The sequence below is a fragment of the Sorex fumeus genome, unplaced genomic scaffold, assembly GCF_029834395.1.
Source record: "Sorex fumeus unplaced genomic scaffold, SorFum_2.1 ptg000028l, whole genome shotgun sequence".
NCBI classification, from domain to species: domain Eukaryota; kingdom Metazoa; phylum Chordata; class Mammalia; order Eulipotyphla; family Soricidae; genus Sorex; species Sorex fumeus.
The window spans coordinates 12,331,344-12,403,432 of NW_026606085.1; positions in this window are offsets into that span (position 1 = coordinate 12,331,344).

Here is a 72,089-nt window from a genome sequence, read left to right on the forward strand (position 1 = left end):
CCCAAGGATCACGCCCAGAAGACCCACCCTGCTGGAGAAAGATAAATACCTAATCGGCTCCACTACCTCCACTACCCAGCTACTGCCATGCTCCAGGCTGTTTTCCGGACCGACACAGCATAAGACACTTAATACCCATTTTTCACTATTACCACACCATATTTGATGGGGCTCAAATATGGTTTGAACCATGGAAACACCTGCAAGGGCAATTAGAGGCCACCCTAAAAGCCTCTGTTGCTCTCAAAGAGCCCGGCAAGCTACTGAGAGTATCCCGCCTGCACGGCAGAGTCTGGCAAGCTATCCTTGGCATATTCGATATGTCAAAAACAGTAAATGCAATGGGTCTCATTCCCCTGACCCTGAAAGAGCCCCAATTTTAACATAAAATATACAAATATACATGACTTAGTGATAGACTGAACCAAATCTCTTCCCTGACTCTTCTTTTAAATATGATTAAAAAAAACTGCATACCTGTCACCAAAGTTCATAGAGAACTAAAAATGTTTGTTTAGAAAGGTGTTTAGAAAAAGAAAATTGTGGAAAATGAGGCTCTGGACCCCTAAGCTGGCTTGAGAAAGAAGCGCTTTCTAACTCTCATTTGATTCTTAGTACTGCATTTAGGAAACAAATGAGAATTTGGAATTGGTTTGGAAGCTGAGAGAGGAGAAAAAAGGTCAGGGAGGTGAGAAAATGGGTTAACCAACGTTGGCTATTATTTAGAAATATTTATCATAAAATTTGTCTAAGATGTATATGTTTGCCTTCCTATGAGATGAAACTCCCAAATTTGTCATATTTTCAATAGGAGTTTCCATCCTACTCCCAAGTCTGTGGAAAAGAAGGGATTTTCACAGGATTTGCAATCTACTGGTGGTGCAAATACTGTTGAAATAAGTCCTTGAGACCAACATAACCCGGAGAACTTAAATCTCACAGATGTGCTCAGAGATATGAGGGAGGCAGGCTCAACTTTGCTGTCCTTTATCCTCCACAGAAACCAGTGAGCTGTTTGAACATCAGAAAAACTTGCTAATGTTTGCTGAATAAATCAATGGATTAAAGACAATGATCTCTCTATGGCTGGAAGCATTAAGACAAAAAAATCACTTTACAACTGCCTAAAGTATTAATATTAATTCTCCATTGATTGCCCTTTATCCGATATTTGTTGAGTTATTAATTTAAATGGCCTGTGTGACATATTTCTTTTCTCACCATATAGAGTTTGATTTGTTTGAAGAATTCCTTCCCTCATCATCAAGTGTAGAATAGATTTTGTGAAAAATTGATTATCTCTACCTTTGGGGAAGTGGCAGCTTTATATCATGCACTAAGAAGATACAAAGTCATAGTTTTTTCTCTATAAAATGTTCGAGGAGATGTCATGCTAACATCATTACATTGTGTAAGGAGTTAGGGATCAAAGTTAAGTTGGGGTCTTTAAGAGATCACAACTTTGAGATTAATTGACATCTTATAGCTAGTCTTCACTATCACTATCCTCCCATTGTTCATTGATTTGCTCGAGCGGGCCCAGTAACATCGTGAGACTTGTTACTGTGTTTGGCATATCGAATGCGTCATGGGTAGCTTGCCAGGGTTTGCCATGGGGGTGGGGGGAGATACTCTCGGTAGCTTGCCAGGCTCTCCAAGAGGGGCATAGGAATCAAACTTGGGTTGGCCATGTTGGCTGTGTGCAAGGCAAACACCCTACACTTTGTACTATCGCTCCAGCCCATAGCTAATCTTATGCAAGTTTATTCATATATAACTCCAGTGTTGGGGAGATGCAGATAATTTCTTTTCTTTCAAAACTAAAAGCTGGAGAGATAATTGAGTGGAGAAAGCACTTGCCTTGCATACAGTTGACCATGGTTCAATCCCTGTCATCACAAGTGTCCCTGAGCCCTCTAGGAATGATCCCTGGTTGGGTCAGGTGTAAGCCTGAGCACAGCTGGGTGTGGTTCCCAAACCAAAAAATTCTTAGAATTCTAGCTTAGGTAACATGGTTATCCTAGTGCTGAAGATTTTAGGATTGATGAACAAAGTCACCTGTTACCACTGTCATCTATCATGACTCTTCATCCTGCCCTGTTATCACCCCCGGGATGTTCTCTCATCCCACTTTTTATTAAGTTTTGTGGTCCGAGGCCAAGGATTCATTGTGTTTTTCATGTTCCCTTATAATATCTTATTCTCATATAGGGTTAGAGCTCCAATATTGAATATTTTTTTTTTAAATCTCTAATGTTTCCTTGTCTGTTGGCTGTAAACACCACATCACTACTCTTGTCTATGAGCAGGATTATTTAAAGTTCCACTTTGCGTCATTTCTTCCACACTGAAATAATTCATGATAAAACTGGATCTATCAGACTCTATCAGAGGCAATGAGCATTTCCCCTGCAGCCTTGGAGCCTCTCATGTGCCCTCTGGTTGGCCCTGGTGAGCTCTGGCAGAGCTGCATGCTCAGGCCGGACCACTGCACTGGTCGTCTGGTGGCCAGTAGCTTTGGGAGTGGACACTGGGTCCCTCACCAGTGCTTGGGAAGCAGCCCCCCCAAAAAAGTGGGGGGATAAACAGGATCATCTTGAGAACCTCAGTATCCTGAGAAGGAATTGTGGTTTAATATTTGGTCTGTATTGGCATCAAAAAGGAATAAAATAAAAGGCACGTGTTAAGCAGATATCTTGGTAGATGGTAGAAATCCTTGGCCAAAGATTAGTCAGGACACTTGCAGACAGTTTTCTTCTTATCCAAATTAAAGGAAGAGCTTGGAAGTCAAATGCTTTTTAAAATTCAGACAGGTGTTAGGGAATGGCTGATATTGGGAATATGTCTCCTTCGGTTGAATAAGTTACACTACAAAAAAAATGTTAATTACTTATACATAAAGAGTAAGTCTTACTCACTTAGTTGCCAATCTGAACAGAACAGAGTGAAAAATCCTACTGGGAAATTGATGCTAGCCAATATTCATTTGTCCCTATTAATGAGAGCAGATTGGTCCATACACATGCCCAGGTTTGCTTTTCTGCATTGCTTAAAGTAACTGAAATGGAATAATTGAAATGTATCCTTAGGTAGTCTTGGAATAAATTGACCCAACAAAGACGCTTTTGCTTTTGTGTTTTCTTAACATTTTCTGTAATTGGCACGTTTATAATAATAAACAATAGTATCCCACCATCCCCCAAGATACCAGAATATGAGAATTGAATCGTTTCTTGGGCTTTTGGAATTACTTTGTTTAAAGAAAATTGAATTTAAATAGCTAAAACTTTGTCTCAATAGGAGTGCATATGATTTCATCAGAGTTTTAAGTGGTGAGATAATAAAAAATTATTTGCTTTGATCTTCGGAACACTGACATAATGCGGTTGAATTCAGGCTGCACATATGCTAGCTAAGGATATTAATTACTTGTTTTGTGTCTAGGGATCAGTTTATTACTGTTGTAAAACACTGGAGGATGTTTGATAATGTGTGTTTTGGATGGAGGAAAAGATGATATGGTGTTTGAATAAGAAAATAAATGAAATTCAGTGAAGCTTCTAGAAGAAAGTAAAAGCAATAAGCCAAATAAATGGGCCAAAATATATGATGTTGTAATATAGGTTTACAGATAAAAAGTTCTCTTTCATTCAGGAACCCTTGCAAATGATCATCCAAATTTTAAACTTTGTCATATTGATAGAATGAAATACAGATTATTCTTGGACGAAAAGAGGTTTGGTAGGGTGATACCATTTCACTGAGACTCTTCAGTGCCACCCTCAAGAATGTCATGCGACAACTGGAATGGGAAGGAATGGGAGTGAAGATAGACGGTCGGCAAGTATATCATGTATGCTTCACTGATGACATCGTTCTAATAACACCAAACATTAGCCAAGCAGCAGGAATGCTGGCTGACTTCGACCCTGATTGTGGAAATGTCAGACTGCCCCTGAATCTCACCAAGACAATGTTCATGAGAAACGGACTCGTTCCTGACATTCCATTCGCTCTCAATGGAATGAACATCTCCAAATGCAGCAGTTATGTGTCCCTAGGTCGAGAATTCAACGTGACGAACGACCTGGCGCCTGAACTGTGCAGGAGGAAGAGAGCAGCTTGGAATGCCTTCAAGAGCATCAAAGAAATAGCTAAGAGGACAAAGAACCCCCAAACATCTCTTCGACTCCACTATTCTTCCTGCATTAACATATGCCTCAGAGACCTGGGTCCTACGAAAGCAGGATGAGAATGCTATTGGGATCTCCCAAAGAGGAATCAAAAGAGCTATGCTTGGAATATCACACTTCACTCAAGTTGAGAGAAGGAATCCGGAGTTCCAACCTCCGTCGATGATCAAGAATCAGGGACACTGTCTCATTTACCAAGGTGTCGAAAATCAGATGGGCTGGACATGTAATTCGAGTTGAAGATGGCTGCTGAACTAGAGACCTTACAGACTGGATTCCATGGGACATCAAAAGATCCAGTGGTCTCCCACCTACAAGATGGTCAGACTTCTTCTTCAAGACCCTGAACAAACAGTTTGAGGCTCCTCATGTTCCTGGAACGAGCAGACACCATTGGGCTACACTAGTACATGACAGGGACGAATGCAGATGTCACTGGCACCTGCTCAAGCAAATCGATGAGTAATGGGATGTCTAGTGATCAAGTGATCAAATGATATGCAGTGATAGGTGTTAAAATTGTTTCAGTAATTGAATGATTTGCCTCACTCTTTAAACATTTTATTCAATTATAATTGGCATATGATAAACATATTTAGAGTGCAGTATGACAACTGTTGATGAATGTACAGATTCATGCCTCCAGCACCATAATCTATGGAAGGCTCCCTGAGCCTTTGGCTACTTAGCCCTGTGACCTGTCCCTAGACAGCAGACCCCGGAGGGGCAGTGTCAGCTAAGATCTTCCTTTTTGTTTAGACAATGTTTCATATATTCCTCCATTCTGTTCTACCAATGAAGCAAAGCATCTGCTTTGCTGATGACATTGTTTTAATAACACCAAACATCAGCCAAGCGGCACAAATGCTGGCCGACTTTGACCGTGAGTGTGGAAAGGTAGGACTACAGCTGAATGTTACGAAGACAATGTTTATGAGAAACAGCCTCGTTCCTGATGCCCCATTTGCTCTCAACGAAACGACCATCTCCGAATGCAACAGCTATGTGTACCTAGGTCGAGAAGTCAACATGACAAATGACCTGGCCCCCGAGCTGCGCAGGAGGAAGAGAGTGGCTTGGAACACCTTCAAGAACGTCTAAGAAATAGCTAAGAGGATGAAGAACCTCCGGCTCTGGGCACATCCCTTTGATTCCACTGTTCTTCCTGCATTAATATATGCTTCAGAGACCTGGGCCCTACGCAAACAAGATGAGAACGCTATTCAGGTCTCCCAAAGAAGAATAGAAAGAGCTATACTTGGAATATCACGTTTCACTCAAATGAGAGAAAGAATCCGGAGTTCCGACATCCGTCGACGATCAAGAATCAGGGACAGTGTCTCATTTGCCAAGGTGTCAAAAATCAGATGGGCTGGTCACATAATGAGTTTTAAAGACGACCGCTGGACTAGAGCTGCTACCTACTGGATTCCACAGGATGTCAAAAGACCGCGTGGCCGCCCACCTACCAGAAGGTCAGACTTCTTCGTCAAGATCACAAACGATCGGTTTGAGGCTCTTCATGTTCCCAGAGCGAACAGATGCCATTGGGCTACACTAGCACGTGACAGGGACAAATGGAGATGTTACTGGTGCCTGCTCGAGCAAATCGACGACTAACGGGAAGTTAAGTGATTAAGTGATAAACAAAATAGAAAGATATGACTAACCAGGTACAGAAAGATATGACTAACCAGGTAATATACACAGTTCATGAGAAATTCATGCTTCCAATTAAATTGTGATGGAAATAAACTAATTTGCCTGGGGGAGAAACAGGTTTTTTAATAATATACAAAGGGGTAGTAAAAAGATCACTCTACTGCTCAGTCAGTATCTAGAGAAGAGACAGGAAACATAAACCATCCAAGGTGTGGGAACACTGAAGAGGTATGAAATTGTACCCCCCAAGAGGTATATAATCATCTTATCTCAATCAAAAGAAAATTCTACAAAGAAACAAGTTGAGACTTTGTGAGCTTCAGTAGTAATGTGGGCTCCCAATACAGAAGGAAGAAAAAATACTGGTGACGCTTATATTCATTCTGAAAACAGAAAAGAAAGTGATAGACAGTCTGCCCTGAATTTCATAGTAAAAACAATCTCTGCTTTGGTACTCCATATTTTAATAAAGCAAAGCAAATTTTCAGGAGAATCTCTGCTGCACCCCTTTTGTGCCAGAAGTGGATCTTCACCTTTGGGGTGAGCCCACCCCACCAAGAGGTCTCATCTCAGACTGATTCTTCACTGGAGACATTGTCTGTGGAGACTCTGGGATCCAGCTTATTTCTTTAAATCAACTTTATTCAATGTGCAGTGTCCTTTTTCTATATTTTTACAACTTGTCATGTTCTTCATTTAAAAAATGAGAGTGCTTAAGAGGTTGGTATTCTGTTAGTCCAAGTGCCAGCATGGCCATATCCTTTGACCAGCAGAGAGAGTGGCTGACCCAGCAGCTCAAGCTCCCTGCACAAAACTCTCACACCAGGACATGTAATAATGTATGCAACAGTTCTTACATAATTTGATACTGAGGACATTATTGCATGTTTCCAGCTATGGTATTCACTTTTTCAAAGGCTTTCTCAAGTATGAAAGTTGCATTTAGAAAACAATGTTTGGGGTGTCTTTCATCTTTTAGCTAGTCATAAGATCGATATCATATGTGACTATCATATACTTACTATATCAATTTGTACTTACACATATGAAATAATTATTCACTGCACTGTTAAATTTAGTTTCAGTTTTAGAGAATCTGATCAGTTATTTATAGGTGCAATGATGAAAAATGTATCAAATGTGAACAGATACCTGTTTTCATTCTGATTTCAATATTTTGTTGGGATCCCACAAGATAGTATGTAGCTGGACTAAACAATTTCTCCCAAGATCATTTTATGAGTGCCCACATTTTATGGGAAGTTAGAAAATTATTCCTTTGAGATGGAACCCAGAAACAGAGAATGGGGACAGGGAGTGTATGAGAGATACTAACTGGGTTAAAAACAGAATTTGGAAAATGAAAATTACATTTAGAGAGTAATCTTAAGAACTTAACCCATTTCTAGGGCTTTTAGAGAAGTATCAGAAAGAGGGGTGAGGAGGGCTGGAGATCATAGGATGGTTTTGGCATAGGTTTATAAAAAGTTGAAAGCACAAAGTTGCTGGAATATTTCATGATCTGGAGTTAGTATTGGATCAGATTTTTAGATGTCAGATAATATGGGTTTGATTTAACTGGTATTAACGAAGTTTGTACTTACCTTGTAGTATCCATCACAATGTGGTCCAGTATATTTTAAACATTTTTCAGGCCACTGTACACTCTGGAAGTTCTATTTCCCTTATTTACATTCCACCCACATGCAGGTTTACCAACATTATTTTAGGTATTACATCAGGAAATTTAATTCCAAAGCTTAGAAATAAATTAAGTCTAACCAAATTCAGAATCTTAAGAAAATACCTTTATGATTATTAATATTAATTTTCTGAAAGCAATTCAGATTTATATCCCCAGTACCAGACGTTTATTGAATGGATGAATGAGTGCAATTTTAAAAAGGTTATGAGACAAGAGACAGGAATTGGTAATATGTATAATCCTTTACACTTATAGACATAATTAAATGAAACATATTATAGACACCTGACATCTACAATGTTAGAAGCTATATGAAATTAAGATACTTTAGATAGCTCCTCATGTAAGATAGATGAATCATTGAAAATGATTTACTTCTTGATTATAGATATGATTGGAATTGAAGAGAGAACAGGAAATCAGGAAGTATATAGACACTGGTCATTAACTGAGTAGTTCTCTTATTATGAGACTTTTGGGAGGTAATGGTTTTCCTAGTCTCAGCTTTTTTTCATCAAAAAATGGAGAAAATATTAATGTAAGAGAATTGTCACTGTCACTGTCACTGTCCTGCCATTGTTCATCAATTTACTCAAGAGGGCCCAGTAATGTCACCATTGTGAGACTTGTTGATACTATGTTTGCCATATTGAATACATCACGGGTAGCTTGCCAGGCTTTGCTGTGCGGGTGAGATATTCTCAGTAGTTTGCCAGGCTCTCCGAGAGGGGTGGAGGAATTGAACCCGAGTCGGCTGGGTCAGCCACATGCAAGGCAAACGCCCTATATGCTAAGTATATTTTAGCTGTGTATAAAATATGACTCAGCTTCCCTTTCCTTTTTAATCATTACTGCCCATATGTATATATTCAGGTATAATTGTGCTTGTTAATCATATTGTAATATTGTGTGTCACCACTTAACTGCCTATTCCCATACAAAAAGCTGGACTTTTAATGAAAAAAAAAAATATATATAAAAAGCACAGAGGTAGGGCATTTGCCTTGCACGCAGACAACATGGCCGAAAAGCTGGTGGGAAAAAAATAAACTGCCATATTGGCCCAAATTTTGACCACACCCATATGTCAAAACTTGAGCTAGGAGGGAATAATATGTACTGGCTAGATAATGTGGGTTAGATAGCTTTTGCTTATGTATCCATGTCTGTGAGATTTTGTTTATTGAACTATCCGTGGCCAGTAGTCTACCATGTACAAAGCACTGTGCGAAGTGTCCTTGATGCAGAGCAGCCTTGTGTTTGCAGAGTGTTCGCAGAGATGCATGTGGCATGGGATCTCCATTAGGAAGGAGAGGATCTGGGCTGTGTGGATAGATGACAGGGGGTTCTGACCTCATCTGGGTGTGCAGGGTGTGGAGAATCTCAATGAAAGGAGGGCTGGAACCTTTGCATTCAAAGAGTTTCTGGGTCACAGAGTAGGCTGAATAGCAGAATGGAAATGACATTCCAGGAAAGTCAGTCAGCTCTGCAAGACCCTGGGAGGGAAAAAAAACCCGGAATGAAGAGAGAGGAGACAGAGTGGGATGGATAAAGCACATAGTGTCATAGATGAAGGGGTGGCCAGGATACCCCAGGCAAGACCCCTAGAGAAACCCAGGATTAAAGAACATTAGCGTCTTATCTGCCATGTTGATTAGTTTAGATTTCAAAGGCGATATAAAGTCAAGAAAATCTTGAATCAAGGCTTAGGCGACTGATTTTTGCTTCAGGGCAGTCTTTTTCCTAGCAGTTGGTTGACTTTCAATGTGAAGAAGAAAGAGGGTTTATGGCAAAAAAAAAAAAATCTGGGAAGCTGGTGGCATGCGAGTGGGAGTGACTGGCTCTGGTTTCCATGAGGGTGGTGTTTGGGTGCTGATTGCATCTGGTTACCTTGGCGAGGTAGTTAAAAATTGGCATCTATGGGATTCTGTCCAGAGAGTTAATTCTGCCTCAAATGCCCTGCCAAAATCTTGTATCACCCTCCTTACCTGGGGACGTTCTTTAAGCTCAAAATAAATTAAACTTCCAGGGCTGTCTGAATTTTAATGACATACCTACCACGGAAGGTGGCTTACCCTCACAATATCTTGCAAATGTGTCCTTGAAGGCAGGGGATTGATATTAACCTCATCTAGTAAACCAATACTTTTCAGAATAGGCCCCAAACCCAGACTAGCTCTTTAGAAGCTGGGATTATCTCAGAATAATGTTTCCCGAAGTTTCCCAAGGTGTTTCCAGCATGTTCAGAGATGGAAACTAAGTATTTAAAAGGTAACTATCACTGTCACTATCCTCCTGTTGTTCATCAATTTGCTCCATCGGCCCAGTAACGTCTCCATTGTGAGACTTGTTACTGTGTTTGGCGTATCAAATACCTCACAGGTAGCTTGCCAGGCTTTACCATGCGGGTGAGATACTCTCGGTAGCTTGCAGGGCTCTCTCTGAGAGGGGCGGAAGAGTTGAACCAGGGTCTGTCCGGTTGGCAGCGTGCAAGGCAAACGCCCTCTGGCTGTGCTACTGCTCCAGCCCTAAAAGGTAACAGTATAGACCAACATTTTTAGTTGTTCTTCTGTTAGGCTGTACACTCCTCTGTACAACAAAGGGATTAGCACAGCTATAAAACATCTCAGTTGACTGCTGTGCATTTTTTTTCCCTCCCGTTGATCGTCAATTTGCTCGAGCGGGCCCAGTAACGTCTCCATTGGAGACTTTGTTGTTACTGTGTTTGGCATATCGAATACTCTCGGTAGCTTGCCGGGCACTCCGGGAGGGGCGGAGGAATCGAAATCGAACTCGGGTCGGCCATGTTGGCCGCTTGTAAGGCGAACGCCCTACCCCGCTGTGCTAAAAGCAGGCAAAAGGAAGAGCTTTCAACCAGTGTGAGCACCTTTGTTTAGGAAGACAGCGGGTGACAATTCAGAGACTCTTGAGGAATTTGCGTAGTAATGCCCAACTGAGCTAGAGGAAGACTTCCTTTCTGGGGAGTGGGGAACGGTGTATAAATTTCATTTCATTTCGTTTCATTTTTTTTGGTTTACAATACCATTAATAATGGCTTCTCATGGAGCATAGTTCTAGCACCATAGGTTCAAATTCCAGGAAATATTTTTAAAAAATTAATGCGTTTTTCTGTAAATGCATTCTACACTAAGGAACCTGAACTTATAGGCAACTTCGACTGTGAGGTCCAATCTGTTCCCATGCATGAAGGTGCTTTCCACTCTTAGAGGGAAAAGGAAAGCCATAGGGAAATTTCTCTTACTGTCATTTCATCTAGGTTTGGGGACAAACCCAGCCTGATTTTTCTTTTCACCTTATTGTATTACAGGTTTTGGAATGACGTTGCAACTTGTCTAGTAGCATAGTTTACAGGAGTGGATTTCACTGGCTTATCATAAGCACCTATTCAGAAATCTTTAAGAAAATCACTGGATCCCTTCTTAAAGTGACTGCCCAATTTAGTGGTAATTGAAAATCTTACCGGAAGGCCAGAAAACAGGCAGAGGCCCTTTCTGGCTAGCTAAGAGACTCTGGCCCCTTTGGGAAGGGTCCAGTGCCCTCCCTGCCAGAGGCCATGACTGTTCTTTCTTTTTTTCCAGTTCCCACAGCTGGTGCATTTAAAACAGTTTTTCTCTATGACATGCTAGAAGGACCAAGTCAGAAGCCTTAGCTGTGATGTCCTCTGGGCCTGGGAGGGCAGAGCTATGCAGTGAAGTCTATGTCAGCGCTGGGTGTCCATGAAAACAGAGGGAAACTGTACCCAGTGGGAAATGGAGCAACTGGCCCTGCACCAGGAGGAACTGGGGGCAGAGAGAGGCAGGTAGAGTGTGATCACTGAGGGCCATCCCAGAGCAGAGAGTCATGGACAGCCTGGAGGATGAGAGTGATGCCCAGGGCCAGACCTCAAAGGGCTGCTGGGGTGGACACTTGGTCAGGAGGGGGTCTCCAACAAACACTTGGCCAGGACCTGCACCAGCAGGGGATTTGCCACCTCTTGGCTGTCTTTTGTGCCTGTTGTGTTCTACCTGGGTTCCTCTCTGCCCACTTGAAGTCCAGGTCCTAGATCCCTAGTTCATCTCAGCATCACTTGGTGTGCTCCAGTCTCCTTCTTGGTTCCCATGTTGTTTCTTATCGCCAGGTGACAAGTGAGCACAGAAGGGTGACTCAGTGGTACACGTTTGTTGTTGCAGTTTCTCTTTGTCAGAAGCCTGGGTCAGCTGAGCCACTGCATCCTACCACTGGTTGAGCTGCTCACTGGGCAGTGTTTTCATCTGGCTGCGCTGTTTAGTAGGGGCTTCCAAGCCCATTCGGGCTAATGGCTTGTCTGCTTCCTGGGTAGTGGGCCAACTTGCCTGGACTTTGCCAGGTTCCTGCAATACCTTGGCCTCACGCCCTTTGCTCCCGAGCTGCTCACAGCATGCTTACTTGGTATTTCAGGCCAGTAGGAAACTCTCTGCTGTTTCCAGCCTTTTTTTTTTTTGGTCTCCTTCAAGCGCCCCTGATTAGATTGCCCAGGAGATTCTCTCCAGCTAAGCTCAAATAGCTCCAAACCTCGTTTATACCCAAAAAGTCCCTTTTCCGATTTCACTTTTTCTCTCCCACACACAAAACAAGAGGGAGAATCTTGAGAACATCTTCAGATTCTTATCACAGATCAATGGATAGAATGCTATGTTCATATCCTTAAGTAAATGTTGACTGAAAGTTTTACCTAAATACATTATTTATGGACCAGGAAGCTAGTTCAGGGGTGAGAAAGGGATGGATGCCTGCTTGCACAAGGGCACCCATTCAATCTTCAACCTCACATTCTCCCTTCACCTCCAGGTATGGCCCCGAGCTTTGTTGCATTGCTCTGCCCAACACCGAACCTTTGGTCAAGTTGACTGAGTATTCCCAGCAGTGCCCCTGGGTCCCTGGAGCACAGCTTTAGAGGTTCCCCCCACTCCCATCCTCATTGCCCCATCACCACTAAATATATTTACCTTGCTCAATTGTCTACATCTTCCTTAACTTTCAGAAATGTCAAAAGGAAAATTGTCCAAACATTGATGTCAAGGAGGCTAACATTTATTTGAAGGAAAATAAATTTATGCACCATTATATGGGCACATAGTAGAGTAAAACTGGAGTTGTGTGGGAAGTTTTGGAGAAATTCCTTTTTACTGAAAGAATTGAGAAAGGCTTCATGGAAGAGGGGATATTTCAGTGGACCCTAGAATATTCAGTAATGGTTTGGAATATTCAGCTGAAACAATCTAGAAGGAAGGTTTTCAAAAAACAAAAGAATTTATGTTTCAGAAGAGATATCAGGCTTAGTGATCCTGTTTTTAGAAGCATTTACAGGATGACATTGAGGGGTCAGAGAGATAGTACAGCAGGCAGGCACTTGCCTTACAAGCAGTTGTCCTGGATTCAATTACCAGTTCCATGTATGGTCCCTCGAGTACTGTCAGTAGTGGACCCTGAGTACAGAGCCAGTACTAAACCTTGAGCACCACATTGTTTATCCTCAAAACAAAAACTAACAAAAACAGGGTGTCATTGAAAAGGCAGGAGAATGCTGATTCTCTGGATTTTCATTTATATTTTTGCATCAGGTTCTCTGCCGGAAAGCGACAAAATTTGAGGTCACTTTGGTCTGTTCTGAGGATGCTGTCTGATGGATCCATTGAGATCCCTTTTCTCTTTCTACCTTTTCCATTATAATTCTACAAAGACTATATTGGTATCTAGGGAGAGGCTGACCCTGGCCCTCCTTAAAACTCCTCTCCCGAGTCATCCAGCCTTGGAGGTTAGGGAGGGGACCACTCCATGGTCGCTGCTACAGAGACACTTTTGGGCCAAGAGTAAGCTTTCCTGAGTCTTGCTTACAGCAGATACTTGCTCTGTGACCTTGGTCTGGTTAGCCCATCTTTATGAATCTGTGTTCTCATCTGTAAAATTGGGGAAATGGTACATGGCAGAAATTGCTTGAAATTATGAATAGTAAATGTAGGACTTTACTTGTGGCACTGAGGTTAATCAATAAATAAAACTTCAATTTTCTGCCTAGGCTGTCTGTTAAAATGACTTGAGAAAAAGAATGGAATGAATGCAGGCTCTTAAGTATTTGAGCCATTTGTCAAACCAGTATCTGGTCAAATGTGAGTTTTAATTCATGAGTTGTCAGTCTTGAGATACCAATACAAAGAAATGTACCAGATTTTACATTGAAGTATTAACTTTCATGCTGATGGGTAACTATCACCGAAGTGAAATTTTGAGTGATCTTTTAAAAAAAATAGGTGATGATTTTACTTCACCAGAGTTATAAGCTAATAAGACCAAGTAAAAGTGCCAAGTTTAGGACTGGAGTGATAGTACAGCAGGTAGGGCGTTTGCCTTGCACACGGCCGACCCAGGTTCAATCCCCAGCATCCCATATGGTCCCCCAAGCACTGCCAGGTGTAATTCCTGAGTGAATGAGCCAGGAGTAACTCCTGAGCATTGCTGGGCGTGACCCAAAAAAGCAAAAAAAAAAAAAAGTGCCAAGTTTAGTCTCTTGTTACATAACTTTTTAAAAAAAAATTTTTTGGGTCACACTTGGCAATGCACAGGGGTTACTCCTGGCTCTGCACTCAGGAATTACGCCTGGTGGTGCTCAGGGGACCATATGGGCTGCTGGGAATCGAACCAGGGTCAACCGCGTGCAAGGCAAACGCCCTACCCGCTGTGCTATCATTCCAGCCCCAACTATTTTAAGTTCTAAATTAATATTAAGTGGTTTCTTAGTTTTAGTTCATCTGTTCTTCAGCTCTCTGATTTCAGATGCTCTGTGATTCATAAACATTACAAGGGAGTTCATTCACTGATATAAATGGGTTCTGACAATGTTTTCATGAAATTCTAGTTTTTGAGGGGGATGTGAAGGAGATGAAGGTAATACCTAGTGTTGCTTAGGGGTCATTCCTAGCTCTGTGCTCACGAGTGACCCTTACTGGTGATTTGGGAACCAGACATGAGGCCAAGATTTGAACCAGGGTTAGCCAAATGCAGGGTGGTTATCAGTTTTTAGAAGGTTCACATGTTCACAGAAAAGGAGTCTGTTCTACTACTAAGAAATTTCATAATAAGATTTTGGGCACCTTAAGGCCTCAATTAGACTCTGTCTTAAATATATTAGAGAATATGATCTTAAAAAGTTATACTTTTTGTTGTTTTCTAAAACCCCACTTGCCCGCTCAGGCGTATTCGATATGCCAAACTCAGTAACAACAAAATCTCCAAAGGAGACATTACTGGGCCCGCTCGAGCAAATCGATAAACAACGGGAGGGCCTTTACTTTTACTTAGTTTACCAGAAAAATATGTTTAATTTTAAAATATCAAAACTGATAGTGAATTGAAAAGACTGAATTTTGGAGGTACTAAAATAATAAATAATATAAAGTTACTATTGAGTATTATAAAATTGAGTATCTCACTTGTCACATTAATCCAGAATTATAATAAAGATTCTATTGACCCATTGTATAGAGATTGATCTCACCTTTACACCATTTTCTCCTGTTTTATATCACCTTCTCCTCCCACTCTTGGCTTCTGTGGAAGAATATCTCAATTGCATTAGAATGGATAGATAGTTAATAGACATGTTCCTTTCAATAAGCAAGATTGACTTAAAAGATTCAAAGACTGATTTGTTTAAATCAACAAGATTGACTGTAAATATACAAGACTGAAGATGTTTTATTTTTTGACCTACGATATGCTCAAATCAATTTAATAAAAAACCACTTTACAGTGGGGGAAAAGAAAGACTCCTAATTTATGCCTTACAGAAACAGAACTCCTTGTGTAAGGAGAGTCTCCCAGACATGTGGTAAACTCTCATTTGTGGGTTATGATCTCGTTCATCAGGAACATGGGATTACCCTTTGGGTGACCTGAATGATAGAAGCTGGATATGGCTTTAGAAAGATCTGAGTGTTTCCTAATGTCATCTGTGTCTGCAAGGACACTCTGATAGTTCCTACTCAGGCCATCTTAGGGTGGGGAAAATACACTGTGATAGTATCTCCCAGCAGTGCCCAGGGAGCCAGCCATGTGGGGGATTAAACTCAAGACCCCATACAGCACAGGCAGGAGTTATAGTGCTACTGTCCTAACCCATAGTAAACATTTTAGTTTTCACAATTTACAGGTGACTTAATTTTGTGTAGATGTACCATAGTTTCTTTTCTTTCTTTCTTTCTTTATGTTTTTGCTTTTTGGGTCACACCCGGTGATGCACAGGGGTTACTCATGGCTCTGCACTCAGGAGTCACTCCTGGCAGTGCTCAGGGGACCCCATGGGATGCTCAGAGTCGAACGCAGCTCAGCCGCGTGCAAGACAAATGCCCTACCCTCTGCTCTATCTCTCCAGCCCCCCGTACCATAATTTCTTTATCCAGTCATCTGTTCTTGGGAATTCAGGTTGTTTCCAGATTCTGGCTATTGTGAACAGTGATGCAATGAGCATACAAGTGCAGATGTTATTTCTGCTCAGTATTTTTGCAGCCCAGGGGTTTATTCCCAGAAGTGGTATTGCTGGGAATACCACTTTCTAGAAGCTCAATCTCAATTTTTTTGAGAAATGCCCATGTTGTTTTCCAAAAGGGCTGAACTAGTCAGCATTACTACCAGTTGTTTAGACTTTTTCTCCTTCAAAAAGTTCGGAGTGTCTTGGAAAAATTCTTGGTCTTTGCTCAAGACAAGGTTCTAAAGAGCAATAACAAAACCCCCAAACATGTTCCTCACTTCCTCAGAGTCTCTACTCATTGTGAGAAATAAATAATGGCGACTTTATAATATCTGATCCAATTTAATCTTAATTTCAGAAACTGGCATCACAACTTCTTAATTATAGTCATTGAAAAAAATATGTGGTTGCTGATCAGACCCTGTTTGGATGAAAGGAAGCCAGTTTCACTCTTAATAAGTGTTTTGAAAATGCCTATCTAAATGGGAAATCTTCTGTACATTATACAAATAAATCAGAGAAAATAATTGAGAGAAAACCCAAAAGTGAAACTTTTTTTTTTTCAGTGTCAGTGGCTAATGTCTGATGAATTAGCAGAAAATAGAAATTGCATTAGAAACATGAAAACCTATTTGTCCAAATGGATTCTGTTTACCACCCAACATTATTAAATAGGAATGCCTGCTGAGAAATAGTATTATTTTTTAGCCTCTGTTCATATTTATAAAGATAATGAAGCTGTGGCAAATATTTATATAAACCCATTAGAGAACTTATTTTTGAAATATTGCGTAAATAATCATTGAACAGTATTTGGAGGAATTTTCATTCCAATCGAAACCAGAGTGCCTTTAAGTATTAAATAGGTGTTCAGTATCTAGTTAAGCTAAATTAAAAATCCATTTCAGATAGAAACCTAGAGGTTCTACAACTGTTACAAAAACAGAACTACTGTTGTAAAAATAGGGTTGACCTGCTTTCCAGGACACCCTCTTCGGCATGGCAGATGCAGTTCCTGGCAGTTTTGTTTACTTATTTCTATCTGATGACCACATTTGACTTTTACGGGAGCCTCTGCCATGTTAGAATTAATGTTCACATCTTCAAGTAGTCTGTTTCCTCCCCCAATCTTCCTGTACTCCATCCTGCTCAGCACAGTGTGTGACTCTGGTGGTCCTGAGGTCGGTCCCTTGATTCCTCCTGGAGGCTGGAGGGAAGCTGTGTCACTTGTATTTAATTCTGCTAAAGCATGCATTTTGCCATTTTGCTTCTGAACTTTCCTTTACTAGATTTGAAGCAGAACTTAAAAAAAAGACATGTTAATTTTTTTTAATTATTGTGTTTTCTGCTTCTGGAATAGTGTTGTGCACATGGTCTTTCCCGTATTCATGCTTAAAGGCAACAAATTCTGAATCATGACAAATCCATGCAGAGGCTGAGTGGAGGGGGTGGAATAAAGGCAGAAATTCCTCCATTCCCCAAGATTCCAGCCCGTGTTTACTGGAGCATCTCATGGTGACACCGTCTCCCACTGGCCATGAGGTCTAATTAGATTCCCAGAGCACCTCATCAGTGTTTATAGAGGTTACTCCTGATTTCTCAGAAGTTACATGCTATAAAAAGTTGTTCTTAGTCACACAAATGTTTTCTTTCACACTTTGTGGTTTGCCACTGAGGATTCTAGGCTGTTACATGGATTCTTCACTATTGACCCTGCCCCCTCCACCCTCCGGCTTAGAGGGTCATAAGAACACCTATTTGTTGGGAAACATGAAATCTAGTCGAGCATAATTGCTTTCACATTCTGCCAGATTCTCTCTATGACCTTAAAAATCTATCATCTTAACCTGAGGTAGAAAAGGAAAGCAGTTATTCTAGTTATTCTGATAGCCCAGACTTAAGACAAGGTAGCAAAACCAAAGCCAGCTTTGAGTTAATTCACATTCCAATGAATTTGGATTAACTCACATACCTTTAAAGACCTTAAAATAGGCAATGAGAAACAAAGGTTTCATCAGTGCATTTATGTAAGTAGCTTCTATTCTAATTAAGAAAGTATAGTCCTGTGATGACCTACAAGGTCAGTTGTATTTGGAATGTCAACCTCTTTCCCTTCATAAACTTTTCTCTAATTAATGTTTCTCCCTTCCCATTCTTCTCTTCTCTTTGCATCACTTCATTTCGCTTCAGTTCTCTTCCACACCTGACAGTGCTCAGAGAGTTCTTCTCACACTGTGCTCAGAAGTCACTCCTGGTGATCCTTGTGGGGCCACATGTGGTACCTAGGATTAAACCTGGGTCAGTCACGTGAAAGACAAGCAGGAAACCTGCTATTCCCGCCCCTTTCTTAATTTTTTTCTATTTTCTGATGTCATGAATTGTTAGGTACCCCAAAGTCAGACCTAGAGCCAGATTGCAGCCATGACAGGCTACAGCTAATGTTAAGTTTTGACTAGGCCTAAGGTTCTGTTTCCCAGAAACTGAACCTTCAATTTCTGGTAAGGAACTGCTAGATCATCTGACTGGTCATGATGGGTTACTATGTCCATTTTTTTTGGAACAACCACAAACTGACTGTCACTATATCCATTTTTGGGGAACAACCAGAAGCTGACTAACTGTTAAAAAATGTTGACTAATCACTGACAACTGTTGCTTGGTCACTATTATCATAGCACTTTCTCAACCTTGGAACCTATATAAACTGCTTGCACTTGGAGGTCGGGTTCACTATCAAGAGACCACTTTGTGGGTGAGATAGTTGACCTCAGTTAACTGCAATAAAACTCCTTTGCACTTGCATTACTGTTTTTCTGACTGTGTTGTTCATGCCGTGACCCAAAAACCCAGGTACAACAGAAAAAACCTTAGAGAAGACTCATCGTGTGAATAAAATGTGAAAGTTGAATATCAGAAACGGTTTCTAATGATTACACCGTCACCCATACTTGTGACAAGATTCCACCTGTGTACTTTGTTCAGAGAGATTCTGTGATGTCTAGGAAATTCTGGCTTGGATCGACATTACTGGAAGTTAAATTTTTTTCCATTGAAAAATAACAGATAAAAATGGTGGTCATGTTTGGGCATTCTATTTGGGTCTTCATATGAGCTAGAGAAGTACAGGGAGAACTGGAGTAAGAGCACAGTGCATTGAGTGTACACCTTGCACACAGGAGAACAAATCCAGTTCCAGTGCTGAGAGGTCACCTGGCATTACTAAGAGTGATGTTCAAGCCAAAGTCAGAAAGAGCCCCTGAGGACAACTGGATGTGGTCCCCAAAAAAGGTAGAAAGAAATTCAGGGGACACAAGGCTGCAGTAAGTGAGGGTCTCTACAGAGAAAGGAATAGAAGTGTTTCTTACAACTTGGAGCAGATGGCAGCTAAGCACAGGTGACTCTGGGTGTTGACTTGCTGAAGAATGAGCTCATCCTCCTTACTTTCTGGTCATCTCAGCCCCTTTCAGAATTTGCCTGCCATCTTCTTACTTGTCCTAGATTCCCTTTGTATTCTATTCATAGGCAAATTCCTCAAACAAGGGAGAAAAAGAAATTTTAGTTAAGAGAAATGTTTGACCTTACATCAACTAGTGATAGTACTCAGAAAGGTGTCATTTTTTTATGAGTTCGTTTTAATCCCACTCTTGATAGGAAAATATTTCTAGTTAAGAGCAGAGATAATCTGAGTGCAAACAGACTGAATTTATACAACAATTTTAAATAAATGGATATAATTTTGATCTGGTGTATTTTGTTGCTGCAATGTCAAATTGGTTTTCAATATAGACACTAAAAACATTTTGTGTAGATTAGTTTTTTAATTTGAAAGAGCTAAAGAGTTGTGATTTATTATTAGAAAAATAAGAAGTATGGCATGTTAGAATGGCATCAAATTGCATGTAAACAACTAGGTTTTAGTCAATTTCTATCATGTGATCAGTTTTCCCTGAACCTCATTTTTCTTAATGAAAAATGGAAATAGTATTTGTCAGCCTCAGCTGTGTCACTGCTGTGGCAGAACCCAGATGCAGTTGTGTGTGATAATAGCAGGTGTGCACAGGGGTGCTATTATTATTTCAAATAATACAGATAATATGTGGGGTACATTTGTTATGTTAGAGGAATTGCAGGAATATTTTCAGGCACCAAATTTTATGCTGAACAGTTATTATAGTGCACTTGCCCAGTTCAATACTTGACACCACATATGATTCCTCAGCCCTCCATCTCCCACCCCACCCCAGGAGTAAGCCCTTCTGGGAAGGAGGAAGGAAGGAAGGAAGGAAGGAAGGAAGGAAGGAAGGAAGGAAGGAAGAAGGAAGGAAGGAAGGAAGGAAGAAGGAAGGAAGGAAGGAAGGAAGGAAGAAGGGAGGGAGGGAGGAAGGAAGGAAAGAAGAAGGGAGGAAGGGAGGGAGGAATGTAGAAAGGGAGGGAGGAAGAAAAGGAAGGGATAGAAGGAAGGAAGAAGGGACGGAGGGAGAGAGAGGAGAAAGGAGCTTTTACTGCATCTGCAATAAGGTCAGATGCCAAAATGCATTGCAGCTGTGAACCAACATCTGGATGAGATCATTCTACAAATAATTTTTGTTGTTGACACCTGACTCTGAGGAGATTGCAGTCTCTTTTCTCAAGAAATGTTTTTACGTAGCTATTTCTAAGGTTTGACGTATGTCCATTTAACAATTAAGAAAATAAAATAAATAGTATAGCAGGTAGGGCATTTGCATTGCACAAGGCCTACCTGGGTTCCATCACTGGCATCCCATATGGTCCCGTGAGAACTGCCAGGAATAATTCCTGAGTGCAGAATCAGAAGTTAACTCTGAGGATCATTGGAGTGACCCGCAAAGCTATATAATGATGACTCTGCACTAACTGAAAACCAAAACTCTGTCATTGTCTTCCATGAACTAGAACTTGCTCAGTTTACCCCTCTTCTAATCTTCTTCCTCATTCACAAGTCCGTGATCTTTGTCCCAGACATAAAGCCAAAGAAATCTTTTCTGAATTTTTATTTCCAACACTTTTTTTTGGTTTCTTTATTGTTTTTGGTTTTTGGGTCATACTCATCAGTGCTTAGGACTTATTCCTGGCTCTGCAGTCAGGGATCACTCCCATCAGGGCTTGGGGGACCATATGGGGTGCCAGGGATAGAACCTGGGTTGACCGCATGCAAGACAAGTGCCTTACCTTCTGTATTATCACTACAGCCCCTGCCTCCAACTCTTATATTTTGTTATGAACATACACTTAGCTTTTGTAGTCTCTTTGTTCACATTCTACTTTTTCATCTCTGACTCTTTCTTGTACGCTGTTTCTTGATGAAACAAATTGATAGTGAACACACAAGGGCTCTCTTAGTGTCCTCTTACAGATTCTTGAAGCATTATGCTTCTTTAATGATGGGATTAATTTATAGAATACATCTCAGCCAGAGTTATATGATGTTCCCCTTCATGCCCCAAATTTCCATGAGTCACTGTGATTAACCTGGCTGATAAATTTGGAATAACCTTAGAACAAATATGAGGATGAGGATGAGGACGCAATCAAATTTAATCAACCTATACCTTCTTCCTGAATGTTTTTTTCATGTGACTGGTGATAAATCACCCTGAAAAATGAAGATGAAGCTTAGTATCTGAAGACATATTTATGACCTAATGGAGATATCCTTTTCTAGTTGAGTATGGAGAACTAAAAGAAAAGTGACATAGGTTTTAATTTCCCTTGGGTGTTAGTTTCTAAACTTGCTTCATGAACACATAAACATTTTGTTGCAATAAAAGCATTCTATATGTGCACCATAAAACCAAGCAAATAATTTGGTTTAATTTATAAATATTATAATACAGTAAAAATATTTTTATTCTCTACTTATTTGCATGATCTAGATTTCAATTATTATAACTACCAAAGTACTTCAATGTTTTGAATAGCTTCTACTTTTACCTTTTAAGAAAAATTTCTCTTTACTTCTAAGTAAAAACTCGTCAATAATAGAGAGACACAAAAATATATGTTTGTTTCATACACATATATTTGTCAAAAATATTTTGGTGAACATATATTTCGGTATATGCTTGACTGGTCTATATATAGAAGCACACATATCTTTATTGTGAGTAAATTTATTTACACACAAATTTCATGGTAGTGTTCTGACGGCTGATGTCACCAACTCCTGTATTGCTGTCGGTACAGCCAGCAATGCAGGTTGGAAAGTAATTGGACCTGCCCCTATTGGTTGGATTTTCAGAGGAATGTAGAGACCAGAAATCATCCCAACTGGGATCATACTGACTTGTTTCAAAACCAACTCATTACTGATGCCAAGTAAAGGCAATATTTCCCCCATTAAACTATTGGATGTTTGAAGAAATATAGTACACTTGAAGCCTTCAAAACTAAGTACCTGTTTTTAAGATTTACTATAAAGCTTATGATCAACTAATATAATATTGATGAATAGATAGCTATTTATAGCAGTAGAACAGGGTATAGAGTCTAGAAATGAGTCAACACAAATGTATTCAAATTATCGTTAATAAAATTATCTATTAAATAGATAAGGGATTGTTTTTATATAACAGTGGGACAATTGGCTACAAAAACCGTGAACTTGACCTATTCCTACGTTTCAGCTACATATAAAAGTAATAAATCACAGGACTAAACCACAATACTAATAGAATATATAAAATAGAATAATATAAATTGTGCATGTCTTGAATTACAGAGATTTTCTATTATATTTGAAAAGCGTGGTCCAAGAAGAAAATAATTGATGAATTGGAGTTTATAGAATTTGCATTGTACAAGTATCATTTAAACTTTTGCATTGTACAAGTAACTTAAATAAAAAGACATGCATTTAAAGCATTTTCATTGTGCAAGGAAATTTTAAAAGAAAAAGACATGTCACAGATACTTAAAATCATATTTTCATCAAATAATTTTATCTATCCTATGTAAAGTTATTCTTCATAATAGGACAAACCAATTTAAAATTGGACAGAAGTATCATATTAAAGATGACAAGTCATAATATGAAATGTTTTTCTCCACCATCACCATTAGGTAAATGAAACAAAAATTTAAAACTTGTTTAAAATTTTAAATAAACAAAAAAATTTTAAAAATAGAGACTGTACCTCAAGCCTTTTATTATGACTAATTTTTTAACAAAGCAAAGAGAATCCTAACAATTCCACATGTTAACAAATATGTGAGCTACTTAATACTTAATTTTACTTAATGTAAAATAGATTGAAATGACCAGAGGCCTTTGTTAGAGAGAGAAGTCGAGGTGATGGCCTTGGAACAGATTGATAAAGGTTAGAACACAGATGGAGTGAAAACTTGAAAAGTTTTCATTTTGAGGAAGGGAGGAAGATATGTGGCAACCAGGCCTTGAGGATGAAGGAGAATGAGTAAACATGATGAAGTTTTTTAAATTGGTGTTTGGGGCATACCCAAAGTGTTCTGTGCCCGTTGCGGCTTCTGGGAGTGCTCTGGGGACCATGTGATGCTGGAAATAGGACCTGGGTCTCCTCCTGCATGCTTGAGTCTTTTGAACTATATTTCTGTTTCTGACACAATTCACTACTTTACAGAGATACTATTGAGTGGGCTGGAGCGATAGCACAGCCGATAGGTCATTTGCTTTGCATGCGGCCGACCTGGCTGATCCAAGTTCAATTCCTCGGCCCCTCTCAGAGAGCCTGGCAAGCTACTGAGAGTATCTCACCTGCACGACAAAGCCTGGCAAGCTACCCGTGATGTATTCGATATGCCAAACACAGTAACATGTGTCACAATGGAGATGTTACTGGGCCCGCTCGAGCAAATTGATGAATAACAGGAGGACAGTGACTTATCATCAGTAATTTTTCATACTTTACTGATAGAAATGCAAAATGCTATAACCACATTGGAAATTATGCCCTCAAACAGGAATATGAGCTATTTCTTACAAAGTTCAGCATGCATTTACTATATAACACAAAATGTCATTCATATCTATTAAAAATATTTCCCAAAACCCATATAGTAGTTTAATTCATTGCACTGTAGCACTGTCCTCCTGTTGTTCATAGATTTGCTCTAGCAGGCATCTGTAACATCTCCATTGTGATACTTGTTTTTGTTTTTGGCATATCAAATACACCATGGGGAGCTTTCCAGGCTCTGCTGTAGCGGACAGGATACTCTTGGTAGCTTGTCAGGCTCTCTGAGAGGGATGGAGGATTCGGACCCGGGTCAGCCCCATGTAAGGCAAATGCCCTACCCACTGTGCTATTGCTCCATCCTGTTTAATTCATTACCCTGAATAAATTGGAACAACCTTGGTGGCATTCAGTTTTCTAGTAGACACATTGTGGTATGTCCACAAGCAACTCATCAATTTAAAAATATTTTGGAGAACCTTGTGTCAGAAGGTGAGGAAATACTTGATTGATAAAAATATGTAGCTGCACTGAAAATGACACCCAAAAATGGTTATACAATTTATGCACAGATGTCAACAGTATTATGAATTTTAGTCCAAAGAATAACATAAATATCTTCCTATATTATTGTGACAGAGAGGGGATTAAAGAAAAAATTAGTGGTGGAATGTTATGGGCATTATGATGATGGTAAAGTAACTGTAGGTAGCACTGTAGCACTGTCCTCCCATTGTTCATTGATTTGCTCGAGCAGGCACCAGTAACGTCTCCATTGTGAGACTTCTTGTTACTGTTTTTGGCATATCCAATATGCCATGGGGATCTTGCCAGGCTCTACCATGTGGGCGGATTACTCTTGGTAGCTTGCCACTCTCTCTGAGAGGGACGAAGGAATCAAACCAGGATCAGCCATGTGCAATGCAAGTGCCCTACCCGCTGTGCTATTGCTTTGGCTAAGATCAAGTGTTTAACTGTAGGTAAGAACCCAAAACACAGGGCTGGAGCTATAACACAGCGGGTAAGGCATTTTTCTTGTACAAGGCTGATCCAGGTTTGATTCCCAACATACCATATGGTTGCCCGAGGACTGCCAGGAGTAATTCCTGAGTGCAGAGCCAGGAGTAACACTTGTGCATAGCAGGTATGACCCAAAAAGAAAAAAACACCAAAACAGTAATACTTCTCTAACAGCAGTATTGATTTAAAAATTTTTAATTGAACTAAAAATTTAAAATTAATATAATTGAATGAAAATCCTCTATACAGAATAAGGAAGATTTCCTTACATAAGAAATTTAGTTAATGTAGATGGAATAAAGGAAAGAGAAAATCTCTCATGAGAAACTTTGGAAATCCTCAGTCAAATGTACACCAATGGATGATAAAGTCATTGGACAAAAATTGGTATATTTGCCTAGATTAAAAATATTTCATAAAAAGAAATTGCAAAAAGGAATACAATTTATTTATTTAGGGAAAAAATAGGGTAGACATTAAGGCAACCAAATGATATTGTTGAACATTAGTTGAGTGTGCCAGCTCACTTGAGCCTCTAAAAACATGTAAGAAAGACACTTCGTCTTCACTTCATTCTTTCCAGTAATGCATAATCTCAGTTTTATCCTGATGAATTTAAGACAGATTAAAATCAGTGGATATTCTGTAGAAGCATTGACCAAGACTCTTTGGAAGACAAGAGCAATCACAGATGAGCAAAGTAAGGAAACGTGTTGACTAACTACAGCAAGGCTCCTAGATTATAAACTGGTACAGAAATCACAAATCACGAATCATGACCATCCTGTTATTCGTCGATTGCCTCGAGCAGACCCCAGTAACGTCTCCTTCATCCTAGCCTTGAGATTATATTCAAGGCTCTTTAGGAGAATGAGACCCATCATTGTTACTGGTATATTGGGTACACCACAGAGAGATTGTCAGACTCTGCCTTGTGGGCAGGCTACATTCGGTAGCCTGCCAGTTTGTCCAAAGTAGGAATGAGATAATAAGATGTCATAATAAGATGTCATAATAAGATGGGCAGCCAGGCGCGGGGGCAGGAGACTGCACTGTGCAGAAATATTATTTGTATTTCATTCGGCATGGGAGAGCATTCCCAAACAGTGTTTGCGGGCCTTAGGGGATCCTCCCATTTATTATTAGATAACCAGGCAATGATTCAATGTGTTGTACTGAGAGTGTGGTTCTGCTCGGGTCCAGTGGTGCTCCAGGATTTCCAGGGTTGTGCTCGGTAATATTCTGGGAACCATGTGGTACCAGATATTGAACCAAGGTCATCTGCATGCAAGGCATATACCTTAATCCCTGTGCTATCTCTCTAGACTCAGAAACAGAATGTTAATGAAAAGCTGGTATAATCCCAAATAGAGTCAGTAGTTTAGGTCATAGTAATGAACCAATGTTAATTTCTTAGTTTGGGCACGTGTACCAGTAACTCTGTAAGCTGTTATCTTTAGGAAAGAATGCAATATCACTGAATATTTTGTACTACTTCTCCAAGTCTAAATTTATTTTTAATATTAAAAAGTCAGAAAATTCATAATGTTTAAATTAGCATTTCCTTTTCCAGGAGTCTCTTAAAATAAATAGCCCAAGGCATTATAATACAGTAGGAGAGTTATTGGAAAATAATACAAGTGTTCAATCAACCACACAAGGAGATTTATGAAAATGCTTAGGAATCAGGAGAAAAAATAAATGGAAAACGTGAGAAACATCATTACACTTCATGGTGCCAAATTGAAGGAAGGGCTACCTCCTCATCAAAATTCTGCCCATGACTTTATAATGTTTTATTTTATAAGCCACCCAGCTGCCTTGACTAAGGAAGATTGCAGTTAAAGTGACTCTGAGAATAAAACAATAGGAAGGTCTTTTAAAGAAGAGGATAGGATCTTGCCATACACAGCAGTGAAGAGCCCCAGCAGGCACCACAACACTGAAGAATTCTCTGGGCCCCATACTGAGCTGCTATCACTGGGATGCCCCAGATGGAGCAGGTGCAGTCTCCCCACCTTCTCCAGATGGAATTCCAGAAACCATGAGCTTCTACAAGCATGGCTCCCATATGTGGGTTTCAGGCTAATTATCCAAACTGCGTTGGAATAGCTTCCTACAGAGTTGTCTGTGGAACTGAACTATTCATAATTTAGAATCTCAGAAGTGTGTGGCCGCTTATGTGGCCACATGGTCTTTCCTGATATACAAAGTGAACAATGGAAAATAAATGATCTAGCATCCGCCCCTGGAAGGCAGGCTTGAATGGTGGTGGGAAAATCTGAGCAAAATATAATGCCCAAATGTAGAGAGAGAGTATCTGGGCAATAGTCTGCCATAGAGGTATGGTAAGGACTGGGGTGGAAATGGGGGGAGGGGATTATGGGGCTATTGGTGGTGGAAAGTTTACACTGGTGGAGGGATGGGTAATAGATTATTATATAGCTGAATATCAAACATGAAAGCTTGGTATCTCAAGGTGACTCAATGAAAAAAAAAAGAAAGAAGAGGATAGAAGGAGGGCTGTAAGAGAAAAGTACTCTACCTTGTGGGTAGAGTACTCAGATCTGTGTAGAAAAACACCCTGAGCAGAACTCTGCCAGTTGTGGGGTTTGGAGTTTTCTGTTAGATCTGGCATTCTACCTTTGTTTTTCTTCAGGTGTGGGATAATTCACTTTACTTCTGTAGGTTTGTTATTCTAATATATTATAACTCATCAGCTTCAGTTATAGGATTTCTGGAAACAAATGAGAATGAGGACATGACCTACCAGAACTTAAGAAGCAGAAGCAAAAGTGGCATTAAGAGGCATAGTTCATAGCTATGCAAGCATTCATCAGAAGAGAAGAAAGAACTCATATAAAATATTTGACTGCACAACTTAAACTAGATCAACAAAAGGAGAACAAAGCATGCATAAGGAAGGAAATAATAAAACGCAGAGCAGAAATCAATGAACTGGAATTCAAAAGAGCAACCCAATAGATCAAAGAAACTAAGAGCTGCTTTTTTTAAAAAAAAACAAGATCGATAAACCACTAGCAAGACTTAAGAATGAGAGAGAACCCTAATAAACCGAATCATAAATGAAAAGGGGATGTTGTAACACATAGCACAGAAACACAGTATCATCAAAGATTACTTTGAAAATCTTTATGCCATAAAACGAGAGAACCTAGAAGAAATGGATAAATTTTTGAACTCCTACAACCTCCTAAGGCTAAACCAAGAAAATATAGAACACCTCAACAGATATGTAACTCTCAAAGAAATCAAATTAAGAATAAAAATCTCCCCCCAAACAGACATTTTGAAATACGAACATTTTATATGAAACAAAAGGTATGCGTTCCCCCCTTGGGTTTTGGTACTAAAGTAATTTGCCTCTATTTCTTCCATGCATCCCATTCCTCAGCCAAGAACATGCAGTCAACAAGGGCTACTCTCAAAGTAATGCCAAGATCACAACATTTGGATCCTTCTTCCCCAAACTCCCCAAATTCCTTTGTGTGGTTGGTTGTCATAGACTTTGTCTGCAGCCAGACCACCTCTCAGATCATAAGCAACAGACCTTGATGTATTGTTCTCTGCAAACCACAGTTGCGGGGGTGGTCGACAAAATAGTACTGTAGGAATTATGGTCTGTGGCAGACACAGGTTCAATCTCTTCATCACACAACTGTCCCTTGAGCTCAGTTAGGAGTGATCCCTGATCTCAGAGCCAGGATTAGACTGTGAGAACCGCTCAAACCACTCCTCCCCCTGCTCCAAAAATATTATTCCAAACTGCCATTCTACTTCTCGTTATGGGAAAGCAAGGTGAAGCTAGTTATTGAGAGGACATCTAGGACAAAAGGCCAATTGCCATTTCTTCCTCAGCATAGAATGGAACGATAGAGAAATAGTGGAAAGGATGAGGTGGAAGGACAGCCAGCCATAGGCAGGGAAATATATCTTGTAGGAGATACAATGTTGAACAAAATATCAATTATAGCATGTTGAGGGTGATAAACTGATTTTATCTAGGGAGAAATGCAGTTCTTTATAAATCCAAATTATCTGTGCAGAGAAGGAATGGAACCAAGATTACTCCACTCAGCACAAGATTGATGGCCTCTTGCTAATAGATAAGTGTGTGAAAATAGAAACCAGATACCTAGTCTTTGTCCTTGGTTTTTGGCACACAATTCCTAAAATTTTTGAAATCTTCTAAATAGTAAGAGTTTTTTTGCATGCTTATGTGATGCACACACACACACACACACACACACACACACACACACACACACCCCTCATCCCATAGAGCTTCCTGATGTGGGCTAGTTGCTGAAAAGCCCAGCCATAATTAGAGTATGGGCACTCTGTGCTCTGCACTCAACATTTCCCAGCTCCAGAGATTTGGCCAATCACTGATGCCAATGATTTTAATTAACTCAACTCTTCCTATATAATGAAGCTTTTACAAATCCTCCAAAAATAGGATATGTGGAGCATCCTACTTGCTGAACACATGAATGCACTCAGTTTGTATCTGGAAAGGGAACAGAAGGTCTCTCCCGACCATTCCTGGGTTTCCCTTCCATCTGGCGGTTCCTGTGCTACATCCTTTATAATGGACTGGCACACTGAGGTGAAGTGCTTTCCTGAGCTCTAAGTTTTTTAAATCATTCTAGCAAAGTCTTGAGCCTGGTGAGAGAGCTGTAGGAATTATCCTTTGAACAAAACTGACAGCCAGTTGATCAGAACTCTTCTGCTTCCCCTCAGAAGACGTGATGTGCTTCTAAAGAAAGAGCAGCTTTTGAGATGGTTTCAATTCCTTATTTGTTGTTTTGGGGGCTGCCTCAGTTATTCTCTTGACTGTCTGCTAAGGCATCACTTCCGAAGATTCTATGGAGGTGCTAGCAGGCACCCTATCCCTATATTATCTCTGTGGTCCCAAGTGAACAGCCTTCAGAAATGAACACTTCACCCCTGAGATCTGAACCAGCCTCAGAAACTGGTGTCAGAATTTAATCTGGACACACAATTGGTGTCTGACTAAAACATACTTCTTTCCTGGTATAACTACCTTCCTGGGTTCCAGTGCTTCCAGGAAGACAGGAGAGAAAGATGGCTTCAAGGACCTTGGTTTCTTATTGACATTGAAGGGACTGTACTAGAGAACTTGGACTGGAACAGCCATTTCTGTTGGCACACCTTGTTCAGCCCTGCCTGCCCTAAAGCATGCTTGGTAAGAGCTGTGTGTGTCCAGCCGAAGCCTGGGATATTAACTAAATTTTGCAAAGACATAGCTTCAAGAAAACTGGAGATCTGAGTGGAGGAGGTCCAGTTCTGATCTGAGCAGGCTTGGAGATCTCAGTCATGGGTCCCAAATACCTGGGTTCCTCTGTTAGTTCTTTCATGCGTGAGGCTGGTCCAAGCATGTGGAGAGTGGCCTTGTGGCCTTGAGCATGGTTGTGGCTGGGTTCTGGAGGTTTTCAGCTGCTGGAGCTCTGCTTGGGGCAAGGAGGGAAACTCAAACCACCCGTGAAGACAGCCTGGTGCAGAGGCAGTAGCTTGGCAGTCACTCCCACAAACTGCCCAGGGTGACATGTAATCACATCAATGGCCAAGATCCAGAGACTATAAAACAAAGCTCCCAGAAGAGAGTGATGCAGAATCTCCCCTTGGAGAGCCTGGCAAGCTACCAAGGATATCTCACCCTCACATCAGAACCTGACAAGATACCCGTGGCATATTTGATATGCCAAAAACAGTGACAATAATGGGTCTCATTCTCCTGACCCTGAAATAGCCTCTAATACAGAAGCATTGGGAAGGACAAGTAAGAAGAGGCTGCTAAAATCTCAGGGCTGGGACAAATAGAGACATTACTGGCACCTGCTTGAGCAAATCCATGAACAATGGACAACAGTGATACAGTGATACAGTGATAACTTCAGGAATTATAAAAGCAGTAGGGAAGAAATCTAAGGAAATGCTGATTTTCACTTAAATAAAGTGACATTTTCTCTCTAGATGGAGGGAAGGATTCAGAGTAAAAGGTGAATGAGGGCAGACGTGTAGATTTCAAGTAAAGGAGCCAGATGAACATCTGTGAACATCCTTCGCAGCAACCCAAGTTGGAGGTCCTGAGTCTTCAAGTGGCTTCTTTTCTGTAATACCCCAAATGGGTTCATACTTGAGTCTTAATTTCCTTTTTTCTTTATTGAAAATCTCCTTAATCTTTCAGAAAACAAAATTTGCAAATCAGAACAAAAATTTCCCATCAGTCTTGGGGAGATAAGGCAATTCCTTCCCAAATCCCCCTGGTCTTGGGTTAATGTCTGACCTTTTTCACAGAAGTTAAATGGGAATTTGTTTTTAAGTGAGTGACACAATTTGTAGTTAATCTTCAGGGGACAAACATACCCATGACACTCAATCATGGGAAGGAAGCAGTAAGAACAGATACTGTTTGTAAAACATAGAAGACTGACAGATGGCAGTGAGGGTTGGGGTGGGGTGGAGTGGGGTGGGGAGGATTTTGCTGGAGCAGTAAGTTCCTGGCTGTGTCCTCTCAGAGGAAGAGAGAGCTCAGTGAGAGAACTCAGTGAGGGAATTTCTGTTTCATGTTTTGCTTGAAGACCGTTTACAATGTTTATTTAAAGATTTATTTAGGGTTATATCTCTGGTTGCTAACAGCCAGTCTTCAAAGGGAATTTGGGACTTGACATCTTAGGTATTTGGAAAGTTTTACGCTTTGACTATTTGCACCCATGTATGGTGCTAAGTGTATGAGTCAGGTTTTTTGAATATATGTTTTTGGGCTTAGGAGTGCCTCAGGATATAAAGTTAGGTTGAGCAAGAGAATGTATAAATAAGCGTCTACACTATGTGCCTCTGTGTATTTTTAGACTTAGATGCTGTAAGCTTTAATTCAAAAGCTGGGAAATGGTTATAGGAGAGATTGTAATAAGTGGATTAACTTTTGATTAGTTCAGCTCTAAACAATGGGATTTTCAAATGCTTTTTTATTATTTCTTGTGAGAAAACAAGAGAATTATGGCATGTCGAGTATTTCTTTATTTCTGATGTTGGGTTCTTATCTTCTTAAACTCTTGCAGAAGGATAAGATTGGGACTTGCAAGCTTTTTTTAAAAATTTCTGTTACTTACCTGCAATACGAAGCACATAATAGGACTGCTGTAATGAACTGTTTGAGTTAATAGTAGAGAAGTTGTATATAAATAGAAGAGTCAGGTGTACGATATTTCATTGATGATGCACAGGGGCTATAAAAGGGTTTGGAGATCCAGAGAACTAGAACAGAGATTTAGGTGCTGGCTTTGCACTTAGCTGGCCCCAGTTCAATCTGTGACACTACATACATTCCAATCACCACCTGGAGTGATTCCTTATTAAAGAGTTAAGAATAAGCCCTGAGCAAAGGCATGTATGACCTCAACCAATTCCCACCCCCCGCCCCACACAAACCCTAAAAGGAACAGGTGCCGAGAACATTTGTTTATTTAAATTTTCTCTTGGAGAAAATAAATAGAAAATCCCGGTTTGTAACTAATTGAATACATAAATTTGTTTTAAAATTAAAATTAGACTAATAAAATAAAGAAAATTATTATTCAACTTGACCTTGAATTTTGCATCATCTGAAAAGCGGTGGAAAAGATGTCATTTAAATTAAATATTAAAATAAGTTAGAAATCTGTAATTTAATTTTAATGGAGGAGTTAATATCTTCAGCCTAAAATACTACTTATTTCCTGAACATGATTGCCACTGAGCTGATGTCTCTCCTTGAATCATAACACAAAGATGCTAGACACACTAGACACATGGGCTACCTTTGAATTCTAGCTGACACCTACTAGATAGAGGAGCCCGGACATGTTTTCTGATCTCTTTGTATTTCAACTGCTGTTCCACTCTGGAAGTTATTAAAAGAATCTGCCTCCAACATAAATCTTTATAGTTATGGAGATTGATGATCACTTCATAGATTAATACAAACCTTAAGTTAAAATGATTTTTATCCTTTTCTGTTGTTCTTAGAACACATTGTCACCAACCTTGATGTTTTAAATAAGTAACCTTTTATTCAAAGGATCTTATAGTTTTGCAGGATACAAGTTTGATATTTAGGTCTCACCAGGCTGAAATGAAGGTGATATCAGACTTGGTTCCTTATTGTAGGTTCTGGAGGAGCATCTGTTTCTTTGGTGGAGTTGGTTGTTCTTTCTTGTAGATGAAGCAACTTGGTTTCTGTTATAGATTAGCTGTAAGATAAAGGCCCTTATTAGTTTCTTAGAGTTATGCGTTTTTAGATTCCTGGCCTTCTACTTCCATCTTCAAAACCAACCCAAAACACATCTTGTTTTGTGGTGCCTAGCCCTTCATTCATAACGAGAAATGTTCTTTACCTTTAAAAATGCATGTGTGTCTACCAGAGCCAACCAGGATCTGCTTCACTTCTCAAAGTTGCTACTGTCACATTTGCAGGGTTCTATTTGCCATGAAAACCCCCACATTCACACATTCCCTGGGGCTATTTCAGGGAATTCTGTTCTGGGTAGAGGGGTCATTATTCCACATACTATACTGTAGTGCCAACTGTCTTGCAGTTGAGGGCAGAATTAAAGTGTCTGAAATCATTGTATTTGTTTAGTGATCTGTGGTTGGGTGGAGGAACATTTCAGTTGCCATAAATTTCAGAGTAAGTGACTTGGCTGGAATCTCTGCCCAGGGCAGTGATTTAAAAATTCATCACCCAGGACATTTTCTTGTGAGATAGGACATAAAATGAAAATAGAAAATAGAAAATAGGTGTATAGATGAGGGCCTTCTTGCTATTGTCAAAATTGGTGCTGTGCACACACATACATAACTAATATAATTTTACTTTTATGACAATTGTTTGTCACTCTTAATTCTTAGTGTCTGAGCACAGTGACTACAAAGAGATGAATAGGAGTTCCAGATCTCTTTGAATGGTGGGATTTTATTGATTTATCTCCTGGGAGTGTCTGTATTAACCTTGTAAATATGATAGTCACTGACAGTCTAACCACATGCCTGACCTATGCTGTGACCAATTCTTTCTCTGTGGAGGGGTCAGATTTCCTGGTTGACACTCCACAGGCTGTCTCTAAATGTGTCATCTATAGTACCTATTATTCTTTTAAAAGATGATTATTCAATTAAAAATAATGCTGCTTGACATATTTAGAAGTTTGTGTTAAGGTGCATAGCTCAAGCCTTCTGTGACTAAAGCATTATTATTAGTGGCTGGAACAATAGTACATCAGGCACTTTCCTGCATGCAGCTGGCCCATGTCTGATCCCCAACACCACATATAGTCCTCAAAGCCTCCATCCACACCCTAGGAGTGATCCCTGAGCAAAGAGTCAGAACTAAGCCCCAAGTATTGCCAGGTTGGTCTCAAAACCAAAACCAAAAAGTTCTTATTACTTTAACATCTTACACGTGTTGAATAGGAATCCAGGACTGTTCTAAGGACCCATGAGTGCGCATTCATGAATCCTCATACCACACTTAAAAGATGGTTAAAATAATTGTGGAGAAAGGTAGGTTGGGAGGCTCAATGTCATAAGCCCAGATTTTGGACATCCCATCCAGGCCAGCTCCTCAGTAGTATGTCCTCTAACACACTGTAGGATGTGTAAGGTGACAGAAAGTTGAAAGGTGTTTGCTTAGAGAGGACGTAGGCTGTGTTCAAGGAGGACTCTGTGTCTCTCTGGACCTTAGACAAGGAAGCTGTGCTTCCTACACTATTTGGTCCACAAGCACCTGCCTCCCCACTGCCTCCAGCCCTCAGCTCCTGATTCCCTCCACACTCCAACCCCCAACATAAATGATTAAACCAGGCAGGAAATTCTGATCCCCGCATAACCAATCAATGAACTGATCCAAGCAATTAAATTATATCTTGAGACTCTGAATTGAGTCATTTGGGAAATGAATCAAGGGCTGACCAGAAAAAAGGATCCATGTGAAGAGAGCGAGACTATATTGTCCTCAAGAAAGGACAAGTAGGCGTTGACTAGAAAGCCTAGTTTTCAATGTGGTACAAAAAATTCAAGGGATCTCCTTGCTTGATTGAAATATTTGCAAATTCTTCAAAATTGCTTTACATTTGCTTTGCAATTTTCTGATCATAATTTGCTCCTTAACAGGTGTGGAGTGTGCATCATGGCTGACAGGAATCCTCTTAGTGGATTAATAAATTGTCACTCTAACATATAAATCATTTTCTCCTCTCCAGTTGGGTCAGGGTGAATCATCAGGATTGATCATCTCTAGTAAAACTTATCTTTAATCTCTAAGTCCTTGGGCCAGGGAGATAGGTCAAATGGCTAGAGAACACACCTTTGACATGCACGGCATGATTTAGTCAGTAGAGCTGCATATCCACAACCCCTGACCCCTCCAGCAGCTGACAGGTATTGTCCTGGTGGACCTCATCATCAAATGGATGGTTCTGAGCATGAAATTATCTGAATTGCATGACCTTCTGGCCTCTACACCTCTAAGCACTGCTTAGAAGTCTGCCCCAACCTTGTCCTCAGTACTCAGCAGGAGGTGGATGGATAGTCTATAGACAGGGGAGTTAATGGACAGATGGGTTGCTAGATGGATGCATGCATGGATGCATAGATGAGGATGGGTAGATGCATGAGTGAGTGAATGTGTGCATGAGTGGAATGATGGGATTATGGATGTGTGTGTGTCTGCATGGATGGAGGAAAGAGAATTTAGAAATCGTTTTTTTTTAATTTACTTCATTATTATTTCGGCCAGTCATTTTCCTGATTCTTTTCAAGAGTCTGAATATTTCCCAAATGATTGTTTAAGTATATTTTAGTACATGAAAAGAAAATGGGTCTCAGATTGATGCTTTCCTTTGTGATGAGATAGCATGAGAAAATTACATGATATTTCCTACCCAGTTGGCCTTGACCCTCTGTGTGACTCTAGGATAGTTGGAGTGAGCCACAGGTAAAATCTGCATAAATGGAGATAAGCACCAGAGTAGGGGACCGACTGATAGACCAAGGGGGCACAAGAAGGAAGCAGTGTCGGAAGGAGATCATGGTCTGAAAAATATTGAAAAACGCGAGTCTAGAGGAAACTGAAGTCACCCTGCTTCCGAGATTGATCTTTCACACAGGTCTAGTAAAGTAAAGGCCCTCCCGTTGATCATCGATTTGCTCGAGCGGGCCCAGTAACGTCTCCATTGGAGACTTTGTTGTTACTGTGTCTGGCATATCTAATTTTGTCACACAGGTCTAGGTAAAGGTAAAAGGTAAAGGCCCTCCCGTTGATCGTCGATTTGCTCGAGCGGGCCCAGTACACTCAGGAATCACTCCTGGTGGGGTCTGGGGTACCACATGAACTGCCATGGAGAAAACCCAGTTGGCTACATGCAAGGCAAGTGTACTATCTACTTGAACCCCTATAGCACTGTTTTTTAAAAGAAAATATCAAAAGACAACTACTTGCATATTTAAAATCTGTTAGACCTGTGTGCGACTTGGGCCACAAGTCGCACACAGGTCTAACAGATTTTAAATATGCAAGTAGTTGTCTTTTGATATTTTCTTTTAAAAAAACAGTGCTATAGGGGTTCAAGTAGATAGTACACTTGCCTTGCATGTAGCCAACTGGGTTTTCTCCATGGCAGTTCATGTGGTACCCCAGACCCCACCAGGAGTGATTCCTGAGTGTAGACCTAGGGGTAAGCCCCGAGCACAGGCCATCCATTGTCCCCAAAATAAAAATAAAATAATAGATAAATAAATGTTGCTTTGAAGAGCTAATTCTTACTGACCTATTTACTCTGACACATAAGAACAAGCTTTATAGAGATTTGGTGAGAGCTTAGACAAGAGAATTGAGTTGCATTAATGAAAAACTATGGCACCCTAAACTGAGAGCAGGAGGATTAGCTCTTGCCCTTCTTCATCAGCACAGTAAGTTTCTTTTTTTGAAATTGGTTTTGGGCCACACCCAGCAGTGCTCAGCTTGCTTGCTTCAGGCTCTGTTCAGAGATCACTCGTAGTGGTGCTCAGGGAAAAATATTGGGTGCCATAAGCCATGTGCTAGGCAAGAGCCCTGTCCAAGGCAATAACTTTCAATTCCCCAGAAGACTGTCATCCTGTATCCTTCTGGACTGTGGCTGTTCCTGCCACTTGCTGTCTTGAGCTGAACAGAGTTGAGTGAGGATCCAGGAGTCAACTCGAGGTTGTATCATGACATGCTCTATCATGGCCCTGTTTTCACCAATGTGTGGTAGGGGTTTCAGGACAACAGAAACAAAATAAAAATTCAAGCCTATGTCTTTGTTTATATTTTTTTATTTTTTCCTTCTGAAAAACTTGCCAAAAGAAAAAGCCAAGATCAAGGAGCAGATAAGTCAAATGGATCCTAGAAGTAGTTAAGTCAGACTTTTCCTCTGTGACTGGCCCCCAGAAATGGTCTAGGTGCCTGGTCCCCATAGTAAATGCTGACAAAAACAAATGAGAAAGTCCTGAAGCACTTTGATCAAAGCGTGGAAAAAATTCTGGGCAAAGACTTTGCCCTTAAATTAGATCTACCTTAAGATTCATATGCTTTCAGCCTCTATAAACTATTTACTGCTACAGAAGCAGATGGATCTGAGGGTGCAAATGGGATTTTCTGTCTTAAAGCATGTTTGCCCGTGTATGTGTGCCCATGTATGGGCTCAGATACACAGTCACACACACACACACACACACACACACACACACACACACACATACAGAGGCACCATATGGTCCTACCAATTGACCTTTAAAGGATCAAGCTACTGAAATGTTAGATGCTTATTTTGTATGTGAGAATCATCTGCTTGACTTCTAATGAGCACTATTACCAAGATTCCAGGTCTGCTCTAGCTTCTGCTTAGATACTGAGCCCAGTTTTACAGGTTTATTACAACCTGAAAGATCTGTGAAACGTTCTCCAGGGATGTCCTCTGCTTCTATCCAGAAATGTGGTAACACCAAACACTGCTTCTGTCCTTCCTGCCACACCTGAAGCACAGGCACTGGACAAGTTGGGCTGTGACTTGGATTCTTTCAAACTCTAAGGTGACTGAAGTCCTGCTGTGATTCATGAACTTTCCAAGAATGAGGCAAAGGAGACACATTGACCCCTCACAGAGATTGGCAGCATTTTATTTTAGACTAGAATAGTTGTGTTTAGGGAAGATGATATTAGGATAATGTTCAATTATGACTAGGTCAGCATGATAATATGACAGCTTAGCTAGAATTGTACAGTATGTTATCATAAAAGCCTTGACCTGTATTTATATAAATTCTTGCCATGTTGTCAAAATAGTGCATTGATTACTGATGTCTTCCAGCCAATCTGTTGGATCTAGTAAACCAATTTCAAGTGTTCTGGTTTTCAGGAACAGTTTAGTGTTCTGAAGAGTGTCCTTGCAGATAACAAATCACTACAACAATGAGGACTCAGAGTTCTCATGATGATTTCTACATCAATACTGGGTGGAAACAGGACCATACAGTGGCACGTTTCTGTGGGTGTGTCAGTGAGCAACCTGTATTTATCTGACTTGGACTCTCCTTGTTGCTGGGATGAAGCATTTTCAGATGAGGGCTGGAGAGCTATTACATTGGGTAAGGCATTTGCCTTGCATGCAGCTCAACCCTTGTCACTAAATATGGTCCCCTAAGTCCCATTGAGCACAGAGCACAGAGCACAAAGCCAGGAGTAGGCCCTGAGCATTGCAGAGTGTGGCTCCAAATCCAAAAATTAAACAAACAAACAAAATTGCCAATGAAGTTCCAAGCAATTTCAGGTGCTTCAAAGCTCTCTCCAGAAGTCTAAATTTGAGCATTTAGAAACTCAGAGAACGTGAAAGAATTTTTGAAGTGTGGCTATATGCCACCACTGCCTAAGCAGTGGGAAGAGACTTGTCTAGAGGTTTGTAGAGCAAGATTCCATTTATTTCCTGTACTCCAGCATTGTTTTGTTTTTCTTCCTCTGTTTCCTGCTTTTTCTCTCTTGAACCTCTCTCCCATGTGAAAGGAGATCAATGAAGAAGGAATTAGAACACCATTTTAGAGCAAAGATCAGAGCCATTGTGTCTAGCTGTGTCTATATTTATAAATATATTTTAAAAAAATTTTTTTGGGGGGGTTCCCTTGACAGGGTAGCAGGAGACCTGCTCTGGACCAATTTATCTGTAAGAACGGGGTTTCCCGCCCTGATGGGGGTGTTTTGAGACTGCTGTATTGGATGTGAACTGTGATTCATATTGGATATGAACAAGGTTGTGACCTTAGTTGCCAGAAGTTATCCTGGCTTTCCACTCAGGATTTACTTCCTGGTAGTGTTCAGGGAACCACATGGGATGGTGAGGATTTAAGTCATTGAGTGCAAGGAAAAATGCCCTACTCCAGCCCAGCCGACCCAGGTTTGATCCCAAAATCCTGCTAGGATTCCTGAGTAAGTATAGACCCAGGAGTAACCCCTGAGCACTGCTGAATGTGGCCCCAAAACAACAACAGGGACCAGAGCAATAGTATAGCGAGGATGGCGTTTGCTTTGCATGAAGCTGACCTGGATTCAATCTACGGCATCCCATGTGGTCCCCTGAGCACCACCAAGAGTGATTCCTATGTGCAGAACTAGGAGTAACCACTGAGCATCTCTAGGTGTGACCTCTCTCCCCCCCAAAAAAAGATTTTTGATATCAGACTAACTAGGAAAATGTGCATCTTGTCTTTAAGATTTCAGAATGTCTTTAATTTTGATCCTGGTGGGGGTAGTCGAAAGTGTCTGGACTATAACATGATCCCAAAATCACATAAAGTCACTCCGGTGGCATTCACTGAGTCTCATGTGGAGTTCAGATCTGAAGCAAGAGCATTCAGCAAGATTATGTGTTTATATGCGGGTGTCAGCTACCTTGAAGCAAACATAAAACAGGAAAGTTGTATTTAACCAGGGATTGGATTTTTGCCAAATTAATGACACCATAGAGAGGAAGAAAATATGAAATATCAGGTATATTAGGCCAAGCATAGGAACAGATTACTGTTGAGAGATACAGAAAAATACTAACTTCAGACTTAACAGTTTATTGTATCATGAGGAAAAAGCAGGAGAGGTCGAAATGTATTTAGCTGAATGGAATACTGAGCAGATGGGGAGTGGACAGTGCAGAAATCACACCAGGTCCTAAGTATCAAAGTTTCTGGCTATATGTGCTTTTTGAAGGCCATTAATATGGCCAAAGTGATATTTTAAGGGCAAATATTTGATTTACATTGTTGATAACTAGTTTATCATCCAAGAATCTCTCTTAATGATTTCCCTCTTTAAAAAGGAAGACAGATTTCTTTCTATAGAGCACCTGCATCTGGTCCCTCTTGTCACTTGTTCAAACATCATTTGCCAGCTGGTGATGTAGCAGAGAGAATAGTACCGTCTGGGCATGCGATGACATCTGATACCTGTGAACTATGTGTTCAACCCCTTTGGCAGGTTGCTCACGATGTGGCAATAGCGGGGAGGAATCTTCTTCCCTTGGTCTAAAGCAGGTGGACTTACCCCCTTTGTGCTTCTGAAGGATGATGGAATACTGTGTCAGTTACACCCACCTTCTAAAGTAGTGTCTTGGAAAAGAATCTGAAAGTCACTCTTCTGTTAAGTAAAAAAATAAACCTAGAAAGTGGGTATACTATGATACAATTTCCAGCTTTGATTTCAATTATTATGGATGAGCTAAGTCATAGAAAGTCAGTTATAAAAAAAGTTTTTGCTCCTGAATTTTAGTGCATCAAAATAAAAGAAATTCTTTACTTTGAAGTCCCAGGGGCCCAGAAGTTTTAAGTATAGTATATTTGAAATAAGGCTGTTTGAAGGAAAAGGACACTCCAATTTTCTGAAACCCTGAAACTCTGGAAATAAAAAGGATGGGGAAATGCAGTGTTCCTTGTCACACAGCTCTATCTCTCTCACACCTGCTCTCTACAGTATCAGAACCATGAAGGTCTGAATAGTAACAGACAGCATTCATTCTTTTGATGTAACCCGAGGGCATATTTTCTTTTAGTTTCTTTTTTAAAATTTTTTTTTATTATTATTAGTGAAACACCATGAGGGTCAGTTGTAGATTTACAATTTTTTGTGCTTGGATTTCGATTATACGATGATCAAATATCCCTCCCTCCACCAGTGCCCATTTTCCACCACCATGGATAGTATCCCTCCCACCCCCATCCCCCCCATCCCACTCTGCTTTTGTGGCAGGGCATTCACTTTTGTTCTCTCTCTCCTTTTGGGTGTTGTGGTCTGCAAAAGAGGCATTGAGTGGCAAACATGTTCAGTCCATAGCCTACTTTCAACATGCATCTCCCCTCCTGGGAGGATCCTCTAAACACCCTTTATTTAGTGCTCCCTTCTCTATCTGAGCTGCCCTTTCCCCTAGAATGCCCGGCTGGCCTCTAAGCTATGAAGTAATCCTCCTGGTGCCGATCTCAGCTATTCTTGGGTATTAATCTCGTATTTTGTTACTTTATATCCCCCAGATGAATGCAATCTTTCTATATCTATCCCTCTCTTTTTGACTCATTTCGCTTAGCATGATACTTTCCATGTTGTACCACTTGTATATAAGTTTCATAACTTCATCTTTTCTAACAGCTGCATAGTACTCCATTGTGTAGATGTACCAAAGTTTCTTTAACCAGTCATCTATTCTTGGGCATTCAGGTTTCTTCCAGTTTCTGGCTATTGTAAAGAGTGCTGCAATGAACAAACAAGTGCAGATGTCACTTCGCCTATACATTTTTGCCTCTCTGGGATATATTCCCAGGAGTGCAATTGCTGGGTCAAATGGGAGCTCAATTTCTAATTTTTTGAGAATCCTCCATACTGTTTTCCAAAAGGGCTGAACCAGTCGGCATTCCCACCAACAGTGAAGGAGTGTCCCTTTCTCGCCACATCTGCGCCAGCATCGTTTGCTTTTGTTCTTTTGAATGTGGGCCAGTCTCTGAGGTGTGAGATGGTATCTCATTGTGGTTTTGATCTGCATCTCCCTGATAATTAATGACGTAGAGCATTTTCTCATGTGCTTTTTTGCCATTCTGATTTCTTCTTTGAGAAAGTTTCTGTTCATTGCATTGCCCCATTTTTGGATGGGGTTGGATGTTTCCTTCTTGTGGAGTTCAACCAGTATTTTGTATACCCTTGATATCAACCCCTTGTCAGATGTGTATTTGGCGAATATCCTTTCCCATTCTGTAGACTGTCTTTGTATTTTGGTCACTGTTTCTTTCGAGGTGCAGAAACTTCTTAGTTTAAGATAGTCCCATTTATCTATTTCTGTTTTCGCTTAATCGGCAAGTGGCATGACATCTTTGAAGATACCATTAGCTTCAATGTCATGGAGGGTTTTGCCAACTTTGTCTTCAGTGTACCTTATGGTTTCTAGTCTGATGCTGAGGTCTTTAATCCATTTTGATCTTACTTTTGTACATGGTGTTAGGCAGAGTTCTGAGCCCATTTTTTTGCATGTAGCCATCCAGTGATGCCAGCACAATTTGTTAAAGAGAATTTCCTTACTCCACTTCACTTTTCTTGCACCTTTATCAAAGATTAGATGATCATATGATTGAGGGGAGATGTCAGTCAGTGTATTCAACCCTGTTCCATTGGTCTGCACTTCTGCCTTTGTTCCAGTACCATGCTGTTTTAATTATTACTGCTTTGTAGTAGAGTTTGAAGTTAGGGAGGTTGATTCCTCCCATTTTCTTTTTCCCAAGAATTGCTTTAGCTATTCTTGGGGGCTTATTGTTCCATATAAATTTCAGGAGTGTTTGCTCCATTTCTTTGAAGAATGTCATGGGTATCCTTATAGGGATTTCATTGAATTTATACAATGCTTTCGGTAGTATTGCCATTTTGACAATTTTAAGTCTCCCGACCCATGAGCAGGGGATATCTTTCCATTTGCTCATGTCCTCTTTTATTTCCTGAAGTAGCGTTTTGTAGTTTTCTTTGTACAGGTCCTTTACTTACTTAGTTAAGCTGATTGCTAGGTACTTAATTTTCTGGGGCACAATTGTGAACGGCGATGGATCGTCGACAGATCTCGGAATTCTGGATTCATTCTCTCATCTCAAATCTTGGATTTTTAAGGGCTAGGATGAAAGAGACGTTACTGGGGCCTGCTCGAGGCAATAGACAAATAACAGGATGGTTGTGATCGTGATTTGTGAACGGCATTGTTTTTTTCATGTAGCTTTCTTCTCTCTCACTGTTTGCGTATAGGAAAGCCATGGACTTTTGGGTATTGATTTTATAGCCTGCAACTTTACTATACAAGTCTATTGTTTCTAGGAGTTTTTTGGTGTAGGTTATTGGGTTCTCTAAGTATAGTATCATATCATCTGCGAATAGTGAGAGCTTGATTTCTTCCTTTCCTACCTGAATGCCCTTAATATCTTTTCCTTGCCTAATCGCTATTGCAAATACTTCCAGTACTATGTTGAACAGCAGTGGAGAGAGTGGGCATCCTTGTCTCGTGCCTGATCTTAGAGGGAAGGCTCTCAGTTTTTCCCCATTGAGGATGATGCTTGCTGTAGGCTTGTGGTAGATGGCTTTAACTATGTTGAGGAAAGTCCCCTCTATACCCATTTTGGCTAGGGTTTTCATCATAAAGGGGTGCTGGATCTTGTCAAATGCTTTCTCTGCATCTATTGATATGATCATATGGTTTTTATCTTTTCTTTTGTTGATATGATGGATTATGTTGATTGATTTCCGAACGTTAAACCATCCTTGCATTCCTGGGATGAATCCTACTTGGTCATGGTGTATGATCTTTTTGATGACTAGTTGGATTCTATTTGCTAGTAGTTTGTTAAGGATCTTTGCATCTGTGTTCATCAGGGATCACGACAAATCACAACCATCCTGTTATTCGTCAATTGCCTCGAGCAGGCCCCAGTAAATTCTCCTTCATCCTAGCCCTGAGATTATATTCAAGGCTCTTTAGGAGAAAGAGACCCATCATTGTTATTGGTATTTGGCATATTGGGTACGCCACGGGGAGTTTGCCAGACTCTGCTGTGTGGGCAGGCTACATTCGGTAGCCTTCCAGTTTGCCCAAAGTAGGAATGAAATAATAAGATGTCATAATAAGATGTCATCGGGAGCTGGGTTTTATAGTCTCTAAGTCTTGGCCGTTGATGGGATTACACGGCGCCAGGGGGCCAATTGGTGGGTGTGACCCCCGCCTACTGGAATTTGGAGAATCTGGGTGGAGGATGCTCAGCTCCGATCCGAGTAGTCTTGGAGATCTCGGCCCTGGGTCCCTCTTGCCTTATAACACATATAAAACACATATAACAGTAATTTAAAAAGAAATTACTTTCTCTTGTTTGTCCTGTTGTTTTCATTTTTTTCTGAAACTTTCCGAGTGATCTTTAACTCTGCAAGCTCGTTCTGTTCCCCAACCCCGTACTTATTATAAGGAAACCCTGGGTTACTTTTTTAGGTTCTGGGGTGATCACTCCTGGTGCTCGGCGGACCCTGTGTGGTTGTGGGGATCGAACCCTCCTCAAGTCTAGCGTACCCGCTTCCACATCATTCTAAGTAAGTTCTCTTCAGGAAAATCTCAGTTCTTTCCTAAAAATCAATTAATAATTAAGATAAACCTTTTGGCAGGAGTGCTCCATGAGTCCCAGTTGGGGGAGTCTCACACCCAGCACGTCACTGAGTGACCACACCGCTTGTGGAGATGGCAGAGGTTCAGGGTGCTCAGAGTGGCCACAAGGCAACCAGTGAGGCAAAAGTCCCTTGGGGATGCTCCCAGTCCACCTGGGTACCCCAATACCCGCTCCTTCCCCGCTCCTCACCTTCAGCAACAATGAAGGCTGACTGGAACTTCCTCCCAGACTGGTGTCAAAATACTGGATGTAATGTAAGTAGAGAGAGAGAGTAATGTGGAAAGTATTTGCCACACAGGCAGGGGAAGGGGTGGGGGGGGTATACTGGCATTGTTGGTGGTGGTAAATGTGCACTGATGAAGGGATGGGTGTTTGATCATTGTATGACCGAGACTCAAACAAGAAAGCTTTGTAACTGTCCTCACGGTGATTCAATAAACTAAAATTTTTTTTTAAAAAAAAGTACCTCGTCGGGAATACTTGGAGCCTGGCCCTTTAAGGCTATGACCGGAGATGTAGGGGACATCACTGAACCCAGGTATTTCCCACTCCACCCTCCACCCATGGTGGTTCATCAGGGATATCGGCCTGTAATTCTCTTTGTGGTATCTCTATCTGCTTTTGGTATCAGTGTGATATTTGCTTCGTAGAAACTGTTTGGAAGTGTTTTTGATATTTCAATTTTGTAGAAAAGCTTAAAGAGGATTGGGAGTAAGTCCTCTTTAAAAATTTGGAAGAATTCACTAGAGAATCCATCCGGGTCAGGACTTTCGTGCTTGGGGAGACTTTTTATTACCATTTCAATTTCCTTGATGGTGATAGGTATGTTCAGGTATTCCAGGTCTTCTTGGTTCAGCCTTGGGAGTCTGTAGGAATCTAGGAATTTATCCATTTCCTCGAGGTTTTGATGTTCCGTGGCATAAAGCTTCTCAAAGTACTCCCTGAGGATCCTTTGAATGTCTGTAGTTTCTGTTGTGATGACCCCCTTTTCATTTCTGATTCGGTTTATTAGGGTTTTCTCTCTCCCCTTCTTTGTGAGTTTTGCTAGAGGCTTATCGATCTTGTTAATTTTCTCGAAGAACCAGCTCTTGGTTTCATTGATCTTTCAGATTGTTTTTTGGGTTTCCATCTCGTTAATCTCTGCTCTGAGTTTTATTATTTCCTTTCTCCTGTTTGGGTTGTGCTCCTTTTGTTGGTCCTTCTCCAAGCTCTTAAGCTGTGAGGTTAGGTTACTTATGTGTGCTCGCTCCTCCTTCCTGAGGAATTCTTGTAGAGCTATAAACTTTCCTCTTAACACAGCTTTTGCTGTGTCCCATAAGTTTTGGTAACTCGTGTTCTCATTTTCATTCGTTTCTAGGAATCTTTTGATTTCCTCTTTGATTTCCTTTCTAAGCCACTCCTTGTTCAATAGCGTACTATTTAATTTCCAGGTGTTTGATTTAGTTTTCTGTTTTTGTGTGTGATTTACTTCTGATTTCAGTGCATTATGGTCTGAGAAGATTGTTGATACAATCTCTATCTTCTTAATTTTATAGAGATATGTTTTGTGGCTCAGCATGTGGTCTATCTTGAAGAATGTTCCATGTACGCTTGAGAAGAATGTGTATTCAGCTTTTTGAGGATGAAGTGTCCTGTATATATCTACTAAGTCCCTTTCTTCCATTGTTTCCCTAAGATGAAGTATGTACTTATTTGGCTTGAGTCTGGTTGATCTATCAAGAGGTGATAAAGCGGTGTTGAAGTCTCCCACTAGTATTGTGTTGCTATTGATGTCTTTTTCCAAATCTATGAGTAGTTGTTTTAAGTACTTTGCTGGTCTCTCATTAGGTGCATATACATTTATTATTGTAAGTTCTTCCTGTTGTACAGATCCTTTGATCTAAAAGAAATGGCCTTCACTGTCTCTTATGACCTTCTTCACTCTGAAATCGATGTGGTCTGATATTAGGATGGCTACCCCAGCTTTTTTATGAGAGCTGTTTGCCTGTAGGATTGTTTTCCAGCCTTTGAATCTGAGTCTGTGTTTGCTTTGACTATTGAGATGTGTTTCTTGCAGGCAGCAGAATGTTGGATTCAATTTTCTAATCCATCCTGCCACTCTATGTCTTTTAATTCGTGGGTTTATCCCATTGACATTGAGAGAGATTATTGTTATGGGATTTTGTTCCATTGTTCTGTTGAAATTTGGTGTATTTGAGGGGCCTGTCTTGCCTTAAAGTAGCCCATTTAGTTGTTCTTGTAACCATGGTTTTGAGTCTAAGTTCCTGAGCTGTTGTTTGTTTGTGAAACTGTGTGTTGTTCCTTCTATTATGAATGAGAGTCTCTCTTGGTAAAGTATTTTTGGTGAGGCATTTATTTCATTGAGTTTTTTTGCTTTGTCCCACCACTGTTTTTGGGCCATGAGGGTTTCTTCAGAAAAATCAGCTGTGAATTTTAAGGATGCTCCTTTGTAAGAGATTTCTTTCTTCGATCTTTCTGCTTTCAGAATTTTGTCTGTCTAAGGTTTTGGTCATTTTGATCAGAATGTGTCTTGGGGTATTTTTATTCAGATTTCTTCTAACTAGTACCCTTCGGGCCTCCTGAATGTGGTCACAAGTTTTCTTCAGCTCTGGAAAAGTTGTAGCAATGATGTCTTTGACAGTTTCTTCTTCATCAAGGTTTTCTTCCTGTCCCTCTGGGACTCCAATAATTCTTATGTTATCCCTCTTGGCTTCATCACAATCGTCTCTTGCCATCTGTTCCCGAATTGTGAGTCTCTTTTCCATTTTCTGCTCTTTTCTGGAGAGTCTCTGAACTTCATCTTCAAGCTCACTGATTCTGTTCTCAGCAGCTGTTACTCTGCTGCTGAGGCCTTCCACTGAGTTTTTCAATTCGCCCACCAGGTTTTTCAGGTCTGACATTTCCGATCGCATTTTCCTCATTTCTGCCTTCAAATCCTCTTGTCTTTTATTGGCATTGCTTTCCACTGTTTCTTTTAGTTCCCTAAGCATCCTAAGTAGCTCCCTTCTGAATTCCTTGTCAGAGAGGTTGTCTAACACTACAGTACTGTTGGTGTCTTCTGGGCTAGACTCTTCAATAAGAAATTTTGGTGGGCTTTTGTGTTGCTTTGCCATTATGACCAGTGTGGTTTAGTCCTTCACGTTCACTGTTACGATTCTGCTTGATATGCAGTGTGAGTTGAGATAGGCTTATGAGTTATTGGCTACTGTGCTTCTAGTGGCTGAGCTAACCTAGAGAAGTTTCCATCTAAGAGGGTAGCTTATTGTTCCTATGGCACATGTAGTGGGAGAATATTTTGCGCTGCATTAGCGGCTGCGGCTCCAGAAAGGGTCCCTGGCGCTGGGCGCCAGGCTGTACCTGGTTGAATGAGGAGAGAGTACCCGGAGACGTTCAGCTTTGTTGCCAAGATATGGGCCTCAGTTCCTGTCCTGTGCAGATCCAGGGAGAAAACCAGCTGTTCTAGGGGATCAAGCTAGCTGTGCATGCTCAGAGAGAGTCCCAAGCCCTGGAGGCAGGCTGTACCTGGTTGAAAGAGGAGAGAGTACCGGGAGACGTTCAGCTTTGTTGCCGAGGGATGGGCCTCAGTTTCTGTCCCACGCAGATCAAGGGAGAAAACCCTCTTTTAGTTTCTTAATAGTTGTTTTGTTTTGGTGCCACACCCAGATGTGCAGAGGGCTCAATCTTGGCTCTGTGCTCAGGGATCACTCTTGGCAGTGCTCAGGGGACCATATTCGATGTCAGACATCAAATGGGGTCATTTACATGCAAGGCAAGTGCTTCCATCTGTACTATCTCCCAACTCCTAGACTCTTAATATTAACCAGTTAAGTCATACTCATAAGCAATAACATTCCTTCTTTTGCTAAGAGATCTTAGAAAGTATTTTTGCAAATACTTTTAAAACATTCATATTTTGGTTTCTCTGGAAAACAGTGGCCAGAAAATAAAGGATACCTGCATGGAGGGTGTCCTGGCTCCCCAAGGTCCCAGAAACTCTGGCCAGCCTGTGTGCCATGATCCCAAGAGCAGGAATGAAGCTGGGTTTGCCCCTATCTGAGTGGGGGGCTCTGCTCCCGAGAGCTATGGGGACTTATAGGGAAGTGTTATGTAATTCTCTTTAACCCACAAATTTACAAGAGTCAAGGGAATAGAATAAGAAAAAATAAAGTGTGGAAGAAGGGAAATAGAGTTAGGTGAATGCAGCAACCCTGACCTAGTTATAAGGAAATCCTTAGTGCCCAGATTTTCTGCATTAGGAATAAAAGCTCATAACAGTCCCAGGGTAGCCAGATGTTCTGCTACCCTGGGGCGGTCTCCGTCAATGGGAGTATGTTAATTATATTTCAGATATTATTTTCCCTACAGAAGAAAACTCAGAAATTCCTTTCATCTCAGATCCCAGCCAGGAAGCTGTGCTTTTCAACAAAAGGGTCAGAAAATAATTGCCCATTCCTAAATATGCATGTAAGGGAAGGACATGAAACACTGTAGGATTCAGCGAATCATTGAAAACATGGATGGCATGAAATATGTAGAAAGAACAGAACAATATTTTATCCTAAGGAGTCATTAGCAGAAAACCTTTTAGAAGGTTTTTTGGGGGGAGGAGTCTTGTGGGGGGTATTAAACAAGTATTGTGGCTCTAATACATAACATTAAAAGGAAGTGCATTAATAATTGGTGGAGGTTAAGTATATCTGAAAATACTTATTTGAGCCTTACTCTATGAGAGAGACCAGTGAACGGCACTGGCACTGACCAGAATTAGCAGAAGGTAAAGTAAGTAAAGTAAAGTAAAGGCCCTCCCGTTGATCATCGATTTGCTCGAGCGGGCCCAGTAACATCTCCATTGGAGACTTTGTTGTTACTGTGTCTGGCATATCGAATACTCTCGGTAGCTTGCCGGGCTCTCCGAGAGGGGCAGAGGAATCGAACTCGGGTCGGCCATGTTGGCTGCGTGCAAGGCAAACGCCCTACCCGCTGTGCTATCGCTCCAGTTTTAGTAAAGGCAAGCCATGAGTCAGCTACCAGTGTCACTATCACTGGTGAAGACAGTCACTGCTGGTGTGTAAAGATATGTAAGCACCTGTGGTGAGTCAAGGACTAATTATTTCATGCGTGTTAATTATTTAAAAGGAAAGAGAAGCTTAAGCTACTAGAGAACCTTTTTAAGATTTGTAATCAAAGCCATCAAGAATGATAGAGGGCATATAGTAAGAACTCAATAGTTGCTCTGGAATCAAACTAACTAGTGATCCAGGCTACACTGAACCTTGATTTATGCTTTCTTTACTATTTCACTAGTTCTTACCCCCCCGTTCCCTTTATTTAAACATTAAACACTGCGGTTTACAAAGTTGTTCAAGATGATTTGTCACAGAGGCATTCTATCTATATCTACATCTATATCTATATCTATATCTATATCTATATCTATATCTATATCTATCTATTTATATGTATTTTAAATTTTGGCTTTTTATTTCTCGTGGTATCCAGGGTATCATATAAGATGCTGGGAATAAAAAAGAGGTCACCTGAATGCCAGAAAAAGGCCCTACCTGCTATACTATTGCTCCCGCCCCAGGCACTCAATATTCTAACCCGAATGCTATCTCCACTGTCTCCTTCCCTCCATCACTGTCTCCATTTTCCCAACCACCCCTCAAGCCTGTTCCATAGCAAGCCCCAATAATTTATTTTATATTACTTGTGTCCTTTGTGCAAAATTCTACTTCACAGAGTGAGGAGAAAGGGCTGCAAAGTTTAAAAAGAGAACTCCCAGAACGACCACCAACTGGGAGCTCTTTGGCACTATTGCGGCAACATGGGAAGATGCCATTGTTGGCAACATTGATGAGGAATACAATCGACTGGTTCAGCACCTCCATGATTGTGCGAGGAATGCCAAGAGGGAGATAGCCAAAAAAAAAAAAAAGCCTGTCCTTAAAAACTCTTGAGTTTATTCGCCAACGTGGTTTGGCACATGCCTCAGGCAACTGCAAGTGAACGTCGAGGTCACAAAGCCGTGCAGAGATGTGATCAAGGAAGACCTCAAAGAGAGAAGAGCAGAAGTGCTGGTAGATGCGGCAGAAGCCAGGAAAAGTATTTGTAATGCCCTCCTGTCCTTCACCAACTACAAGACCAAGATGACTGCCCTCTGACGTCCTGAGACATCTATCACATCATCCAGAATGGCAATGGAGAAGATTATCCATGACGTCTACTCAAATCTCTTCGATAGCTATGTCCACCTGCTGACATACCAAATTCCACAGGATGGATATGTCGTTCCCAATGTTCTCCCTTCCGAAATCCGACAGACCATTTCATCAGTAAAGAAATGAACAGCACCCGGCCCAGACAAGGTCAGACCTGAACACCTGAAGAACCTGCTGTCAGAACTCATGAATACGCTGGCTCGGCTCTTCACATGCTACCTGTCTGAATGCAAGGTTCCGCCCCAGTGGAAAACCAGCAGGACTGTACTACTGTACAAGAAGGGAGACATCCATGGCAACTATCGCCCAATCTGCCTATTGTCTGTCATCTACAAGTTGTTCACTCGAGTCATCCTGAATAGGATTGGCAGAACACTAGATGAAGACATCCATGCGAGCAAGCTGGGTTCCGCAAAGGATTCAGCACCATCGACCATATCCACATGATAACCAAGCTCATTGAGATTTCTCGGGAGTTCAGGATGCCTCTGTGTCTAATGTTCATTGATTTAAAGAAGGCCTTTGATTCTGTTGAGACCGAAGCGGTCATTGAAGCCCTAGTCAATCAGGGCATTCAAACTCAATACATCAAGATCCTTCATGAGCTGTATTACGGATTCACTACCAGGATCTCACCATTCTACAAAGAAGTAATCACTGATGTCAAGAGAGGGGTTTGGCAGGGTGATACCATTTCACCGAAACTCTTCTGTCCTCGAGATGTCCTCAAGAACATCATGCGACGACTGTAATGGGAAGGAATGGGAGTGAAGATAGATTGTCGGCAACTACACCACCTCCGCTTTGCTGATGACATTATTTTAATAACACCAAACATTAGCCAAGTGGCACAAATGCTGACTGACTTCGACCATGAGTGTGGAAAGGTCGGACTACAGCTAAATCTTAAGAAGACAATGTTTATGAGAAACAGCCTCGTTCCTGACACCCCATTTCACTCTCAATGGAACGACCATCTCCGAATGCAACAGCCATATGTACCTAGGTCGAGAAGTCAACATGACAATTGACTTGGCACCGGAGCTGCACAGGAGGAAGAGAGCGGCTTGGATAGCCTTCAAGAGAGTCGAAGAAATAGCTAAGAGGACGAAGAACCTCCGGCTCCATGCACATCTCTTTGATCCACTGTTCTTCCTGCATTAACATATGCCTCGGAGACCTGGGCCCTACGCAAACAGGATGAGAACACTATTCAGGTCTCCCAAAGAAGAATTGAAAGAGCTAGGCTTGGAATATCACATTTCACTCAAATGAGAGAAAGAATCCGGAGTTCCGACATCCATCGACCATCAAGAATCAGGGACGCTGTCTCGTTTGCCAAGGCATGAAAAATCAGATGGACTGCCCATATAATTAGATTTAGAGATGACCGCTGGTCTAGAGCCGTTACCAACTGGATTTCACAGGATGTCAAAAGACCGCGTGGCCGCCCACCTACCAGATGATCAGACTTCTTCATCAAGATCATGAACGATCGGTTTGAGGCTCTTCGTGTTCCTAGAGCGAACAGATGCCATTGGGCTACACTAGCACGAGACAGGGACAAATGGAGACGTTACTGGCGCCCGCTCGAGCAGTCGACAATTAACAGGAAGTCAAGTGATTGTTTGTTACCACTAAATGGCTAATGCAATGATCAAAAATACTTCAGTAAAAGAAAACTTGTGAAAACTGTTGATACTCACAAGGGGAACATTAAGTCCTTGTCTGACTGTTTACTAAGCTGTTGTTGCAAGGTAAGCCTTCTGTGTTAGTCTTTTGCTAGTCAAGATTAGTTGGCTTCTACTTACATGCTTATCAATCTGCTGTGCTCCTACTGGGATGTTAGTATTGTGCGTTTGGAGCTGTTGTTCCAAAATATCCAGAATACTTAACAGGACAGTCATGCCAGAGACATGGGGGCAGTTTTGGGAGTGTAAGTGAGCTGTTGGGGCTTTTGTGGAGGTTGGAACTTGGTCTTCCCATTGCCCCTGCATCTCAGCCATAATTGGGTATACAAGAAATTTATACCTAGTTGATCACTTCCAAGATTTATTTATGAGTCTTTGGAACAGGGCCAGTAGATGAGCTTTCATGCTGATGGTGGTGGCAGTGGGATGTGGGTGTGGCTTCTGGGGCTTTGGGTAGTATCAGGAGATGGGCCAGCTTGTCCATTCTGACTCCAAGAAGGCCCAGAATTTTCAGGAAACTCGCTTATCCCCATGCACCCCCAGTATACCTAAAGTTTTTGACATTTTAGCTTTTCTGTTGAGCTCCGCCATGAGGGTATGAAGTTGAGCCCCTTGTCTCACTATAAAGGTAAAGGCCCTCCCGTTGATCGTCGATTTGCTCGAGCGGGCCCAGTAACGTCTCCATTGGAGACTTTGTTGTTACTGTGTCTGGCATATCGAGTACTCTCGGTAGCTTGCCGGGCTCTCCGAGAGGGGCGGAGGAATCAAACTCGGGTCGGCCATGTTGGCCGCTTGTAAGGCGAACGCCCTACCCGCTGTGCTGTCTCACTATAGAGTGTGGCAAATGCTGTGGCTACCCCTGGCTCTCTGACCTTTCCTAGCGGGAGGACCACTGACATACAAAACAGCCACATAGGACTTGATTGCTGCTGCCTCAGTTGTGCAGCAAAACTAACCCCAATTAAGACTTGTGATCTACCATAACAGCTCTTAAAGGAAGGCATTGAAGGGACTGGAGAGGTTGCACATTGCATAGGGCACATGCTTGTATGTGGCAGATCAGGTTTCAATCTCTGGTATCCCACCTGGTCCCCTGAGGCACACCAGGATTGATCCCTGAGCACAACCAGGTGTGACTCAAAAAAACAAAATGTCTTGAAAAAAACAATCAAAGTGTTTTAGGTAACTTCATTCAGTAGCTGAGGTTGAGTCTCTTTTGCCATGTGCTCCCACATGTTCATTTCTCTTTTTGTTGACTTTGCCTCAGAAGGTGATTGTTGAAGACACTGGGGAGGCCCATTTCCCAGAGAGTTCTGTCTATGATTTCCTCTGTGTAGTTTGTAGATTTTGGTTCAATATTAAGGTAATCCACGTTGTGTTAACTGTTGTGAATGGTGTGCACTATTCCACTTCATTTTTTTTTAAATCTTTTACTGTGCAGTTTTCCCGCAACCATTTGTGTTAGAGACTTAGCTTGCCTCACTTCAAATACTTAGCTACTTTGGCGTGGACTAATTGTCCAAAATCTAATGGATTCTCAGGGCTCTTGTTTCTGTTCCAATGCTCTGTGAGCCTATCACCAAGTTCAAGAATATTTAAAGCAATAGAAAAATTCCCAGCACCAACAATGAAATATTCTCAATGCTTATTATTCTCAATGCTTATTATTATTCATTCACTAACTTGGGTATGCAAAGCAAGGTGAATATGCATTAGTAATGAGGAAATCAAGAGATTCACCTCACACCTGTTGTCCTAGCTGTCAGGGCTGAGACAGGAAATACTAGATGCTGAAGTCTGGGAGAAAGGGGACCTCCTGTACACTATTGCTATAGCCATTATGAACACAGATGCTTCATATATTCCAGCACTTCTATCCCCGGGCACCTCTTGGTGGCTGTTGGTTATCCCCACACTGTAGGGTCCATGCAGGACTGCAGCCTCAGACCCTCACATGAAACCACTAGCTGGTTGGCTCTGAATTGCCATAACTGCACCCTAGGCCCCTTGATCACTATTGGAAGTCCTCCAAAAATAAATTGGTAAATAAGTACATAAGTGAGTAAACAAAAACTTAATTAATTGGCACAGGTCATAAAATTAGTTGACATTTAAAAAAAACACTTATAAATAGATTCCAACTAATCAGGAAGGTAGAAGTATGACTTTGTTAAGGAAATGCTATAGAACAAAACTTTAAACGAATTCAAAGCCTCGTAAGTTTGAAAGCATAAAAGGGAATGCCCTGCCACAGAGGCAGGGTGGGATGGGGGGGGTGGGAGTGATACTGGGATCCGTGGTGGTGGGAAATGGGCATTGGTGGAGGGATGGGTAGTTGATCATTGTATAATTGAAACCCAAGCACAAAAATGTGTAAGTCTGCAACTGTACCTCATGATGTCTCACTATTAAATTTTTTTAATATTAAAATAAAATAAAAACCAGAGGTCACTGTCACTGTCCTCTTGTTGTTCATTGATTTCCTCAAGTGGACCCAGTAACGTTTTCATTTTGAGACTTGTTTTTACTGTGTTTGGCATATCAAATACATGTCAGGCAGCTTGCCAGTCTTTGCCGTGCAGGCAAGATACTCTCAGTAGCTTGCCGGGCTCTCTGAGAGGGGCAGAGGAATTGAACCCGGGTCGGTTGGATTGGCCGCCTGCAAGGCAAATGCCCTACCACTGTGCTATCGCATAAGCCAGAGGTATGAATCAAAATGAAATACAGAACCCAGTGCTCCAGGAAAGGAAGGAAAATACTTCACTCAGCTGCAGAACAATTCCAAGCATCTCCTGTGTATGATTGGAGTCCCCAAGGAGAGTCAGAAAAAGGGACTTGAAGAAAAGCTGGTGGAGAATTTTATAGTTTTGATTCACTGCATCATCTCAAAAAAGTGTGAAGAAACTCAAGCAGAAGAAAAATAAAACACTTTTTGATCAAAATAACTTTAAATGTTGATAAAAAAGAGAAAATTTTAAAGTCAACAAGAAAAAGCAACATTGCATAGATTATGGGAGAATAGGAAGGGAATGAGAGCAGCTTCTAATGCTCTGAAGTTTATCAGCAACTGAGGGAAGCAGGGTTGGAAAGTGATGTGCCCCAAACTGACTAGTGGGAGTCTGGTCATCCTATGGGGCAGGTAAAACTTGAAAATAAATAGTGCAAACCAGAAGCCAGGACAGCAACATCTTGGGAAAAGTAATAAAAAAGAAACACAAAACTTCTCAAACCAAAATTCTTCACGGAGTAAACTTAGCTTTTTGAAAACCTCAGTGGAAAATTTACTTTCTGTTGTTGTAGTATCTGCAATTATAAATATAACATATCTTTATATAAACATTTATTTGAAAATCATTTGTGGGACATGGACATGGAGTAATTCTCTGAACACTCAGTATCTCTTTGTGTAAAGCTACAAATTTTAATTTATCTCATAATATCAAATTGCTCCTCAGAATAACTGAACATGATCTTTTTTTCCTTGATGGAGTCTGTTACTTCCAGACAAAACACTACCAGCGCATCGGAATTATCTGAGAATCAGGAATTCTAGTAACAAAACTCATGTGCATACTCATCAATAAGTCAATATATGTTGCATAAAAGTAATTTGATTTTATATTATGCTGTTCAGTCTGACAAAAAACAATATAAAATGCTTTGATTTACTCTTCTGTCTGCCTTAAGATCAGATTAATTTTATAATTATTAATAATTAAGAACAAATGCAACAATATTATCTGAATTATCTTTTTTATTTTCTCCATAGGAAAAATATATTGCCATATCATTGTCATGTGAAGATTATTCAGCCAACAAACCGTAGGAAAGAGAGATTACTAGAGAGGATGTTAGATCATTAATTGTAAAATTACTTTTATTTCTTTGGTTTTATGATAACACATTTCTTGACTTTTAAAATGCATAATTTGATATGTTTTTCTAAGTGTACATTTACTTATATTTTACTGGGGGAGCTATGAAGTGATCCTCTGGGAACCAAGTGCCAGTGGAGTCATTCCTGGCACTTCTTAGCCAATAGGTTTAGCAGTGCAATGCTTGGGACTGAGGAGATGGTGCTGCTTGGGCCCTGTGGATGACAAAGGCCATACTCAGCAGTGTCCAGGGGCCTCCATATCTGGGCTGATGTTGGCAGAAAGGAAGGGATCATATGATGCCAGGGATAGACCAAGCTTGATACATGCAAATCTGTGCCTGACCCCTGTACTGTCCCCTAATTGGTATGTTTATCCCATTTTGAATTTGGCACTTTGGTTTAGATTGTTTAGAACTCTATCCCAACGGATAGTCTTTCATCTCTGCCCAAGCTTCATCTTTCTACCCTGGGACAGTGCTGGTCATCATTGAACATTGATGTCTGTCTCCTAGCACCCACGTTTCAGCTCTAGGTTTGGACACTCTTGGTGGAAGACGGATTGTCTCTTTTCTTAGGATAATGATATTGGAGATAGTAGTACATACAATCCCCCAACAGGAAAGTTTGAGATGGAAAGAACCATAGCACTGTAGCACTGTCCTCCCGCTGTTCATTGATTTGCTCGAGTGGGCACCAGTAAGGTCTCACAACAAATTGTGAGACTTGTTGTTACTGTTTTTGTCATAGCAAATACATCACGCGATAGCACAGCGGGTAGGGCATCTGCCTTGCACGCAGCCAACATGGCCGACCCGAGTTCGATTCCTCCGCCCCTCTCGGAGAGCCCGGCAAGCTACCGAGAGTATTTGATATGCCAGACACAGTAACAACAAAGTCTCCAATGGAGACGTTACTGGGCCCGCTCGAGCAAATCGATGATCAACGGGAGGGCCTTTACTTTACTTTACTTTACAAATACATCACAGGGAGTTTTCCAGGCTCTCTGAGAGGGGCGGAGGAATCAAACCTGGGGCGACTGCGTGCAAGACAAATGCCCTACCCACTGTGCCATCACTACTGCCCTGGAAAGAACCATGAGGTAGGGAAAAGAGATGAAACAAAAGCTCCTTGTTTGGTCTTATTGAACTGGATGCTCATCATCAGTGATGCAATTCAGGGTCTGTGGACTCAAGAATAAAAGAACACTGCAACTCAAAGGCTACTTTTATTTTCCTGCCAACCATGAATCACGCTCTCCCCATGGAACCCAGGTGCCATTGGAAATCTCTGTATTCTGTCAGAATATAGTTTTTCTCCAATAACTATTCTGTCCTCTACTTTATGGTTTCTCCGACTTGGTAAATTTGTCCTTGTGTCAGTAATCTTGGTTTATCTCATCATTCAAGTGAAGACCAACCCCTCTACAGATTTCTATGGTGTTCTTTCATTCTATAAATGTAATGAATCATCTTCAAGAAAGCTGGAGCTATAACTTACTGTATTCATATCTCACCTGAGTCTTGAAAAATGGAACTTCTCAACACTTTCTAGATAGAATTATAACGTGATGGAAGAATGAAGGAAACCTTCTGTTGCAAAGTGCCCCATAGAAGTCTTCATTTTCTGAATTTCTTCAGAAAAAATGCATGAAGATCTAGTTTTTTTGTATGGATCCTCATGTGTGATGTCTAAAGAGTCCATGCATACATTTATCCTGAATGCACATACACATGATTATATCAGTATAATCAGGATTTTAGGATCATATTAGATAGATGTTGGGAATATTCTTCAATGTTCTTAGAATGTATCTTTATATATTCAGTATTCTTGAAATGGAACATTTAAAATACTAATTTTACATATCATCTCTGTGTGCTTGAAATATGTATAGATGACATGAACAGGCAATTTTGTTTATCTTTGACATTGGCAGGACTGTTTTGCCAAACATTTCTGTTGCCCTTTGCCACTGCAATGTCATTCTGGAAAAGACTTCACCTTGGTTGGTGACAACAGATGCAGGAGAGTAAACAGCTCTCTGTGGCTTATATAGACTTTCAATGTGGTTTTAAATCAATGTTGGGTAATTTTTACTACCAGATCTCCAGTTCTCCCTTACCTTCCCTCCACTCGCATACATTGAACGGTCACAAAAGAATTTGACATCGGGGGGAAAAATACTACTTTCCAGCCTGAGTATACAGAAGTTATTTGGAGCAGGTGGGTGGGTGGGCTACACCAGCTGTGCTCAGGGCTTCCTTTGGAGTCTTTCTCAGGGATCACTGAGGTGTGCAGGTTAAAAGGTTGTGACTATGTCTATAGACTGCACCTCATGTAGACTCTGCTCTTTCGGCTGATTCAATTTCTCTCAGGACTGTCTGTCTTTGGCTTTAAATGCTCTAATCTATCTGCTTCTAGCTCCTGCTTGGCCCTTTATTTTTTTCCAATACCTGTAATTTCCTCTGTCCTGAAAGTCAATTCTCCAAGAATATTTTAACTTGTTTTTCTGGCCATGATTTTGATGACTTGACTGTTTTTTCCATCACAGGGAGAAAAAAATAAAACTGTCTTAGTCTTCCACCTTCTGGCATTTTACAAGGTGGCAAAGGCCAGGAAAATGGAGAGAGGTTTGAATTCAGACATCAGGGAGACTGCATAACTAGGGCAAGCTCTACTGGTATGTAAATAGAGAAAGAGCTTTAGCAACCACCTGGAAGAAAGATTGGGGTCTGGAATCTATGTGGTCTATATTTTGATTGCTACATAGAGCCAGTCCCACATCTATCTGGACCATGCAGCATTCGTGCGCTAAACCCATATGCCTGTTGCCTGCACTTGACCCAGGTCCCCTGGTCCACTGAAAATTTCCACCTGCTGATTGGATCCACTAGTGTATCTTAAAGTTCTGTCTGGACCACTTAGAAGTAAGTCATCAGCTCTGTTAATGTCCTCTTCTTTAACTAAGGGTTGGAATTCCCTGACGTCAGCCCCCTGCCTGGCATTCTTTAGGCTTTGGGAGCTGCTGGAGAAACTGTAAACTTTGCTACTTTCAGTCCAGAATTTGAGTATCTTCTGCTCTCTTTCAGTTAGCTCCTGGATCTTCTCTTCTGTAGGAACTTGACCTTATTGGGGACAGGATTGGGTGTTCCATCTTGCTGGTTACTGGGTCTCACTATTCATATCCTAGAGTTTCTAAACACAGGAACGCTTTATTTCATTTATGCCTCTCCTCCTAGCATACAGAGGACGTGAGTCCTTTACTATCTTGCTAGCCCTGAATCTTCTTGGTCTTACTGGCTGGTGAATAACAGACACTCCAAAACATTTGCTAAGTGAATTAAGATGGCAATGTTCTTACAAAGCTTCTACAGTTAACGTGTACTTATAAAACAGCACAGCTATTCTTTAGAGGTGATTTGTAATAAAATAGTCATTGAAAATTATTTCTTTTAACAGCATTGTAAATAGCAAAATCTCACTCATAAAAATAGTTTCAAACATATTTTATTTTCTGTTTCTTGTTTTGGAATTAGATCTGATTTGGGGGTTGTTTTCATTTTCATTGTAGATAAAACTTACTTCTAGAAATTAATGAGAAGCTCTTTGATGAGCATCTTTATCTTTTGAAAACGTTTAATAGAATATTCTGGAAAATCGTCTATGGCTGCCTTTTACTGTTTCAACTAAAATACAGTCAAGTTTAGTTGTGTGACAAATGGTTGATGAAGAGAACAACATTTCTTTTCTAGTTCCGCTGTGGAATTTCATGACTTTTATGTGACATGGTGAATTGTTTTGGCTCAGAACAGAAGGAAACCTGATATTCATTGTTTAGCTTTTGAAAACATGCATCCCATGGTTATAAGTTTTCTGGCTCTGGGTTTCTTCACAACTTGAAGATGGAGATTGTAATAGATGCCTCAAGTCTAGTGATACTATTGGAGTTTGAGGGAATAAACTAAAGATTCGAACAGATGTCTAAACTTGCTTTCTTTCCAAGGGCAAGTTCTCCTAAGTTATTGTATTGATTTAATTTACATTCAAATTGCTCAGAATTTTGCAGTGTATTTTCACTTGAATGATTTGCTATCAAGTGGAGAATGAATAGAGGACATGTACAGACTAAAGTGTGGGGCTGAATATTAAAATAGTTACTGATTTTAATAGAATGACATTAATAACAAAAGGAAATGACAGAAGCAAATGACGGTTTAGCATTAATTCTTAAACAAATCAGAGAAAATTGCATAGGTTTTGATTCTCTCATGTAAATGTAGTTTTATATAACCTAAAAATTCATATGTCACACATTTGTTTATCTTAATTAAAAAATTTTAATTGGAAAATAAATGCAATGAAGTCATAATTTAAATCAGAAGTAGTTTGTTTTGATGCATTTTGACTACAGGATGCAGCATCATTTAAATGCTCATTTTGTAATCTGTGATATGCAATTTGTAAGTTACTTATTAATTGAATCATCTGACTGCTTAAAATATAAATGAGTGAAACCTTTCAGTAAGTGATTTGGTGTTCTTGTCACTTGTTAAACCTACCTTGGGACCTACTGAAAATTTTAATAGTTAGTAATAATATTATCATCATCTGTCACCGAACACTGCCAATTCCTATATGCGATACATTTACTTCTGGCTTTTCTGGGTCAAGATAATACAATATTTTCTGGAACAAATATACTCCCTCTGTATACTTCTATACAGAGGATTATAGTTTTTCTAAGCTAAACTTTGTCCACAGTGATGTATATGTTTATAAAGGAATCAGGCAAGGGGTTTATCCTTTCAGAAATGAATTCCGTTTTGCTAGTGTTGTGACAGTATACTGGAGAAAACCATTTCTATTTAATGCCGTGGCAGATGGCAACAAGCACAGTAACCACTTTGCAGGTGCTCTTTTATAAGAGCATTCAATGAAAATGATTCAATGAAATAGGCAGAGAGGCACAGTGGGGATAGACCCAGTCACTGACAGAACTAAAAGAAGGAAGTGAACCTCTTCTTCCAAGAGCTTAGAATTAAAGTAAAAGAAGAGAAATGGGGACGTTAAACCGTAATATTTAAATAGAATCTGTCAAATCACAGCAATAAACAGCACTGATTTGGAACTTATAGTATGCCTAGATTTTCACATTTTCACAGACCTTCTGTGGTACCCACCAATAGTGTCATTTTGCAGAGTGGTTTCTCTCTCTGTCTCTCTCTGTCTCCATCAGGCTGGAGTGTTTCTTCTCTCTGTCTCTCTGTCTGTATCTCTGTCTCTGTCTCTGTCTCTCTTTCTGTGTTTCACACCATTTTTGTAATAAGTCTGGAAGCCCATCCAGGTCTGTGCAACAACTATCCTTGCTTCCCTTCTTCCTCTCACACCAGGGTCGGCAGTTCAATTTAACCTGTTAACTGCAGTAGCCTCCTGAGAGAATGCTGCTGCTGAGCTGATCTATTTCCTGATCCTTTTGAGTGCTTCAGGGCTGGAGGTAAATGTTAGCCGTGTATGTGCTTTGAGGCTGTGGTAGCAAACAGATGCTACAGTGACTTAGAGCAAGTTCTGTCAGCCTCCTTCTGTCTGAGGCCTTTTCAGACTTTCTTCCTTCCTGTGGCCCTCATGTGACCCCCTCTGTGGTTCCATGCTCCTCCCTTTAAAGACTTTCAGCTGTGTTCCTGGAATATATTGAGGTTGGAGAGGGCGCTCATTGGCGCCCAGTTGAGAAGTGCTGATTTGAGGATCCATAGAGCAGGGTAGGAATGTAGAGGCAAGTAGTGCTCGTCGAGCACCTAGTGAGGGAGGCACATGGCTCCCCAAACTTAGGCTTTGTTTTAAACTAGCAGGAATGTATGCATCACCGCTGTTTTATAAACCATTGGCAGTCTTCCTAGAATTATAAATGAAAAAAAATGTCAGGATCCCAAAGGTTAATTTTGTATTTTCTCCCAATTCCTTAAAGTTTCCAGAACCGTAACAAATTGTATTTACAAAATAGTTCTTGGATCATTAAGCAACTTTGTTTAATTGAAATAAATGTCTTCTTTCACAATTCCTATATATAAAACAAGATGATCATTATAATACTGGATAAAATTCATTCAAATGAAAGCAGCTTTGTGAAGAGATGAGAGGCAGTGGAAGAGTCTAGAACGATACTATTGAAGTAATAGAATACAGAAACTTTGGGTGAGGGCAAGGTTCTGACAGTATGGGATGGGGAAACATCATGTAGATGATGAGCTTTTTGGAAGGAGGGGCCCTTGTTTTGGTATAATTATACTTTTATTGAGTCTTAGCCTTGTCATGCATTAAGTTTTTAGGAAACTTTACTCTCCAAAAGAAATCATATGAAAGACTTGGCGTCTCATGACTTTTCAAGTGCAAGAAATACTCTCTATATCTGAGTAACATATATCAGGAATTAAGTTCTCAGGTGGTTAAGAGTTATGACTTGTAAAAAGACTTCTGAGATAAAAGTGCTTTAGGATGAACTACAGCGCACAGCTGTGAAAGTTCCTAATGGACAGCGAGATTTTTACCATACAGTGTCTCCCATATTAGACACTCTAGTATTTTTCACCTAGCCAAATTGATCTCTAGGCTGAATGCATTTTCTAAAGGACACATCTTATCAGAGAAGTCCTTTGCTCCAGAAAATTCCACGATTTCTATTGTATATTGAACAAAGGTATGTGGAAGGATTAGATGTACTGATTTTCTAAACACTATCCAATGTAGTCTTCCTCAGAACTCTATAAAGTGGGTGAGCTTTTTCTTTTGGAGAAGCTGGATATTCAATGAGGCAACCTGAGAAGAGTGATTCTCAACAGAACTGCCTCAGACTGGCATGGGGTATCCAGCTCACACAGCCCCTTGCTAAGTGGGTAATTTGCACATGATCATATTTATGCACTGCAAAGCTTTTTCATAGTGTTCACACTTATCTAAACTATTTCATGAATTCTGTATCTCTACTTACCAATTATTTACTTACTGCCTAGCATTTGTGCAAAACTTTACATCAACAAGATTTGGAATGGCATTTTTCTCTTTGGTTTTCTCTTTGATTTTAAATGTCTTCTGAGATTTGCTCCCATGAATGCTTTACTTAAACTGTACAGATGTGGTATCATTGTTCACTAATCTTCCCACGTAAATCAAAGAGGTTTAAGCTATACATATTGCGGAATTCCTGACTTCTGGCTTTTTTTATATTTACATATTTTTGCATCTGTTTATTTTTAGCACTCATTTTTTATTATAGTCTGGGTACCATGGTTGCAATATTTATCATTTTGATGTGCAAAGTCACTGCGCTTTCACCATTATTAACTTGTCTAAGGCCCTGCTCCACTAATCTTTGTTACCTGTAGTCTACCTCTCCTCCCCCAAAGATACTTCCCCCACTACTAAGCAACCTCAGATTTGCAGTCAGTATAAGTCCAAGGGTTTGTCATCATTTAATGTTTTTATTCCACAGTTTTCTTTATCCACATGCCACAGAATTCCTCTGGCTTTTCTAGTTTATCCCCTTCCGTAGGGGTTATTTCGCTAAAAATAATACATTGACAGTGATAGTAGCAATTTACATTTATTGAGTTGGGACAAATTAGCAAGTAAAAATGATAAATTTGTACTCCTTCTATTTCTTTTGTATTATAATAACACGTGAACCCAAGCCCTTATAAATAGTTTACAGATGGAGGAATGCAATGATTTTCACGGGCATGCAGTATGACTGGAGGGAGCAAAGGAGCTTCTCAAAATGCAGCAGGAACAGGAGATGCCTGGGGACATATTCCCTTTTTGTAGGTCTAAAATGCAGATGTGAGACGCTGCTATTTTGTCTGTTTGTTTTGTGGCACAATTTACTATGCCCAGGTCTTACTCCTGACTTTTAGTTTGAAGGAACATAAACCTGGGTCCTGTGAATGCAAGGCAAGTACCTTAGTTGTACTATTTCTCAGACCCAGATTCTGCATTTTTAGCATGTTTTTAGGTGAGGTGGATACTGTGGGTTCTTGGACATCAGCCTACTTTGTCAGGTGTGTACTTGTCCAAGGGAACTTTCTAATGCACAATAACAGGTTTGGCAAGCAGCTGTAAAACAGAGAGTATTTTCATCTTGGATTTTTATCCAATGTATTATGCAACAAAATTTTTTTTAAATATTCAGAATGTCAATCATATGTAGCCATCCACCCCACTGTGTCATGAGTAAACATATAAAACCCAGAAATTAATTTTTGGTAAGATCCTATGAATATAATTGGGGCTGAGAAGGAAATTGGAAGAATTTCAGGATTGTTTTAAATTTTGAAATATAATACCAAGGATAACATAGGAGGAAGTAAAACTAAAGAAACATTTTAGATTGTTTGCTCACACTATCAAATATAATTATACTGAAATAAATTTACTTGAAAACAAATGGTAGTAAATAATAGGTATTAAAACCACAGTATATTATTAAAATTTTTAATTGTGTTTAAAATTAAAGCATATATACCAAAATTTTCAAATGTATTTACTGAAACAAACAATGAGAATGTGTTTGGCATTGTGAAGATATAGAAATCTTTTTTACCCAATTGCATTATTTTGTTATTAAAATGTAGTTTCTATAGCTCAAAAAATAATATAGTGTTATACCACTTGGTAATTTGATGTTCATATTAATTATACTGTAATTTAGTTGAGGATGTTAACAGATAAAAGTGGAATACTCTAAATAAGCAACTTTTTTATAATAATTACAGGAATTCAAGAAAGAAGAGACTGGAAAAATTGAAGATTGGAAGAATTAGGAAAATAATCCAAAAGAATAATTTCATAGGAAAATAGCAGTGTAAAAATCTATTTCTTTACACAGTTAAGTTTACAATGATAAATGAAATAAAAGTTGAATAATTTTTTTTTGGAAAGTAGAAGAGTTTATTGGAATGTAGAAGAGAAAGGAAAAGAGACTTCCCATGTAGGAAACTTAGTATAGGATTAAGTCCTGAATCGAACTATTTCTTATTGTGTCATAAATGCTTATTTTAAAAATGTAAATAAATGATCATCGATTTGCTGGAGCAGGCCCAGTAACGTCTCCATTGGAGATTTTGTTGTTACTGTGTTTGGCATATTGAATACGTCACGGGGAGCTTGCCAGGTTCTGCCGTGGGGGCGAGATACTCTCGGTAGCTTGCCAGGCTCTCCGAGAGGGGAGGAGGAATCGAACTCGGGTCGGCCATGTTGGCTGTGTGCAAGGCAAACGCCCTACCGCTGTGCTATTACTCTAGCCCATAATGTGTTATATGAAAGGAGAGAAGGTAAATAAATGAATAAAAGTATATTTCCATTGCGGTTTCACTATAAGGAAATTGTCTATCCTTTTTAGAGTTGGATAAATTCAATAAATGGTTTGCCTGAGATTTTAGTGTTTTTTTTTAAGAATGATGAGTAACATCTTTAAGTTTTTGTCTTTCTTTATTACAGTGCGTTTATTTTCATGTCCAGACTCAATGAAGTGTTAAGTAATTCTAAAGGCATATTTTCCTGAGTTACATATCTAATATGATTACACAGAGATTTCTGGAATTCAAAACCTAAAGGTGAATTGTCAGAGTGTTCAATTCTTTCCTCTGTTCGGGTGATGATGCTTTGAGAATGTTGTTTATTCCCTAACAGAGGTCTGGTTTTATTCTTTTTCTTATTGTAATGTTCAGATGTGGGAAAAAAAGTTCTAGTTTTTTGATTCTTGTTCTTTTTGGCTCACTGAAAAGAATATCTGGAAAATGATCATTCGTTATTTCTGGGAAGGAATAAAATCAAGTAAGATCATAAATGTAGGATTGAAAATATAATGTTGAAACAGTTCAAAGCCGGCTCCTTCACTTACTCGTGCTCGTCTTGTATCCAGCTCTTTTAGTGATAAAATAGATGGCATACTGCTTGCTTAATAGGCTTATTTTGCGAATAAAGGCAGATGGTATATATAAAAGCTGTTTCCTTAATGCTTGCAAAGGAGAAAAATGTTCTGGAATAAAAGCTGACCCTCAGTTTCTCATTCAAAGATCAGTTTGTTTCTACCTATGGATGACACACTGACTTCCTAGTTTTGATGTATTTACATATTGATGATATTCGGTTCAAATATCATTTTTTAAAACCTGCACTGTCTGGGATTCAAAACACAATTTTAATGAAACATTTCACTAAAACAAAATATTATTGATGCTCTAATTACTTACTTAAATGAAGGTAATTTCAAGAAAAAGTCTTGCTTTGTTATATTTTCATGATTTTGCAATTAATGCACACCCACCCTCCCACAAAAAAGCAAAACCATCTCTGCTATTGGTTTAAGCATCAAATGATGGGAGCACAAGCTTTGCATGTGGGAACCCTGGATTCCAGCACTGCCTGGCACAACCCTCTCCTACAAAAACACAGGTGGGTAAGCGTCACCCCTCCACCCCCACACCCACCTACCCACCCACCGCCCCACAGCCATGAAAGTTTTCTCTAAGGAGGCCCTTCATGAATGTTTAGGAGTGTGGGATGAATTCCAGAAATATTTGAGATCAGCTATGATCTGCTCTGACCTTTGAGACACTCCCTGAACAGGAAACCATAGAAGTGATTGTAACTGAGGGACTTTGGCAAACATTTTAAGAATTGACTTTGCTGTTGGACTTTATCTTATTCAATATTTGGATCATAGCCTGCATTGCACGGTGCATAAGAGTAGAAAATGCCCATGACATCGATCCTGGCAGATTCGTTGTGTGACATATACAGTGTTTGGGAGCCAGGTCCAATACTCGGCACAGCAGTACAGGTTCTTATGAGGCAGAAAATTCGGTTCCTCCAAAGCTGCTGTTAAGGACAAGCCACCCTCAAGGCCCTCTGGGTATCTCCACAGTTCTAAGGGAGAGAGGTGGTTTCCCAAGTCTGTCCTTGACTTTGTATCCTTGATTTTGACTCTGTGTGGGATTTTACACCTATGACTAGGATGGCTTGTGCTATAGTGACACACTTTGTGCTTTCACTCTTTATACTTTAACAAATGCCCGAGTATCTGCCTGATTTTTTTCCTCTGCACTGGGGATGACTTAGAGCTATGGGGTCTGGAAGTCTGAGGTCAAAGAGGGATGTTAAGATGAGGGTCTTCACTGGGGGCCTGACATCCTGCATCCTCACAAGCTCTTCACAGGATGAGAATCCTGTGCATGAGAGCCAGCACTGCCTCCAGCCTCATTCAGATCCCACAGATCACACTGGTTCCTCCTAATCCCATCACTGTGCACATTTGCTTTTAATCTCTTTGGAGATGGGGCCTGTGGGATATGATTTCCAGGGGGGCATGTCTATTTTGCTCACAGAATAAATTATTTACTTGGGGCCCGAGATATTGTATAGTGGTCAGGGTGTTTGCCTTGTGTACGGCTTACACAGATTCAATCCCCAGCATCCCATATGGTCCACTGAGCATCACCAGGCATGATTCCTGAGCACAAAGCCAGGTGAAAACCCTTGAGCATTGCTGGAAGTAGCCCCAAAACCCAAAATCAATCAAACAAAACCCAGAAAAAATATTTCCTGTTCTAAATTATTCTTGCATGTATAGCAGGTTAGAGTTCGATCTTTTGTGGGTGTTGGTGCTAAGTCAGGACATTAGAACGAACCTGTGGACGCTGCCCTGCAAGCAGGAAGCAGAGCCGAGGCCCCACTTCTCACCAAGTGGGCAAGCTAAAAACTTGTGAGTCCAGTGACCCGGAGAAGTACAGCATGCTCTTATATACCTGCCTAGTCATACATTATCTCAGCAGTACAAGGCAGAAGTTTCCCCCTCTCTTACACATCCTTAATCTGGATTGACCTTCAAGTATCTGTATGATCCTTTTCTTTGCCATATGTGTAACCAACCACAAGAATGTGGGAGACATAATCTGTAAAGCCTATGTGTCCAGTTCCATATCTTCCTCTGACATTTTTCATCATAACAACATAAATTTGACAGCATAACTTTAACAAGACAATGTATACCCTGATGTTCCTTTGATGAATGCTCATCGTATAACTGTTTGTACTCTTGTTAGTGAATCTTTCTCTGTGGTGAAGTCATTAGAATATAACTGATAAAAAAATCGAATTAAAGGAGGCCTCTGGCAGTTGCTCTTCGCCTTGGGCCAGAACAAGCCTTGGCCCTCCGTACTCTGTATACTCCTCGTACATGTTCTATCTCCGTGCCTGTGGCTGAAAGAATGTTCAAGCAACATGCGGGTGATCTGAAGTCCTGGGCCAGACTTGGTCCTCACACTTCCCCCATTCTGTCATAGTCATGTTTAAGGAGTCTGTATTTCCTCTAGCAACAAAGCAGGGGTAAGACTATTTTTCGTCTCTTTCCATCTGTGGTTACTAATACTAGTTGCACTGAGCTCCACGTAGTTCCTTAAGTGAAGAGGTTCAGTGAGTGAGCCTGTAAGTCAGGCACTGAGAACTACAGGAGAATAGCTAGCCAGAGGCCATGTAGAGGCCACTCTGCTCTTTGCATTGATCATCCAGATGTTGTCCGTGCAGGTCTCCTCTCTAACATCTTGTTAACTTCAAGCAAAACCTTGTCATCATGCCATCACTATCCATTCTGTGTAAAGCAACCATGGCAGGTGTTTGAGATACTGAATTTTGTTTTTTATAATGATGAGGAATAACTTGAGTACAATAACTTGAGTACAATGGGCTGGAGTGATAGCACAGAGGGCAGGGCATTTGCCTTGCACGCAGCCGACCAGGGTTTGACTCCTCCATCCCTCTCAGAGACCCCAGCAAGCTACTGAGAGTATCCCACCCTCACGGCAGAGCCTGGCAAGCTCCCGATGGCAGATTCGATATGCCAAAAACAGTAACAACAAGTCTCACAATGGAGACGTTACTGGTGCCCACTAGAGCAAATTTATGAACAATGGGAGGACAGTGCTACAATGTGTTCATCCACTTACTAGAGCAACTATGATAGATGAATAATTCTTTCCTTTTTAAGTACAAGAGCAAGAGTTTATTTGAGTATATCATCAAAGGTTTTTAAAATAAAAAAAGGTCCTGTTTGTAAAGTAACACTATCGTAGTCTTAAGACACACTAATAAATTACTCCAAATCTTCCATATTTTATACAATGACTATGATTTTCAGATCTTAATTACATTCGATATGCCAGACACAGTAACTACAAAGTCTCCAATGGAGACGTTACTGGGCCCGCTTGAGCAAATCGATGATCAATGGGAGGGCCTTTACTTTACTTTTACTTTAATTACATTTGAAATAGTAATCAATGATTATAAGGATAGTATAAAGGTTGTGTATAAAGATTAAGAAGAGCATAATCACTGGAATCATACATACATAGTGACCTATTTTAGTCAAGCACTTACTGAACAAGCTACTTCAAAGAAGTTATTTACCCATTCTGAATCTCAGCCTCTCTTTTTTTTTTCTTTTCTTTTTTTTTTCCCTTTATTTTATTTTATTTTTTTTAAAGTTGTAGATTTACAATTTTTTGTGCTTTGGTTTCAATTATACAATGATCAGATACCCATCCCTCCACCAGTGCCCATTTTCCACCACCATGGATAATATCCCTCCCACCCCCATCCCCCCATCCCCCCTGACTCTGTGGCAGGGCAATCCCCTGTGTTCTCTCTCTCCTTTTGGGTGTTGTGGTCTGCAAAAGAGGCATTGAGTGGCAAACATGTTCAGTCCATAGTCTACTTTCGACATGCATCTCCCCTCCTGGGAGGATCCTCCAAACACCCTTTATTTGGTGCTCCCTTCTCTATCTGAACAGCCCTTTCCTCTAGGATACCCGGCTGGCCTCTAAGTTATGGAGTAATCCTCCTGGTGCTGATCTCAGCTATTCTTGGGTATTAATCTCATACTTTGTTACTTTATATCCCCCAGATGAATGCAATCTTTCTATGTCTATCCCTCTCTTTCTGACTCATTTCGCTTAGCATGATACTTTCCATATTGTACCACTTGTATGTAAATTTCATGACTTCATCTTTTCTAAGAGCTACATAGTACTCCATTGTGTAGATGTACCAAAGTTTCTTTAACCAGTCATCTGTTCTTGGGCATTCAGGTTTCTTCCAGTTTCTGGCTATTGTAAAGAGTGCTGCAATGAACAAACAAGTGCAGATGTCACTTCGACTATACATTTTTGCCTCTCTGGGATATATTCCCAGGAGTGGTATTGCTGGGTCAAATGGGAGCTCAATTTCTAATTTTTTGAGAATCGTCCATACTGTTTTCCAGAAGGCTCAGCCTCTCTTTTATAAAATGAATTAAAATGGGATATATTACAGTCACTGGTAAGATTAGCAGGCTAAATAATACAGTGGATCTGGTAAAATGCCTGGCATACATTCTGGTAGTAAACATTCCCAATTAAAATATAATTTTAATTATATTATTATTAAATTATAAATATAGATATTCAATGTAAAGTTTGTAAAAGAAAATAGGACATAAAACAAGACAGAAATGGTTTGCTCTAGTATAGTAAAAGTAAAAGCCAGTGTTGAGACAAAGAACACCAAGGTTGAGGAAGGAAGCATGGAGTGTAACCTGGGAGTCTTAAGTACTTTGCTTATTCCAATGCTCTCCCTCTCTGCTAGTTCTCACAACTATTCTGACCCGCATGGGAACGAGATTCCTTGCTTTGCGCAAGTGTTAATCATCACTTAATCACTTAATCCCCGTTATTCATCGATTTATTCCAGCGGGTGCCAGTAACGTCTCCATTCATCCCGGTTGCGTGCTAGCGTAGCCCAATGGTATCTGTTCGTTCTAGGAACATGCAGAGCCTCAAACCGATCATTTAGGGTCTTGACGAAGAAGTCTGACCAACTTATAGGTGGGCGTCCACGTGATCTTTTGATGTCCCGTGGAATCCAATCAGTAATGGCTCTAGTTCAGCGGTTGTCTGTAAACCTCATTACGTGTCCAGCCCATCTGATTTTTGATGTCTTGGCAAATGAGACAGCGTCCCTGATTCTTGAGCGTTGACGAAGATCAGAACTCCGGATTCTATCTCTCATTTGAGTGAATCGTGATATTCCAAGCATAGTTCTTTCGATTCCTCTTTGAGAGACCCGAATAGCGTTCTCATCCTGTTTTCGTAGGGTCCAGGTCTCTGAGGCATATGTTAATGCAGGAAGAATAGTGGAATCAAAGAGATGTGCTCGTAGCTGGAGGTTCTTTGTCCTTTTAGTTATTTCTTCAATGCTCTTGAAGGCATTCCAAGCCGCTCTCTTCCTCCTGCGCAACTCAGGTGCCAGGTCATTCATCATGTTGATTTCTCGACCTAGGTATATATAACTGTTGCATTCGGAGATGGTGGTTCCGTTGAGAGCGAATGGAGCATCAGGAACAAGGCTGTTTCTCATAAACATTGTCTTCTTAAGATTCAGCTGTAGTCCGACCTTTCCACATTCACGGTCAAAGTCGTTCAGCATTTGTGCCGC